General features: G+C 37.1%; 4 protein-coding genes and 1 pseudogene across 4 annotated transcripts; 4 read left to right on the forward strand and 1 right to left on the reverse strand.

Moving 5' to 3' along the window:
* The first annotated feature begins 1,327 nt into the window (after positions 1–1,327).
* On the forward strand, positions 1,328–3,280 carry LOC121756873 (DELLA protein GAI1-like). Its single transcript, XM_042152291.1, has one exon. It carries the CDS (start codon positions 1,493–1,495, stop codon positions 3,032–3,034), a length of 1,542 nt encoding a protein of 513 aa, XP_042008225.1. The 5' UTR covers positions 1,328–1,492; the 3' UTR covers positions 3,035–3,280.
* Positions 3,281–14,272: 10,992 nt separating this feature from the next.
* Positions 14,273–15,801, forward strand: LOC121759475 (uncharacterized protein At4g22758-like). The gene is made up of 2 exons (XM_042155065.1): positions 14,273–14,983; positions 15,342–15,801. The coding sequence occupies exons 1-2, from the start codon at positions 14,752–14,754 to the stop codon at positions 15,518–15,520; spliced, it is 411 nt and encodes a 136-aa protein (XP_042010999.1). The 5' UTR covers positions 14,273–14,751; the 3' UTR covers positions 15,521–15,801.
* A 7,551-nt stretch (positions 15,802–23,352) lies between these two features.
* LOC121758019 (protein C2-DOMAIN ABA-RELATED 10-like) lies at positions 23,353–24,379 on the forward strand. Its single transcript, XM_042153458.1, has 3 exons — positions 23,353–23,584; positions 23,747–23,842; positions 23,925–24,379. The coding sequence occupies exons 1-3, from the start codon at positions 23,477–23,479 to the stop codon at positions 24,195–24,197; spliced, it is 477 nt and encodes a 158-aa protein (XP_042009392.1). The 5' UTR covers positions 23,353–23,476; the 3' UTR covers positions 24,198–24,379.
* A 5,096-nt stretch (positions 24,380–29,475) lies between these two features.
* LOC121757509 lies at positions 29,476–44,852 on the forward strand (annotated as a pseudogene).
* A 21,481-nt stretch (positions 44,853–66,333) lies between these two features.
* LOC121757510 lies at positions 66,334–67,424 on the reverse strand. The gene is made up of 3 exons (XM_042153042.1): positions 67,142–67,424; positions 66,982–67,088; positions 66,334–66,834 (listed from the first exon to the last, which is right to left on the reverse strand). Exons 1-3 carry the CDS (start codon positions 67,422–67,424, stop codon positions 66,334–66,336), a joined length of 891 nt encoding a protein of 296 aa, XP_042008976.1.
* Positions 67,425–72,089: the final 4,665 nt, after the last annotated feature.

Raw genomic sequence — 72,089 nt, forward strand, 5'->3', positions numbered from 1 at the left:
TATAGGTGTAATATATCTATATTTTCTATTCACTTGTCTAACATTAAAACAACAACGACAAATTATCGTGGCTTGGATTTAATCGCATAAAAGTCACTTATATAGATAATCAAGCTAATAATATAGTTTATAATAATATCGGATTAGCGGGTCGTTACAAGTGAAAACACAACCGTCTGCTCTCAAACCCCACAGGCTTTGCACATCCTGTAAGGTTACGGTAACTTCACCAACTGGAAGGTGGAAACAGTGTGTCTCAGGCCTCCAGCGCTCGATCAAGGCAGTTATAAGCTCATTGTCCATCCTCATCGGCCTTCCACATTCAACCACGCCTCTGAACCCCCATACATCAAGCCAATACATCACATTTTCATGTATTGGCACTGCCCAAACCTTACTCTCCGTCCTACGAACTCTCAACACATTTGTTGTGCCATTTGCCAACAATGAGGCTGAAATGTGTTCGTTTTGATGAAATAGTAATGATGGATCCTCAGGTCCATAACATAACTGTTGTTCGAAACTTGCAGATGCCATCTACTTCAAAACATTCACCCAAGATTCAATTGTTTTCATAAAAACTCAACAATTCTAAATAATATGCATATGAAATACACAAATTACGGAAAATCGACTAAAAATTCCATCAATTTCATCATAACCCCTAATTTCATCATAATCCCTAAGTATAGGCAACAAAACAACAAAAATCGACCAAAAATCCATCAATTTCATCATAAACCCTAATTTTGCTAAATTACGGAAAACCTGCACAAATTAAGCAATAAATGATGTATTTAGCCAAATTTAAGAACAATTACCGGAATATGGTTGCAAAATGGTGGAAATTCACCGAAAATTGCTGGGAATCGTCGGAATTTGCTGGGAATCGTCGCTTGGGTCGCGGCTTTCTGTCTGTGCTACGAAGTGTTCTGCCTTCTCTGCCTGTTTTAAAACCCAACGGAAGACGCATAAAAGTTATACGTCACTAGCCAGCGACGCATAAGCATTATGCGTCGCTGGGGAAAGACGCATAATGCTTATGCGTCACTAATAAAAGACGCATGATGCTTATGCGCCACTAAATAACGACGCATGATGGTTATGGGTTTCTCAATTAACGACACATAACGATTGTACGTCACTCTATGAGTCGGAATAAACCTAAAGTTTTTCATTAAAATAGAATTCCATTTACGTACTTTAAAAAAAAGAATTTTTCCGCGAAAACAATGTTGTGAATTTTACTCTACTAGAAGTAATTATGATGGCAGGAGCTGTAACAAATTATTACTCCACTACCAATGTATGTAATGTATATAGTCAGTCTCGAAGCTCGCGCCCCTCACCCTTTTCTCTCTCTACAATCTCTCTCTCTCTGGCCCAGCAAGCAAAAACTCAGATACACACAACATATGTGAGCAGTAACCCTAGCCCAATCTTCCAATCCCCAATGTCCTGATTCTTCCTTCTACACCTCAATCTAATCAACATGAAGCGAGACCACATGAATCCAGAGAATTTCTCCAGCTCCTCCTCCACCACCCCCAACAGCATGGACGCCGGCGTCGACGAGCTCTTCGCCGTCCTCGGCTACAACGTCAAGTCCTCCGACATGGCCGAGGTAGCTCACCAGCTCGAACGCCTCGAGGAAGTCATGGCTACCGTCCACCACGACGCCGCCCTCTCCGACGACACCGTCCATTACAACCCCTCCGATCTCGCCTCCTGGCTTGGATCCATGATCTCCGAATTCGATTCATCCTCCAATCCCTTTCTCCACTCCGATTTCGGCTCCGATCTCATCTCCATCCCCGGTAAAGCCCTCTACCCCAAATCCAACCCACCGCAACCCAAAAAACTCAAATCTACTCCTCCCATGCCTGCGACGCCGCTCCTACTAATCGACTCGCAGGAAAACGGCGTCCGCCTCGTTCACACGCTGATGGCCTGCGCCGAAGCCGTACAGCAGGAGGACTTCAAATTGGCCGAAGCTTTAGTCAAAAACATCGGATTTCTCGCGGTTTCGCAGCCCGGCGCTATGAGAAAAGTCGCCACCTATTTCGCCGAAGCCCTAGCGCGCCGAATCTACAAATTGTACCCTCCCAATCACCAGGACTCCGCCTTCAACGATCTGCTGCAAATGCACTTCTACGAGACCTGCCCCTATCTCAAATTCGCCCACTTCACCGCCAATCAAGCCATCCTTGAGGCCTTCGCCGGCAAAACCAGAGTCCACGTCATCGATTTCAGCATGAAACAGGGGATGCAATGGCCCGCTCTGCTGCAGGCGCTCGCCCTGCGACCCGGCGGCCCGCCGAGCTTCCGATTAACCGGAATCGGCCCTCCCTCGCACGAGGAAACCGATCATCTGCAGGAAGTCGGATGGAGATTAGCTCAATTAGCGGAATCGATCAATGTCGAGTTCGAATACAGAGGCTTCGTAGCGAGCTCGTTGGCCGATCTGGACGCCGCGATGTTCGAGATCCGCGAGGGGGAAACGGTGGCTGTGAATTCGATCTTCGAGCTCCATCAGCTGCTGGCGCGGCCGGGGGCAATCGAGAAGGTGCTTCAAGTAGTCAGCAAATTGAAACCGGAGATCTTGACAGTGGTGGAGCAGGAGGCTAATCACAACGGGAGTGTGTTCCTCGACCGGTTCACCGAGTCCCTGCATTACTACTCCACGCTATTCGACTCGCTGGAGAGCTGCGGGGGAGGAGAAGAGGGGGTTAGTGTTCAGGATAAGGTGATGAGCGAGGTGTACCTAGGGAGGCAGGTATGCAATGTGGTGGCATGCGAAGGGGTGGAACGGGTGGAGAGGCACGAGACGTTGGCGCAGTGGAAAATCCGGTTCGGTTCATGTGGGCTCGAGGGGGTTAATTTGGGGTCGAACACGTACAAGCAGGCGAGCATGCTGCTGGCGCTGTTTGCAGGTGGGGATGGTTACAGAGTGGATGAAAATAATGGATGTTTGATGTTGGGATGGCACACCAGGCCATTGATTGCTACCTCTGCTTGGAAACTCACTACTTAATTACACCATCACTTTGCTACAATGCCCAGTGTTTGTGTGTGTGACATTCTCATTTACTACATTCCTAGTTGAAAAATGATCTTAGTTACTTTTTAAATTACTCTCTTTTTACATTAGGTGTAAAAGTGAATTTTCTTGTGTAATTGGATGGAAATATTGCACAATAAGACTCTCCTCTTTTGGGAATGGGGAAGTCAAGTGGGATGCAATGCGATTTGCTGTTTTATTTAAAAACTTCACTACTTACATTTGCTGTTTTATTTAAAAATAAAATAGTACTCCGTATATATAAGCATCAATGTATTCAAGTTTACTTCTTTTCATTTCCGCGTTATCCAAATTATTCTATCGAATCTTTATCAAATATACTTCAACAAGAATGATGACAAAAATAATTGGTTGCATTAGCTTTTTCAATAAGATTCTTAATTAACACGATAGTTGAACTAGTCAAATCGAGTATATTTTAAATGAAGTTGGATTATAATACGTTGTTAATATTATTGTTTTCTGATCCAGAATGATTAGGAGTATTTGGTAATTGATTTATTTCAATAACTTGTGTTTCAATTATTGCTTATTATTGACTTGTAAAGTTAGTCTACATATAGTATAAGATTTATTTGTACTCAATATAGAATGGAATTTCTCTTGTTAGCTTTCTATTTAGGTATGTAGTAAATCTTAATTAATGGATTAGATGCTTTTCTGTATTACACTTTGCACGAGTTAATTGGTATCAAAGCCTTTGCTACGATACTCCTCTATTCAAACCACAACTTTATTTGAATCAATCCATGCGTCGTTTTCACTATTACTGTTGTTGCTATAAAATAATTGGCGGCTCGTACTCTAAAATTCAATTGGCTATCTTTGAAACTTTTAGCAATATTAAAAATATGGCTCTCTCTGCAAGTTGCACCTTCAATTTTAATGTAAGTTAAAGCTCAAATGTTATCAAATAAAGAGTAGTTTAATGTACTAAATATTAATATTAGCAATTTGAGTAAACACCGTCTCGTGAGAGGTACGTTGAAGTTAAAAGGAAAAAAACAAGAGATTTAAATTTTGTAGAAAGCTCGACGCTAACATACTAAAAGGATGAAAAATTCGTACATCAACACATTTACCTGCATTTTAGTACAGTCAAACAACAATAAAATAAAAAATATATAATTTTTTAGTACAAACCAGCTTGATCTAAAGTACGTACATTTTTTTTGGTATTGTAGGTATATTCCATATGGTCTCTTTGTCAATTAGTACATTTATATGAATTGCAGCATTTCGACGACTATTTCTTAATTCCTCAACTCTTCAAGCTGGCAATCCTCTTTTAGGTTTACGGTTCACATGTTGAATGATTTTGATTTATCAGAATAGAAAAGTCATTTAATTATGATTATTATGCATGAAAAGTTGCAGTCGCCTAAAAAAGAAGTATGCATGATATATTGATTTATTATATATATATATAAGCTGGTTTCTAATAAGAAGGTTGCGGTGTCAAAAAAGAGTACCTACAATTTATTACTACTTCTAATTAAACTCGTTTCGGAAGTGTTTCTACTTTGATTAATTAATAATTGCAATTAAAAACAATGTTTAATACGTACTACCATAGTTACCCCCTATAATACTTTGTTAAATTTGTTCGTTAGTAGATCCTATAACCAAATTCATATTACTCTAGTTTTGAAATTTAATTACCTCTCCGTTTTTTATCCTAAGTTATTTCAATGTTTGTACGAGACTTATTTTCTTTGAGTTCGAAAATGAGAAAAAAAAAACTCTGCAGTTAAAACCAGTTAATTAGTAATAAATGTGTGATATAATATATTCCCTTCATCCCACAAGAATATGCATTCTTTCCTTTTTAGTCAGTCCCACAAGAATATGCACTTTCTAATTGTGAAAACTCTTTTATCTCTAATAAGGTGAGACTCATTCTCCACTAACATTAATTTCTTTACATTTTCTCTCTACCTCTCTCTTATTTTACCAATATTGCATTAAAACTCTTGTTGAACCCAAAGTGTATATTCTTTGTGGACGGAGGGAGGGAGTAATGTTGTAAAATTTATAGCATCTTTTACTTAAATTCGAACATTTAGTAAATATTAATATATTATAATATTTATATATTAATATAAAACTAATTGTTGAAATAACATTTGCAGAGATCTAATAAACAAACAGCTAGGAAGTAGGAAAATTCCACTTGAATTAAAGTAGTAAAAATGTGTTTATCACATTAGTCCATATATATTGGACCGTACTATTTATTTTATAATATAGATTTTTGTGTACAGACAAATCCACTAATATTAAACATTGCCGGCCAATAAAAAAATTCTTTGTAGGTCCACTTTGTCCGTATAAAATTCTTGGACGATCAAATCGAATTCCACTTTGAACTTAAGAGCATGCGCAGCTGTGGACGGACGGCGTCCGTCCGTCCGGGCCAATCCACTTTGAACTTAAGAGCATGTGCAGCTGTGGACGGACGGCGTCCGTCCGTCCGTGCCGTTGGCCCGGACAAGCTCCATCGCCGCTGCGCTCGCGCTGCTGGCACGGCGCTGCTCGCTGCGAAGAGCACGTCCGTGCTAGCGAGCAGGCGACGTGACGGCACACGATTGGGCAAAGACATAGCCGTTGCCTTTGAAATTTTTTTATTAAAAATCGGTTTTTAATTAAAAAAACCGATTAAAAAAAATTCACTTTCCAAAAAAAATATCCGTTTATTACCGTTTTTTACCACTTTTTAGCTTTTAATTATGTAATCTTTAATTTTTAGGAGTTTAATTATGTAATTTTTAATTTTTAGGATTTTAATTATGTCTTTTTTATTTTATTTGTAATTTTTAATATTTATTGTGGTTTTTAATGAATTTTAATATTATGGAAATGTTTTTGTTTAATTGAATTTTAAATTGAATTGTGCTCGTTCTTGCGGAAGAGCACAACTGTGGGTGTTGTGCTTTTGTCAGAGAGCAGGTAGGAATAGTGGCGCCGGGCCTACAACCATGCTCGCTGGCAAGAGCACGGTTGTGGATGCTCTAAGGTCTTTTCCACTACTTTGTAGCAATAGGATATTAATTTCATATTTGCCTTGAAATCAAGAATGGCTATATAGATAATTGGACCGCATTCATCTGCATCACTTTAATTGTTAGCTTCGATTCACTTTTATTTTAAATAATTTTGAAACTATATATTGGAGGAACTTTATTGAGTCACTATGCGAAAAATATGTCAAATTATATTAATGGTTGTGACACAATAGAACAAATTGCGTAATTGAGATAAACAGAAAACATAAAGAGACATAGATTTACGTGGTTTACTAACGTTGTGTTGGCTACGTCCACGGGCAGGAAATGGAGAATATATTGTATTTAGATTATTTCCGAATTATAGAGTTATGTGCCCTACTTTTATATAAATAGACACACAGACGATGGCTACAAGACCTTATTTGACTAGTGGAAACTATAAAAATTCAAGACATATTAACGTTAAAATACTCAAGTCATGTGTTTAATTTCCAAAACCAAGTCAAAGCAGAAAGATTGAAAAGTGAAAACCAGAAGTGGTTGGGAAAATCAGATAAAGAATATTTTTGGGGCTGACAAAGTCAAACATGAAAGAAAGATTTTGAGTAGAAAATAGTGGAAACGTGCATGTACATGCATCAAATTTATTTCCTAACTTATGAATGGCTGCGTTATGAATTATGTGTATCATGCTAATGTTAATGCAATTGAATTGAGTGGAAGTTTATTTGTCAACGACTCAACATCACTCGTGGGGTTGTAATAGTTGGGTATAAATGTCGGCTGCCGTTTCATTAATCTTTTAATTTCTTTGTCTAACAATATTGGTTGAAGTTTATGTTATGTCACATTTTGCATTAATTAGATACGCACACTACAGTCCCTCCATGATGAAATAGTCACCCAATAATTATTGATTAATTGATTTGTAATTAAATAGTTGGTTTTCTAAAAAGAAAAATGTTTTAGAGACATAATCGCATTGCCATAATAGGGATTAAGAAGTATTGTACATTATAATTTATTTGTCATTAAATTTGTATTATGTACATTTACCTTGCTACCCCAGCATGTATAAAACGGTTTATTTGTATATAATCATAGTGGAACATTAATTATCTACATTTACTTTCAAATTTAATACTACATAGAGTATTTAATTTCTAAAATACAAATTGTAATAAGGTTATATAGCTTTACTTTCCAATATATAAATTTTAATAAGTTCTAGTATATCTTTACTTTTCAAAAATAAAATTAAAAAGAGAAAATATTAATTATATATTTGAAATATTCAATATATGAGTTAACATATGTAGTTATTTTTTGAAGGTTCAAAATAAAGAAAATATTTAAGAATTTATAGAAACTAAAATTTGATACTCACACTACTACAAGATTACTAATGGAGCTTACAATTTTTATTTTAAGAATTTCATAATTTTACTTTTAATTCTTTACTTTCAAAATTTTCATTTCTTTAAACTCAATTTTAAGATTGTTATATCGAATTTCGATAAGAAAAAAATAATCATACGTTCTTCATAAAATATTAGAGTTCATAATTTAATCCATTACATCATAAAAATACTTTCATAATACTAATTGAGTTTGTTGTTTTGATTTTATAAATTTTATAATTTGTATTTTAATTTTTTACTTTTAAAATTTTAATTTCTTAAAATTTCAAATTTTTGGAATATTTTAGTTGAACTCTATATAAATAGAATCTCATTAAATTTATAATAGAGTGACATTAATATGACATCCAAATGAAGCTTTGTTTTGCTACATAACACAAGCTAAAGAAATAACACAAAGAAAAAAAAATTAAATATTAAAGTGTAAACTGATTAAATAAACATATCGTGCTATATTAAAATATCAAATTATTTTACAATTAAAGGAGTATAAAAATATGGTTACGTGGTGTATTATTAATATTATAACAATTAATTTATAATCTAAATCAATAATTTATTTAAAAAAATAATAGCTTTAAAAAAAATAATGTCTTTAATTAAAATCATGAATACAGTAAATATGAGAATAATAAGCATGCTTTAATCTAATCATCATAAGTCTAAAATATATCTTTTCAAAATAACATAAGGGTATATTAGTCCATATTTGAATTAAGTTTATGGCAAAGTGACATAAGGGTATTATGGCATAGAGACATTAGTTTTCTCTGTTTATTTTTAAAACTTCATACTCCTGAATATATTTGCTAATTTCCGTTTGTGAATACATATGTATGAATGCGTAATGTATATATGGTTGGAAAGTGAATGTCTTCATAGAAAATTTGTACTAAAATAGAGTGCCACTATATAATGTCGCTCTATCTTAATTGGGATGGGATCCCCTGCTATGGTGGGAGCACAGCAGGGGCTGCTGCCCTCACCCAAACAAATTTTTTATATTAAATTTTTTTTTTTATAATATAAATTTATTATTAAAAAATTTGGTTGTGTGAGGGCAGCAGCCCCTGCTGTGCTCCCACCACAGCAGGGGATCCCCATCCATCTTAATTATATTCATTGTGGCCAGAAAAATGGTGTAGCTTTTTTTATTGATGCCAACCGTGTGCACTAGGACTATCTCATTCTGTATTTTACATTATTTCTACTAAATTGAATGACTATAATTTCCTATTAATAAAACGGCACGAGTGTTAATATACAATTGGTAAAATAAGATAAAGATAGAAAAAAATTGATTGAAGTATTGTTAGTAGAGAATAAAATCCACCTCATTAGAAAGAAAAAAAGTTTCCTTAAATGAAATTGGTCTATTTTCAAGGGACATCCTAAAATGGCAAATATGGTCTTTTTTTAAGGGACAGATAAAATATTTTATTGAAATTATAATAATATTAATTTATTTTTATAAAATATTAGAATGTGTGTAACAACACCTCTTGGTGTGCACCACATGATAAAATCGTAGAAGGAAAGTTAAATTATAGTCGAATTAAATGCATAAAGTCTTCACACGGGCTAGATCCGAATAAATTTTATGGAGTATTAAAAGTAGGGTTGGAACAGTACAGTATACCTCGCCGAAATAGCCATACTGCATACCGTACCGTATCGTGCGGTATGACAAAAAACCATACCTTACCGTACCGCTTTTGTCAGTATACCGCAATTGCGGTTTACCGAAAAGTCGGTATACCGAAAAGTCGGTATACAAAAATTTAGATATCGTTACCGTACCGCTTTTGTCGGTATACCGTACCGTGATTTCGGTATACCGCAATATGCGGTATACCGTGGTATACCGTGATTTCCGGTATATACCGTATTTGCGGTATACCGTGTTATTTGCAGTATGATGTGGTATAACGCGGTATATACAAATGCATACCTTTAATGTACATATAACTACCGGTACGGTATGATACCGTACCGAAAAGTACGGTATACCGAAAATTCGGTATTTTCGGTATTTTTTCGGTACGGTAAGTGCGGTATTTCGATATTTCGGTATATTTTCTCAGCCCTAATTAAAAGGAATAAATCGATTTTCAAGCATCTTAAATACAAGGTATTTAACTAAAATGAGTTTTCAAGATAGGTTTCCTTCCAAAAAGTACTCCTTGCATGATTGCATCCCTTTGTAGCTTGACTGCTTGAGTCACAAATCTTCTTTCTCATCTCTCTATTTTATTCTATTTCAATAGTATTTTATTTTCTCTTCACTTAGAGCATCCACAACCGTGCTCTTGTCAGCGGCACGGTTGTAGGCCCGGGCGGTACTATTCATGTCTCCTCTCTGGCAAGAGCACAACACCCACAACTGTGCTCTTCCGCAAGGACAAGCACAATTAATATAAAATTCAATTAAACAATAACATTTCCATAATATTAAAATCCATTTAAAAACCATAATAAATATTACAAATTACAAATAAAATTTAAAAATACATAATTAAAATCCTAAAAATTAAAAATTACATAATTAAACTCCTTAAAATTAAAAATTACATAATTAAAATCCTAAAAATTAAAAAGGTGTACAAAACGGTTATAAACGGATATATTTTTTTGGGGAAGTGAAATTTTTTTATTATTTTTTATCGGTTTTTTTAATAAAAAACCGATTTTTTTTTAAAAAAAATAAAAAAAATGTTTAAATGCAACGGTCGAGCCGTTGACGAATGGGAGCGCGCCACGTGTGCGTCCGCTGGCACGGACGTGCTCGATACATCGAGCAGCGCCGTGCCAGCGGCGCGAGCACAGCGGCGGCGGATGGCCTCCGTGCCAGCGGCCCGGACGGCGGTGGCGACGGACGCCACCGCTGCGCATGCTCTTAAGTCCCTGAAGATAATTTTCTCTAATTTGTGTCCAAAAAAAATACCTGTACTACATAGAACGACAGTGTATGTATCCAAAATTCCAATGTTCAAAATTAAGTTTTTTGGGCTTCAAAATGGGTGATTTAGGCAGGCTGGTGAGTGAGTGGATGTGTACTGGGCTGGGCCTAACTCAAAGATCTGAGTTTCCCGGCTATTGAGTACTGATTTGATTGCTATTGAGTTTGAATAAAAAAGACGTTTTAGTACTATATGCTTTTGAATTTATAATTATTTTTCAAGACAATTCTTTTTAAGCAAAATTATTTTGGTAGTAACGATGTAAATAGATTCTAGATTACTACTGAAAATTTCTTCACGTTCTATCTATATTTAATTATATATAAAAAGCTCAGTATTAGTATTGTTTAAAATAATGAGTATAGATTAATTAACAAACATTTTATATACAAAATGCCCTTGAATTTTAAACCGGTTTAAATTTCTTATCAATTATTATTTTATTACTAGTTTACCCTTCTTTTTATATTTGTCGAGTAAAATACTCCCAATAACACTAAAAGATTAAGTATAAATACATGCAATCATTTTTATAACTTCAAATTTTAAGAAATATTTAATCATAAAATAATTGAATGCGAATGACTAATATTATTTCGTTGCATGATAACACTAAGAAATAAGTATATATATAAATATGTAACTTAGATTTCTAAAAATGATTTAATACTAAAATAATTGGATGTAAATGACTATGATTATTACATTGGATGGTAACACTAAGAAGTTAAGTATATACGTTTTCATAACTTAGACTTTTATTATTAAAATAATTAAACGTGAATGACTATGATTATTTCGTTGGATGATAACACTAAGTATATATACACGTAGACATTTTTATAACTTTAAATTTTAAAATTAATTAATAATCAAATAATTGAATCGAATGACTATGATTATTTCGTTGGACAATAACACTAAAAAATTAAGTATATATATAGACATGTAGTCCTTTTTATAACTTAGGTTTTTGAAGAATTATTTAAAAATAATTATAATTGGATGTGAATGATAATTATTATTTCGTTGTATGATAACACTAAGAAACGAAGTATATATACATGTAGTCATTTTTCTAACTCATACTAATTTTTATAGATTATTTTATAATAAACTAATTAGATGTGAATAACTATGATTATTCAATTGCATGATAACACTAAGAAATTAAGTATATACATATACTTGCTTTTATACCTTTAAAATTTTAAGAAGAATTAAACAATAAATAATTGAATGGCTATGAATATAATTATTTCGTTGGATGATAACACTAAGAAATTAACTATATATACTTGCAATCGCTTTTATAACTTATAACTTTATGAATTATAAATAATTGGATGAGAATGACTCATTTCGTTAGATAATAACACTAAGAAATTAGGTATATATACATGTATTAATTTTTATTACTTTGAATCTTGAAGATTATTTAATAACAAAATAATTGGGTACAAATGATTATTGTTTTATCAATGAAGATAATACTAAGAAATTAAGTATATATGCATATACTCATTTTTAAAATTTAAATTTTTTAAATTAAAAAAAAAAAATAATTTGGTGTCAATGACTTTTTAATGAGTGAATTTAAAAGTTAGAATTTTATCAATGTTTAAGCAACTCTAAGAATTAATACACTTTTATATGAGTGTTTGAATATTATATAAAATTCTCTATTTTAGAAGGTAAGTCAGTTCAAATCGTTTCATTAGTATTGTGCAAATTTGAAGAAAGCCAATCTATAATATCTTACTAAAATATTATAATTTATTATAATTTTTTAAAATTTATTCCTATTCATGATATATTGATATTCTTCCAAAACTTTTGAAATCATGAACCATATGAATCTAAAATGGAGAAGAAGTATCCTCTATTCTCAATTCTTGTTAATGGAGGAATAAATTATGCAACGGTTAATCTACAAATTAATGTAGTAAATCATTCCCTAATTACATGGATAAATGTTGATTATGAAAATTTAAATCTTTCCTAAATGATCAATAAAAGGGTAAATATGTACTACATTAGATTAATTAATAAATGTAAATTTATTTCAAATGTAAAATGTCTAAAATGTCCAAATTTGTATATACAATTTTTGTTAATTTATCACTATTCTAAAATAATTATGTCTGAATGTCAAACAAATCGTATCATATCTTCTTTAATTATATCGATAAAAAAGTACTCAATGTGCACATATCTTTTCAAATATAAAGTATTCTTATGAACTCAATCAGGTAACATATTAATGCGACTCCTTATTGATACTTAAACGTTATCATCGTTGCAGATAAAAAAAGATAAAAGTAAAATTATTATAAATCACGGATATTTTTCAAGAGTATTTCGCTTTCTGAATTTGAAATAGATGAATAATTGGTGACCCTCATTATTTTAATTTTAAAACTAAAGACTTGGATGAAAACGAGAAGGAACATGATAAGTAAATAATAGAAGTTTGTACCTTATCTTATTTCAACTAATCTTATTCCAAAATCATGAGAGATGAGGCTGTCAATTTTGAAGCCGCTTTATAGAACTGAATAGATGAAAAATAAATTGAGAAAATGAGTGGAATGTGTGACTTATTTTTAATATTAGTTTTATACCGTAATAAATTATGAGTGTAAAAGTTAGTGGAATATGTGGTCAACATATTAAAAATGAATAAAATAAATAGTTCTAATTGACAAAATAGTAGTAGTATTTAAATGATGAACAGAGGGGTATCTATGGCTATGTTGTAGTATGACCGAATCAAGTATTATCATCATCAAGCCTGATATGCTTATTGTAATTCAAATTTTAAAATTTTCTTAAACTTGGGAAATTTATGCGAGCTTTATTTTATAGAAATTTAATCTCTCAACATTTATGGTTTGAGTTGCTTCAGTACTCGTATTGGCGTCAGCAGTGATATGATGAGATAATACATTGCAACAATGAGAGAGATAGAGTGAAATTATAGAGATACAAATTATACAAATCATAAATAACATAATAGCTTCGATTATTCACGACATAGAAAACACAAGTTATTTTGCAAATAATCCAGTTTTTTGGTAGTCCCTAATCCCTATCATTGCATTTTCGCCAAACCATGTGCTATAGCCCAGCGATACACATGATAAATGTTAGAACAGCTTTATTTTTGGAGTATAAAATAATACTACTACCACCATTTTTTCAGCAATAAATGTACATTAAATATATACACTTTTTAGGCAGTACATTAATAATTTAATAAATTAGAAAAGATATGTGATTTTGGCCTCAAAAGTCCAATTCTCAACATTAACATCTATCCTTTTCAATTCCAAAAACCACGTGATGTCGTTCGAATTGAATATCGATTTAATGCCATTTTTTTCGCGTTTTACCAACTATGAAGAGAAACTTTGAATTAGTACTATTATAGTGAAGAAAATATTACTCCCTTCATCTATAAAAATAGACTTTGGAAATAACACATATTTTAATGCAAGTAAGAGAGATAAAAAAAATAGTAAAAGTAGTGTTAGTTGATTGTATAGTCTATATTATTAATTGTTTAAAATTTTATATATTTAAAATTGGTATAATTTGGAGAAAAACTCAAAATGTAAAATCAGACTATTTTTTTTATATGTTGAGTATAAAAAATCATCGCAAACGCTCTCTCCACGAAATCATTGTTTTCATATAAAATTTCTAAATAAAAAAAAAGAAATAATTAGACAGAGTCCTAACCTAAGCCTAATCGGAGATTCGTACACATCGCAGAAGATATAAATCTACGCATCCCTTCACTTTTCCAAAATCACAAACCCTCCTTTCAATTCGAATCGATTCATTCATCTCTCAAACTATCTTCCTCCGCCACTGCCTCTCAATTTCGCTTTTGATTTGTGGCTTTTCCTCTCTCAATCCCCCTTTCCAGTTGTGCTTCTCTATCGTCATACTCCCAAACGATTCAGAATTTCCCTTTGTGAATGGTGGAAATCTCGAACGCACAATTGATGGTCATCCCTTCTTCTTCTTCTTCTCCTCAAAGAAGAGGGGTTTCTCTTTCCACCGCTAACTCCTTCTGCTTCGGCTCCTGCATGGAAGGCTGGTACTACCGCTGCCAAGGCCTTGACCCGTGAACCCCCAATTTCAATATTTTTTCCCTTCCGTGTCTCTGCGAAGAACCCTAATTTTTTTCCATCTTTTATTTAATTCTTTAGTTTTCTTTCTCCTTTCGTTAATTCTCAAATACACTAAGAAAATCGAAGGAAAAAAACACGATGTTGCTTTACAAGCAGAAGAAGAATCAGGCGGCGAAGGTGAACCGGTTCCTGATCAGCGTTACGTTTCTGGGTAGCGCCGGTCCGATCCGGTTCGTGGTCAATGAGGAGGAGCTCGTTGCGGCTGTGATTGATACCGCGCTGAAATCGTATGCGCGTGAGGGCAGGCTCCCTATTCTTGGATCCGATCTCAATAATTTCATACTCTATTGCCCGATTACTGGAACTGAAGGTAATGTATTCATCTTTTGATTTATGTGTTTTGCAGTAGTAGTTATCTTAAATCATCTGATTTGGTATGATCCATCATGATTGATCAATACATTTACCACTTGTTTTTACTGCATAATCAAGTTTAGCCTTAGTTGATTTGCAGTTAGTTAAAATTGGCTGCTTTTGAGGCACACTCTGGTCTAATTGTATCTTAATTGGGGGTTTAATCTGGAATATTTTACATCACAAGTTTTTGATTTTGCTCAATTAAAAGTTTTTTTTGTCTAAATTGTAGGGAGCATGAGCTCAATTATGTTGAAAAGGTTTGATAACTTTGGTTAGTTGTAGTGTTTACTGATCTATGTGGTGTGCTGCAGCTCTGAGTCCATGGGAGACTATTGGATCAGTGGGCGTGCGGAATTTTGTGCTGTGCAAGAAGCCGGAAACGGAGAAGGCCATTGACAGCGAGAAGCTGCCTCAGATAGCTCGCAAGGGATCGGGCAGCTGGAAATCATGGTTCAACAAATCACTCAATCCCAAGATATGTTCTCATTAGACAAGTCATATTTACCTCTTTGGAGCTGCTGTTTGGGGTCTGTGCACTTTTGAATGATTTGGTTATCTGCATTTTTCTGGTTAATGTTTTTCTTTTTGTTTGTGTTTGGGGTTGGAATAATTGAACCTTTGTGGTTCTGCACCCCTAATAAAAACAGAGATGCTTGATTTTGATTGAGTCAATTCTTGGTTTGAAATTGTTTTTGTTTGCTACAACAATTGTACTCATCAACTTGTATTATGGGTGATTCTTCATTAATTATAGTAGATCATTTTTATATAGCTTGACTTTCTTCCTATTCAAATTGGTTGTGCCTTCCGCGGTTTATTGTTTTTTATTAAATCATTTGGTTGCTGGGCGTTGAAGATCCGGGCTAATTCATGTACTATCAAACAATGTTAAATTGTTGATGTTGACTGATTCTATATCCTTACAGTAGTTGCTTTTATGGTCTTTGTTGATGGCAATGGCATACTGGGTTAATCACGTTTGCTGTCTATTCGAGTGTAATTGAGCTGTCACTCTATATCGACCTCGTGATTTATCATCTGATAAGAGTTTTAGTATTCAGATTTATATTTATATTTATATTTATATTTTAACCATCTCAAACAATAATTCTCTTTAATACCACTAATTACTGTACTCCTGTATAATAAAAGCAAATATTTTATTCTGGCCGATCAGCACCTACAATGATGCTATACGAGCATGCGTATAATTTAGACCATCCGCATTCCTGTCTTTTATCTGTCTCTTAACCGTCTCATCACTTCACTATTCATGAGCCCGATTGTACTTTTCACCCCATCTCTTAACTAAGAGACAACACATGCATCCTTCCGTCTCCTAACCATCTCATCCCTTAACTATTCATTCAATTTCATTTTTTATTTTTATTTCCAACAAATTCAATTAATAAAAACACACTTCATTAAATAAAATAAAATTACAACTTAAAATTCTAAAAAAATAAAAAATCACATTAATAAAATCCTAAAAAAATAAAAAATACATAATTTAAAACTCAAAGAAGCAGAAGAAAGAGTTGTCTAATGACGATCATGTGCGTTTACTGGTTGCCAAATTTTGCCCAAATGTGCTCCATTAGATCCTCCTGGAGTTGGGCGTGGGCGGTAGAACAATGTTTTGAGATGAAGAATGTAGAGTATTTGAGAGTGTTTGAGTGAGAATATAGAGTTTTTTTTGTGAATTAATTTTTAGGAATGATTTGATATTTATAGAAGTGATTGGAGGCTTAAAAAAATACAAAAAGAAATTAAAAATTTGTAAAAAACGGTTATAAATGACTAGTATAATTTTAGGATTTTTTTTATTTTTCGATTTTTTTCTGAATTAAAAAAACTAAAAAAAAATACATTTTCAATGGAAATAAGCGACGCCCACTCGCGGGCCGGCGAGTGGGCGTCACGGACGAACCACAGCTCGCCACGTGGCCAACGTGCGTGGCGAGCTGTCTCGCGGGGCGCCTCTCCGCGGCGAGATAGGGGACGGGATGGGGACGAGACGGAGCCCGCATCGCTGTCTCGATGCGGTCTCGTCTCTCCGAGACGAGATAGAGACAACATCGAGACGCGATGCGGATGGCCTTATACTCTTTCTAATGTTGTATGAGAACGTGTATCAGTAATGTGATTTAAAATAAAATATAAGTAGGCTTATGGAACTTATTTACAAACGAAGAAGTTGAATCATATCCCATTCCCACTCAATAGTATTCCACTTAATTTTGATAAATTTAATTAATGAGCCTGGTAAGAGGTCACCATGACTTCTCAATGACAGATGAACTTTCACAGCTACTAAGAGTTTAAAATTTGTTAGTGTGTTAGGATAACTGGGCGGCGTACTATAGAGATAATTTTGAATTAGAGGGAAAAAGTGATGAGAAATGAATTCGAAAGATACATGTTAGAAATAAACTAATCTTAATAGTATGGTACTACTAATATTTATAAAATTTTAAATATCAGGAAGAGATCAAATAGGATGAGTAATTTATTTTCTTGAATAGCTTATATAAGTGTTGAATGTCTTATATTGCGAAATAATACTCCTTTTTTATAAACAGTGAACTCAACCAAGTGGCCCATAAAAAATAGGTAGTGGTGCTGAATCTGCCTGCATATGCAATTCTTGTGTGTATGATTGATTTGTTGCCGAACGAGAATGTTGACATTTACTATGTGTTTACTGTTAATTAATTGGAACTTTTTTAGAGTATCACGATAGTCATGATTTATCTAATCATTGCATGTGAATCATAAACAGGAAATTGATCCCCAAAACAAAATTATCGAATTACTTATTAATTTATGTGTGTACTGTCGTACGGCGAATCCATAATCTGCAAAAGTCACGTGTTGGAATTAACGTTGACTAGTTAATTATTGATTGATTTAAGTATTTATCTTGAGATGACGAAAATAATTTATAACATATCAATAGTGGAATACCGCGTTTTCACTTTCATTGTCTAAATGATTGATCTCACTAATAATTGGCATGTTAATTAAAACGCGGCAAAATGTTGACCACTAATCATATTAGAGGTTAAGATTATATCTTAGAATTTGGTGTAAAATTCATTCTATTTTTATTTACCAAATATTTTCTCATGGCCCTATATAGGTAGACAACAAAGTTCGATTTCTAACTCAAGTCTAAATAAAAAAAATTGAGCATAAAAAAATCCACATTTTGAACTCAAATAATTTAATTTAATTCAATTCAATTGAGCGCCTTACCTTTTAAAGCTTAAATTCAGAGAATTCAAATATTTATTGCAAGGCATATTTTTTTTTATTTTGCTAAACCTATAAAACGAATGAAATTATGAAAAGGGGTGCTATCGCATACAATGATTGGACAATGTTTGTTGTCAATTTATAATTGTAGATGTAGTTTGCATGTGGTTCAAATTTATTTGCGCAGTAGGAGTAACATGCTATTCCCTGCAGCCGCACATGGAGACTACAAATTATGATATGTCGTCTTCCCTATTTCAATTCATCAATAAATATCTATCACAAATAAAATGTGTGTCGGTCTACAATAACCCATTATCAATATTTGCCCTCTTTCTCCTCCCTATATATATTTATACTAGCTAGTACTCCTCAGTCTCACAATAATCAAAACATTTTTTAGGCATAAAATTTAAGAAATTGATATTTAAATAGTTAAAGTAAAGAGAGAAAAATGGAGAAGTGAAGAGAGAATAAAGTAGGGAGAAAATAAAGTAAAATAGAGAATTTTATGCTAAAAAGGAAATGATTCACTTATAGTGGACATCCCTAAAAGGAATATGACTCGCTTATCTTGGGACGGAGGGAGTATAAAATTAAAAGTATTTTTAATCCTTAAAATGTAAAGATTTACTACAATATGTTCATAGTTCATTAAATTGTAAAAAAGAATTTCTGGCCCAGGCCTGGAATGCCCTAAAATGTAAATTGCAATTACAGACTAATTTGTGTTTTTAAATATACCACCAACGCTTTAAAAATGGCCTAATTGTTGGTGTCTCAACTAAAATTAGATGACACAAATCGAAGTGTCTTAAAAAAGCAAAAGATCAAGTTAATTTTTTTATAATTTAGAAGTGTTTTCCTTTGCATTCTAAATTGTTGTTAATTTTTAAAATTTTCTAATGTTAGTCATTGTGTCTTGATTTTTGTATCATTAAAATATACTAGTAAGTTTTGGGCAGCGTTTCATAATTCATTTTTTATGTTTTATTGTACTCTTTTGCTGCGTTGATTTATTTGAAGACAGACTATAAATTTAGTTAGTACTGTATATGATATGATATGATATACTTTGTCTATTGTTTTTTCTGGCAATATTGGTCCTCGTGAGATACAAATAGGGCCCTTAATTAGACGAACATTTTGCTTTTGTCATGGTTAATCTATTTTCCAGCTTCAATCATAGTCCAATACGATTGTAATGGGCCTTGACATATAATCAAATGTGCTCTTTTTTTCTTTTCTTTGTAGGAGAAAATAAATCAATAAACGCATTTTTCTTTATCGTAAATGAGAAAACAAAGGCTTAAAAAATCCAAAGCCCGTACAATACAAGGACACGCCTATTGAAATTTGAAATCGTAGAAATATTACTCCTACATTAAAAAAGTTTTCGATCAGAATGTGGTATAGATCAAGATTGTCTTTGATCAAAACTACGAAATCGAATTGTTCAATTTTCTTGTTTGGTATCAATTTCGTGATTTAAAACTTTATTAATTTAGTAAGGGAATAAATTAACACAAACATTTTTTCTAATTAGGTGTTAGTTAGACTTAGATTCATGAGTTGCATAGCAGGTGAGATGTCGAAATATCCAATAGAATAATCAGTATAAATTATAATCTGATAAGCAACGAAAGAAGAATTTTCAAGATGAATAATTAGTCTAGACTCATCCGAGGAAGGGAAATCTTCCTCGAGAGTGTTAAAGAAAATTACAGCCGTGTACAAATAGCCCTTTCCATATTCTTGAGCGAATAAATGATAATGTATATAAGGTTAATTTTCTAGGTGAGTACAATGTGTCGACTATGTTTGATGTTTTTGATTTACATCCGTCGAAGGTTATAGTGAAGATGAGGTAAGCGAAACAAACACGATGTCGAGTTTTTTTTTCAAAAAAGAGAGAGTATGATACAACTCCATAGCTGGTGTCGAGTTTTTTTTTCTTCATATTTTCACTTAATTCCTTTTACGTTCCTTGTATCTCTAGACCACTTTTATTTCATTTTTTTTCAGTCGGTTTCAATATTATTAGTTATAAATTAATTTGAATTCAAGAAATTAAGATTTCTACATTTTCTACATTCTAGACCACTTGACATGTGCACCCTAATGATTAGTGTGGTCAAGTTTGTACTAAATGTTACTGTGTGCTCGCATGGAAAATTAAGTGCGTGTATAGTGTGTCACTCTGTGCAACTTTTGTCCTAGCGTAGTTTTGTGGTCTTGACATTGATGATAGTTTGATTTGAAAAGCTAACTTTTGTGAATAACAGATACTACAGGGTTTGGACTTTGGATTCCATCCAAAAGAATAAAACACTTTTTAATGTGCGGATGTAAATTGGATATGTATTCTGCCAAACCTGGTGCTAAGTACTCTCCCGTCCCACTCAAGATGACCACGTTCTTGAGTTACACGAGATTTTAGGAAGTGTTGTTAGGTGAAATAAAGTAGAGAGGAAAAATGTAGTTGAATACATGGGTGGGGAATTATACCGAAATACCGGACTTACCGTACCAAAAAAATACCGAAAATATCGTTTTTCGGTATACCGTAGTTTTTGGTACGGTATCATACCGTACCCAAAGATTCGGTACGGTAACGGTATTAGATTTCATATACCGCGGTATACTGTGGTATACCGAATCTTCGGTATACCGACTTACCGAATCGCCGATATATATCGACACTTCGGTATACCGATTGATATATATATATATATAGAGAGAGAGAGAGAGAAATATGATCAAAGTATAACTAATATTAAGTGTATAACTAGAGAACAAATCTCAGCCACACATTATCTTCCAATGACAAAAATAAGTAAACATTTTTAGTTAATAAAAACTGCTTGAGGGTATTTTAGGAAATCAACTTTGTTCTGATGAAAATCCTCCGTGAAGACGCTGGATTGATGAATCGATTATCTTTCGCATAATATCTTCTTCTATCTGAATTGTCTGAATTGATTAAACCCTAGCGCGACGGCTAGCTTTGTGTGTTGTGAACGCGGAATTCACGGTTGACGTCGGGGATGGCGATTGCGACGCCGTCGATTTCTTCGTATTGCTGTGGAGTTCAGCTTCCTCATCGATCCACATTTCGATTGTTTTGTAGTACTTGAAATTATTTGTGATTGATTTTTTCCGGTGTCGGAGTTGATTGGCTGCGGCAGAGATGATGGCGAAGGGTGGTTGGTGGTGGGAGAAGGTGAGGAGAGGAGTGAGGACGGTTTATTTCATGGTGGCGATGGTTTCATCGCTGGTGGTGGTGGCGTTGCCGGTGGTGGTAGCGATCGAAACTTGGGTATAGGACTGGTGGTCGCCGAGAATTCCAAATTTTGGGTGAATTGGATTTGTGATGATGTTGTGCTTAGTGAAAGAAAATTTCAGAGAAGTTATGCAATTGAGAGAAAGAATGATGTGGAGTATGAAGATGAATTTCTGAATTTAAAAAAATATCAGAAGGAAGTGGATTGGTGTTCTTGGAAGGAGACATGGATGTGAGAATAGGGAAAAAAGGTAAAAAAAATCGGAGGGAGTATGACATTTCAAACCTCCGTTTGAAATTTGTTTGAAATGTCATACTCCTTTTAAAACATGTACACGTATAATCCCTTAACATACACCAATTTAGTCAAACCTCCCAATATTAAAGTAGTGTATACCAAATTAAACAAGAAGCAAAAATAAAATACTCTCAAAATATTCTCATTCCATATCTCTCTCGGACTCCCCTCTCAAAACCCGCCGCCGGAAGTTCTTCTCGACGGAACTCGGCGCTTTAGCCGCCGTCTGAAATATGCTGTTGCCGCTGCTATCTCCACCATCGCGCTTCACAATATATGGTTCTCCGCCTACTACATCACGTTGGAGATGAAGACGAAGCGGTATGAGGTTGAAGGGGAGCAGGAAGAGACGGGACGTAGCTAGTGGGCCACAGAGATGACAGGGGAAGCAGCTGCGAGAGGCAGCTGGTGGAGGAGGGCGTCGCCTGAGAGGAGGTTGATTTGTGCTCCTCCACCTCCTTCGTAGAGAGAGAGAGTATGCATGAATGTGGTGTGTATGTCAAAATATGGAACAATGTATTTCCCAAAATACCCCATGTACTTTTTATTAATAGAAAATGAATACATAATTTAGTCATTAGATTAAGATAATGATTGGCTGAGATTTGTTCTGTAGTTATACATTTAATATTACTTATACATTGATCATCTCCCTATATATATATTGATGTTATATTTATACTAAATTTTAAAAATAGAATTCTCTATCTTATAAAAATAAAAAAGAATCAAACTTAAACAGTTAAGTTTAATTGTCTTGGACTTTTTGAAGTAGTTGAACACTAAATTGTTTTTATGAATATTTTGGGTATAATAGATATTTTTTTCCGGCATAATAGGTATAACGGTATGCCGTACCGCAGTTCGGTATACCGCAAAAGTAAGGTATACCGAAAACACGGTATGGTAACGGTATAAAAAACTACCTTACCGAATTTCCGGTATACCGAAGTCTGGTATACCGAAAAATTCGGTACGGTATTGGTATGGTGTTTTATCATACCGTAACTTTCGGTACGGTATACGGTATGACACTCACAGTACGGTATACCGTACCGAACCACCCCTAGTTGAATATTTTAATGAGGAGAGAGGAAAGATACGAGAGGAGGTTATTTCCAAAATTGAAAAGTGGTCATCTCGCTTGGGACAAATAAAAAAGGAAAGATGACCATCTTGAATGAGACGGATGGAGTATTTATTAAAAATATCCTAAATACAATATCAGAAAATTGCCTAACCCAACAAATGATATAATTATTTATTAGACTTGCCCAATTTGTTGTACTAATTATCAAGGCCTAGTGAGATTTGTTCAACACGCAGACCAATTAAATAGAATTACTTTAATAGAATTAAACAAATAAATCAAGACTTGTCTATGAAAGTCAATTTCATAGATTTAGCAATTAGTACAAAGCATATAATTGAACACAATAATATACATGATGTACATATATATTCTGGTAGGAGAGCATGTGCCAATGTGTGGCTAAGTTGCCTTGACTGTGCTGCTGTCACTGTTGAATACAAGTGAGTAGCAATTACATATACCCTTCCTCTGTTTTATTTAACTATCCAATTATTGGAAGTTGAATTAAAAAAAAATGGATGGTTTGGGGCTTCTGCGGATTCGAGTCGAGCGAGGTATGAACCTCGCTGTGCGCGACACCAGAACCAGCGATCCTTACGTTGTCATTGAATGCGCCTCTCAGGTTTTTTTTTCATTTTCCTTACATATCTACTATACTTGTGTTATGCTATGTTTTTTTCAAAAAATATTGGGTGCTGATTTGGAATATGTTACCAAACTCGGGTTGAAATCTCTGTACTATTCAGTGAATTGTAACATAGAAAAGGAATTTTTTTGATTGCAGAAGGTGAAGACTAGAGTTGAGAAAGACAATTGCAATCCAGTTTGGAATGAAGAGTTGACAATATTAATCAAAGACATAAATACTCCCATCACTATAGTAAGTCTCCACCTAATTGATTTTTTATGCGAACAATAACGATAACAATAACAACAACGACGAAAAATTATGTTTGATGCAGTCAGTGTTCGATCACGATAAATTCAGTCGAGACGACAGCATGGGGAGTGCAAAAATAGACATAAAGCGTTTCGTAGAATGCGTGGAAATGGGGCTGCAGGATCTCCCAGACGGCACACAGCTTGGCAGAATGGAGGCGAGCAACGAAAACTGTTTGTCGAAGGAGAGCTGCATCGTGTGGAATAAAGGGAAGGTAGTTCAGGAGATGGTTCTCAGACTTGGAGGGGTGGAATGTGGCGAGCTCCACATCCAGATCGAGTGGCTTCACCTATAACTAAATTGTTTTCTTTTAGTAGCATTTTTGTTGTTGATGTGATGTGTGAAATTATGGTGTTGTACAATAAGAAACTGCGGCTGCGGCTGCTGCTGCTGCTACTACTGTGTAAAAGCAGTTTGTGAAACGTTGTTATTCACCTATGCGTTTGTCATTACAAATTTACATTTATTAATAGGCTACTATACTAGTTGAGACTCCAAATATTTAGTTATTTAATATTTTCGGCTAAGTCATAATTTGTGGAGTACTATACTGCCTGCCTCGGTCCCCATTAATTGTGCCATAGTTGACTGGTTACGCCTCATTGTGGTTGGCCCTCCGGTTGAAGGAATGAGGGAGAAGGTGGAGAGCAGGCTAAGCTACTACAATGGATATATAGAGATTCCAACTATAGAAGAAAAATATAGGAAAGAGATCACTTCTCAAATTGAAGAAGTGAGCATGAAAAGAGAGGGATATAGTATTTCTTATTCAATAAATCCAAAGGACTGTCAATTCCCAAAATGCCCCCGGCAATATCAATTTTCATTACCCCGCGCGCACGCTTATTGGGGGACGAAATGCAGAGGGGTAAAAAAGGAAATCTCGCTTCATTTCTGGGTGTGTATTTCGATGCAGAAACAAGTACCAACCATTTTGGAAGAATTAATATATGCTCATTCATTGACTCAATAGTGCAGGCCTAGGGCTGCTGCACACATATGTAGTATGGAACCTGAACACCATTAATTCAATAGAATTGAAGCCATTTAGAGCATCCACAACCGTGCTCTTGCCAGCGGCACGGTTGTGGGCCCGGGCGGTACTATTCATGCCTGCTCTCTGGCAAGAGCACAACACCCACAACTGTGCTCTTCCGCAAGGACGAGCACAATTAATATAAAATTCAATTACACAAAAACATTTCCATAATATTAAAATTCATTTAAAACCCACAATAAATATTACAAATGACAAATAAAATTAAACATTGCATAATTAAAATCCTAAAAATTAAAAATTACATAATTAAAATCCTAAAAATTAAAAATTACATAATTAAAATCCTAAAAATTAAAAATGACACTACTCGTTGCCGAATTTCGCCCACATGTGGTTGATTAGGTCTTCTTGTAGTTGATTGTGGATTCGAGTATCGCGCATTGTGTGTCTTGTCTCGATCCTCTGGCCAACCGTCGTATGCTCGCCTCGGCGTAGGGGAGACCTCGCTGTTGAGCTTCCGGCTTCGTAGTATTCTTGTTCTTCGCGTTCCGCTTCCGCCATAATATGGGTGAAATCCATTTGAGATTTTGAGTGGGTGATGAATGTGTTGATAGTTTGTATGAGAATTATGAATGAGAGATGAATGAGAGATGATTTGATGTGATAAATGGATGATAAATGTGTGTATTTATAGATGATTTTGGGGAAAAAAAAAATAAAAAAAAATCAAAAAAATTCAGAAAAAACGGGAAAAAAACGGCCATATTTTTGGGATTTGGAAAATATTTTTTTTTTATTTTTTAGCATTATTTATAATTAAATACCGATTTTTAAAAAATAAAAATAAAAAAAAGTTTAAACACAACGGCTATGCCGTTGACGAATGGGAGCGCGCCACGTGTGCGTCCGCTGGCACGGACGTGCTCGATACATCGAGCAGCGCCGTGCCAGCGGCGCGGCTGCAGCGGCGGCGGTCCTGCGCCTTGCCAACGGCGCGGACGGCGGTGGCGTCTTTCGCCACCGCTGCGGATGCTCTTAGGGCTATATCTAGGAACCTGAACGACTCCTTATACTACTAGCTATCGAGCTAGCATGTAGCACGGGGGCATATGAGCTGATCACACACAATCAACTCCCCACTAGCTCACACGCTTCCTTCTGCCTCTTCTTATTTCTCAGACTCACTTCACTTTGCACTTCTTATTCTAGCTAGCAATTCATGCTCACCTCTGTAGTATCCCGTTCAAATCGAAGGAGAGAATATTAGAGATGTTTTGGGGTGACGAAGAGTTAAGCACGTTAATAGGGAGACACTGATGGATGGCGATCACTTGGCGGATCCAGAAATTAATAATCGCGGAATGGGACGAGACAATAAATATAATATTTAAATAATTATTTCAAGAAACACTATATACTAACATTAATTGTAATATCATTATCGATAAGAGTGATGCTAAATGGCCATAATGTGGCCGACCATAAATAGTTAATTTAGTCCATTTACATGTATAAAAATATTAGAATTATCGATATAAATTTATATGTGTGTGAATGGACTTGTGAGTTGATACTTATCTTTGAATTCCATTACGTAAAACACATTAATATCACGAATTACTGTATACGTTGAACAACAATCAAGAAATGACAGTAGTAATAAGTTGAGCAAAAACTACGAAAGAGCAACACTAACATGTTGAGCAACATATAATGAAGATGATATAAAAGTAAAATCAAGTAGTATTAAACCAAAAATTTGAAAAAAAATCAATTTTTTTTGTTATTTAATTAATTTATGGCCGGCCATAATGTGGCCGCATAGCATTATTCTATCGATAATTGGTTTCTAACAGTATAATTTGAAACAACTGAAATTCTTAACCTTCATATGTTCAATTATTGTGGTTCGCACTAGAAAATTCAATTGCAACTATCGATTGACCTACAAAATAAAAGTAACATGATCATTGATCAAATACTCTTGAAAATTAATACTACTAATTTGAATAAAAAACACACTGAAACATAAAACTAATAGCAACAACAAAATTTTAAAACTGAAGTACTGTAAAACTAAAGCATGAAACAATTAACAACAATAAATATTGTAGATTGATGAAACTGGTAAGAGTTAAAAAATTTCGTTAAAGTATTGTAGTTCAACTATTCCGTTGAAGTTAAGAGCGTGATTTATCTATAAAAATAGAAGTTGGGTTGGGCTTAAGTAAAAAAAGGCCCAAAACTCTAAAATCTAAAGAAGGTGACGCAATCAGCTGTTTCTCTCTGCAAATTAAATCGACACCGGCGTCTGCAACTGGATTGCATTCCAGCCAATATGGTGGTCGCTCACGGCAGCTGGGAATGAGGCGATAATTGCCGGAAAACGCAAAAGTGAAAAAGGGACCAAATGCTAAGGATTTATGTGGAATTTTAAAATGTGAAGTAATTTTTTTTAAAAGTCCTTTACTATTTATATTACTTCCATCCCACTCGAAGTTATAATTTTTATCTTTATTTTTTTTAATATCTCGTTCTAATTAATATAGTATTTTCTAAAATTGGAACATCGTTATTCTCTTTTCCGGCATGAGATTTTATGTAGTACTCCATCTGTCCCCCATTAATTGGCACCAATTTCCTTTTGCGTCCGTCCCCAATTAATTGTCACCCTTACTTTTTACTACTTTTGGTAGTGGACCTCACATTCTACTAACTCATTCCACGGACATTTTATTATAAAATTATATAAAAGTGAGACTCACATTCTACTTGCTTTTTCCACCCACTTTCAACTACGTCTCTTAAAATCCGTATCAAGTCAACCATTGTCATTTAATGGGGGACGGAGGGAGTATTGTTTTGTATTTTAAGTGGAGAGATAATAATGTAGAGACACAAATGTTTTCTTTTTAGAAAGGTGTAACTTCGAATGAGACATCTCAGAAAGGAAAATGTGTCACTTTGAATGGGTAATGCGGAGGAATTTATTTGGTATTGCAATGTTTAGTAGTCAAAGATGCAGGAAAACGACCCTGCATCTTTTTTATCTCCCACATTTTTATATTTTTAGTTAGAATAGTTCACATTCTCGATCAAATTGATGAAAATTGACCCGCTGCTTGTTATTCTGTACAAAAAGGAGTCCTGCCTAATTCACAAATTCGTGAGAAGATACTGAACTTTTATATTTGAAAAAGAGTTTTTAATAGTAAATTCTGAAGTAGGTGTCGGTTGATAGAGAATTTTTTTATAACATAATTTACAATATAAATATTGCGTCCAACATGAAATTTGTAATTGATTGTAAAACACCAATTTTCTTGTTAAAACTCAATTCTATTTTAATAGATATCTTGAGATATTTTCTTACGAAGTTTTGTTATAGCATCTATAACTGCTTCCGGTTTAGGGGGACAACCCGGCAAGTAGACATAGATACGCATTAGTTTATCGACTCCCCGAACAGTACTTTACGAATCAGTACTGAACATCTCTCCTGTAATTGTAGGGTTTAGATTTAGGTACTAAACAACCCTAATTGTACAGGCTCCCATAGCAATAACATATTTCGGTTCGGGCATTTGCTCGTATAATCTCACCAAGGAGGGGGCCATTTTCATTGTTACTGTTCCAGCTGTTAAAATTAGATCCGCTTGTCTGGGACTCGATCTTGGTACTAGTCCATAACGATCAAAGTCAAACCGTGATCCTATTAGTGAAGCAAATTCAATAAAACAACAACTGGTACCATAGAGAAGCGGCCATAAACTGGAGAGTCTTGACCAATTTGAAAGATCATTTAATGAGGTTGATTGTTCGATTAAGTAAAGGAAACTCAATGGAATTCATAACTTTTCAATCTTTTTTCCCTTTTCTTTTTATTGTCTGAATAGTCAGGAGCTAAGACCATTCCAATGCCCCCTTTCGCCATGCATAAACTAAACCAACAATTAAGATAAGCACGAAAATGAAAGCTTCTATAAATACAGATACGCCCAATACATCGAAACTCATTGCCCATGGCAAAAACAACAAAAATAAAGTAGTAGTAGTACCTTTTTTTACAATTATCTTTCGGATTAAAATATTTTGTTAAAACATTGAACAATTAGAAAAAATCTAATATTTACTTATTTTAAATTATACTAATGCTTTATGATCCAAAGATTTAAACGTATACTACTACTATTTTGCAATATTTTTCTGTATACATGACTATCTTTAAATGTTGGACATATCTAGTATTCCTATGTTAATATAAAATGGACCAAAATGACAAAAACGGAGTTGAATGAGTGAGTAATAACTAAATGAAGGAGCATGTCTAACAATTCGGAAACAGTATCAATATCTTAGCATAATCAAGGTTGATATTTTGTTTGCAAAAAAAAGCATATATATAGCATTGCTGGTCAAGTCAAGTAAGAAAGAGCAGAAATATATCCGAAGACACACTTTCTGGAATGAAGGCAGCTCACGTTTTAGAATTCAAATAAAACAAGATAAAAATCTGCATGCAGTTTTGGAAGCTTGTTCCCAGATATTTCTATCATGAATCTGCAAATGTAGGGTTCTCCTTCACTCATCAATATCTTATCTCTCCCACATAATTTCTTCATTTTTTTCCATCTTAAAAAAAAACATTCAAGAGCGCCAAAAGAGTTTCCCATGGCTTCCACAGCTTCCAACCTCTCCTCCAAACCAAAACTCTTCTCATCATATCTAAGTTCAAAAACACAATTAAATCCCAACAGCACCTTCATCGCATTACCAACATTTCATTCTTCAAACAAAATCCGACTTCGAGGCGAGTACAACTCCGCCACCGCGAGGTACAGTGAAGTGGTGGCGGATGAAGAGATCGACAAGATTAGGCGGCTGCAGAACGGCTCGGATGTGCGTGGAGTGGCGGTGGAAGGCGAGAAGGGGAGGCCGGTGAACCTGACGCCGCCAGCCGTGGAGGCGATTGCTGAGAGCTTTGGGGAGTGGGTGAGGAATGAGTTGGGGAGAGGAGAAGGAGAAGGAGGAGAAGCAGTTAGGGTGTCTCTGGGGAAGGATCCGAGGATTTCAGGCGGGGTTCTGAGCGTGGCAGTGTTTGCGTGGCTGGGGCGGGCGGGGTGCGTGGGTTTCGACATGGGACTCGCCACCACGCCGGCTTGCTTCATGAGCACTGTGCTGCCTCCCTTTTTGTTCGATGCTTCTGTTATGGTAGGATAAACCATATATTTGATTATAGCATACTCTCTTAGTCCAAACATTTTCTTTTTCTCTTTACATAATCATTTATGGTCCCGACTACTTTTCCTTCTTCTATCTTACTTTACCAATTACGCATTAAAATATGTGTCATCTGCAATTAGCATATTTTTATGGGACGAAGAGAATAGTATTCATTATTACTTCCTCCGTCCCCATTAATTGAGACCAATATCCTTTTTTGTCTGTCACCAATTAATAGGGAACGGAGGGGGTACTACATAGATGAAGAGGGTATAAATTTATTGGGCTATGATAGTCTCTTGTAAGAGCATCTCCAATAACCGGCGTCACCACCGCGACGCCGATTTTTCACCGACGCCGGTTTGACGCCGAACCATTGGAACCGGCGTCGGCGAAATCGGCGTCAAAATCGGCGTCGCCATGCCGATTCCCGCGCTGACGCCGGTTCCGACGCCGATCCTCACGGGCGCCATTGTGCGTCCCGGATCGGCGCCAAACCGGCGTCGGATTAAAAAATTTTTTTGTTTGTTTTTCGAAAACACTATATATACGCGCGTTGAACCTCATTTTCATTCGCACCACTTGTTTTAACGAGTATTCTCTCTACCTTACTTTCTGTTCAAGATCAATTTAAGAAATGAGTAATGCCGGTGGTAGTGGTGGGGATGCGGATGAGTACGAGCGTATGATGAACGAAGAGCTAGATGCCTATACGAGCCGTGAGGTTGATCGATGGATGCAGAGTTATATGCAGCCGGCGGCACCTCGCCCACGACCAGTTGTCCACCGTCGACAAGTGGTGCATCGTGATCATGAAGCTGCACATCAGCGCCTGTTCACAGATTACTTCGCAGAGGAGCCGCGTTTTGACGCCAACCATTTCAGGCGTCGTTTTAGGATGAGGCGGGACTTATTTATGCGTATTGTTAACGCATTGGAGCAGCGATATCTGTATTTCCGCTTCAGGCACGATGCGGCTGGCAGACCCGGCCACACCCCTATTCAAAAGTGCACTGCGGCAATCAGGCAGTTGGCCTACGGCACCGCGGCATACATGTGGGACGAATACCTCCACATCGGTGAGACGACTGCCATCGAATGTATGAAGTATTTCTGCCAGGGCGTGATCGAAGTATTCGGTGATCAGTATCTCCGAAAGCCTACCCCCGAAGATTGCCGGAATCTGCTGCGGATGCACGGGGATCAGCACGGGTTCCCGGGAATGCTAGGCAGCATAGATTGTATGCATTGGGAATGGAAGAACTGTCGCGCTGCCTGGAAGGGGTTTTACACGACCGGCTACAAGGGAAAAAATCCCACGATGATCCTCGAGGTCGTGGCTGATTACCGGTTGTGGATTTGGCATGCGTATTTTGGGATAGCCGGTTCGAACAACGACCTAAACGTCCTCAACTCGTCGCCCCTTTTCAACGAGCAGTGCCAGGGCGTCGGTCCGGCCATCAGTTTTGTCGCCAACGGCAACCAGCATGATATGGGCTACTACTTGGCGGATGGGATATACCCTAGGTGGCCCGTCTTTGTGAAGACGATCCGGTGCGCATCAGATCCGAAGAAGGCCTACTTTGCGACGCGGCAGGAGTCGGCGCGAAAGGACGTGGAGCGCGCATTTGGTGTGCTTCAAGCTTGATGGGCTGCAGTTAAGGGACCAACGCGTTTGTGGCATGTCGACTGCATTGCTGATATAATGTACGCCTGTATTATCATGCACAACATGATCGTCGAAGATGAAGGTGTACAACTGACTGATTTGGCCACCGACGATAATGAAGCAGGTCCAAGCCACGGCGTCACCACCGCCAACGTACGAGGTGGGGTACCGCACGATGAAGAAGCCCTCCTCCAAGTACATGCCGACATGCGTCAGACGGAGGCTCATATTCGACTGCAAAAGGATTTAGTTGAAGAGTTGTGGGCGCGGAGGATTGCAAGGCGTTAGTTTTTATGCAAATTTATGTAATTTTTTAAATGTAATTTTTTTAATTATTGTACTTTTTTTTAAAATTAATGTACTTTTTAAATTTTAATATTATTATTCGAATTTTCCGTATTTGTCTCGTAAATTAAATTCCGTATGTTGATACGCGTGTAAATTAAATTATATAATTGTTATTAGTGATGTGGATAGGTAGTGTGAAGGCTATGTGAGGGCTATTTGATGTCCAGTTGATGTGGCAAGCTGATGTGGCAGGAGAATTGTTGATATAAACGGGAAGTCCAAGGCCCGGGCTGACCCGACCACGACTCCCCTTAAGCTGCCCGGAAGGCCCGTCACGAGATCAATGAGACAAAGGCTTCGGGAAGGCGTTTCAAACTTCATTAGGAGGGGAATGGAGGAGGCAGATGGAATGCCCGGTCGGGCGAATCCACACCTCCAAAACGCCCGACCGGGCGTTTGTGCGCTGAGCATCGTCCACAGTCCAGAAAGTTCGCCCGACCGGGCGATTTCACCATCCCAGAACGCCCGACCGGGCGTTTGTGCGCTGAGCATCGTCCACAGTCCAGAAAGTTTGCCCGACCGGGCGATTTCACCATCCCAGAACGCCCGACCGGGCGTTTGAAGAAGCAGCGCCGAATCCAGAAAGTTCGCCCGACCGGGCGATTTCACTTTCCCAAAACGCCCGGCCGGGCGATTCAACTTTTACATCCGATTTTCCTTGTGTTTTTAGCCCTTTTCTTGGGTTTCCAACCCTAACTATAAATATCCTTTTTGTAAGACTTTAAGGGCAGACTTTGATGAATGTTATTATGAAGACTCCTTTGAGAGCATCTCCCATGTGAGATTTCTATCCAAATTCCTACATTGTAGGTTGCTTGTTTTATGTTCATTTGGCTAAATCAAGTATAGGTATGCATTTATGGTTGTGTAGTCATGAATGTGGAGCCAATGGAGTGTTTGCTTTGGGTGAAAGTAGCCTAGGGTTGCCCACATCTCTTTGTGGGAGGTCATAGGTCCTCAAAGAGGATTCCTCCTTCTTTACACTTTCTTCTCACCTTCTTTCTCTCCATCCAAAACCATTTTGAGTTTAGTTTTTGTGGCTAGCTCAACTTATCTTTACTTTATCTTTGAAAACACAAAAAAAATTGAAATCAAACACCGCTTTGGGTATTTCTTGGGCACATGGAAGGTTTCCCTCACAAGGAACCTTTATCATTTGGTATCTAGAGCCTAGGTGCCTACCAAGTGTTTGATTTTAAACCTCTATGAAATTTCATTTTCCTTGTTTTTCCTTATTTCTTTTGTTTTAGCCTTTGCTTGTTTATTGGTCAATTGTTGTAGGATTGAGCTGATTTTTGGTGTGCATGAACCTTGATATATGAACTATTGTCCTGAAAAATCTCAGCCAAAAATTCTATCATTTGATAGGTCAAATTAATGTGTGAAGTTGCTGCCCTGTTTTGTGCCCTAGTTTGACAGATTTGGGGAAAACGTAAAATCGAGGGTCTTCTCGAAAACCTGCTATATTGGGGATATTTTTCCCTCTTTCTAAACCCTTTAATCTTGTTATCTACCAAGTTTCATCAATTTTGGGGTTGGGTAGCCATATCAAAAAAATTTCCTAAAGATCAGCCAAGAGTTACATAAATTTTCAGCTCAACTAAGTTTGTTTGTTAGCTTCCTTAGGCATTGAACCTTACTTTCACATGCTTGATTGGCCTTACTTGCTTGGTTATATTGCCTATGTGTATACCTTGATTGATTTGTCTTAGCGCTTGCATTTTGGAAGTTGGATATTGAGAGTGAGTGAACCTAGCCCTCACTATATTCTAAGCCTTTTTCCGAGTGACATTGGTGAGTGAATTGGGGGTGGGATTACCAATTGGGAAGTGAGTTCTTACTAAAATCTCCCCTTCTTGTGTGTGTGAGTGTGGATTTTACTAACCCTTAGGACTAGATCCTAGTTTTTTTTTTTTTTTTATTTCTTATTGTAGGTACCATTGTGAATGCCACCTCGTACTAGATCCACCACGATGGGGGATCCGCAACCGGGTGCGAGCACGAGTCTTAGTGTGGCGGGGGATGAGTTGAGAAACTTGATGGAAAAAATTATGACGGATTTGAGGGATCTAAAAGAAGGCCAAACCACAATGCATGTCACTCAAGATGCTATGTTCGGGGATTTGAAGGAACTCAAGGTGAACCAAGCATCCATCCATGAAAACCAAACTTTTCTCCACGACGAGCTCAACGCTTTGAAGGCCGTGCGACTATCAAGGTCAAACACCCCTAGGAGCAATCACACACATCATGATGCCTCCGAGGGGAGTAATGGAGAGGAAGAGCCATATGGTTGGTACGATCATGGGGGGCGCGGGGGACAAGGAGGAGGACGGAATGGGAATAGGAATGGTAGGTTCGGGAACATGATGGGCGGAAGAGGAAATGGAAACATGGGGCACCATGGGTGGAATGGTAGGCATGGAAGATATAGAAACTATGAGGAGGAGATGGAGCCGCGGTATGATGATCCCACCAAGTCTATCAAGCACACATTTCCCGAGTTCCACGGCAAGTTTGATCCCGAGGCCTACTTGGAATGGGAGTCACAAATGAGCAAAATTTTCTCACTCCATAACTTTTTGGAAGGTGATAAGGTGAAGGTGGCAATAGCCGAGTTTCGTGGCAATGCGGATACATGGTGGAATGATACGATGAGGAGGAGAAGGATGGTTAGGGGAGGGGAAGTGGGTTCGTGGGCGGAGTTGTGTGAGCTCATGAGGACTACCTTTGTACCAAAGTCCTATTTCCTCCGACTTCGAGGGGAGTTTCAAGATTTGAAGCAAGGGACGAAGAGCGTAATGGAGTACTACTATGAACTCCTATCATTGATGAGCAAGGTAGGGGTGGAGGAGCGAGAAGAGGCGACTCAAGATCGATTTATCCATGGCCTTAACATCAACTTGAAGCACAAGGTGCAAGTGGAGGCATTGAGGGGAATTTCCTTGGACGAGGTGATTGGGTTTGCCGACACTTTTGAGAGGCAAAGTAAGGAGTTGGTTTCTAGCCGGGCTAAATGGGCGTCTAGCCAAACCGGAGGGACGGGGACTAGCAAGTGGAGTGCTCCCGGCAAGAAGGTGGAAAACATGGCCAATCCAAACACCCAAGGGAGGCCGATCGCGAAGGCTCTACCGGGTACTCAACCTATTAAAGCTATAGCCCCTATGGAAGACAAGAAGGTTCAATGTTTCAAGTGCAAGGGGTATGGCCATTATGCACGCGAGTGCCCAAACCAACGGGTAATGGTTATCGGGCAAGATGGTAGCGTGTATAGTGAGGAAGATGAAGAAGATGGGGAGGGTGTGGGCACTAAAGAAGTGAGCCCGGACACCGACATAGCTTTTTCTAGTGGCGAAGAAGAAGATACACCCTTAAGGGCTATGGTTGTACTCCGAATGCTCAATGTACAACCCAACCTTGAGGAGCATAAGGAGCAAAGGTGCAACATCTTTCATATGAAGTGTAAGGTGAAGTCCAAGACGTGCTTGGTCATCATAGATGGAGGGAGTTGTACAAATGTGGTGTGTGACCGGTTGGTGGCCAAGTTGGGATTGAAGGTACTTAAACACCCAAACCCCTACAAATTGCAATGGTTAGGGGACTCCGGAGAGTTGAGGGTGAAGGCTCAATGCAAAGTTCCATTGAAGATTGGAGAAGTTGAGGAAGACATCCTATGTGATATCATTCCTATGACGGCATGTCATGTTTTGCTAGGGAGGCCATGGGAGTTTGATAGAAGGGCCTACAAAAATGGCTTCACGAATGAGTATTTCTACATGCTCAACGGGTTGAAGGTTCGTTTGAAGCCATTGCTACCTAGTGCCGTGTTTGAGGCTAGCCAACATCTACAAAAGGAAAGAGAGAGAGATAGGGAAAAAAGGCTAGTAGAAGAATGTGAGCTAAAAAAGCCAAGTGAGAGTGGGGGTGGTGAGAGAAAAATAAAAGCGCCCAAAGGAGAGCACACACAAACAAGAGGGGGAAAGGAATGTTTGATAGCTAGTAAAACCGACCTTGGGTGGGCACTAAACAATCACCCCTCCGTTCTCCTCGTGGTCCGTAAGGATTTGTGCTTAGCTACTAACCTTGACCCGTATCCTTTGATTGTCCAAAGTGTGTTGCAGGAATTTGAAGATGTATTCCCGGAAGAACTCCCGAGTGAACTCCCTCCCATGAGGGGGATCGAGCATCAAATTGACCTTTTGCCGGGATCATCACTCCCAAACCGGGCCGCATACAAGGCGAACCCCAAGGAGACACAAGAGCTACAAAGGCAAGTCGAGGAACTCCTTGCCAAAGGTCTAATTCGTGAATCTCTATCTCCTTGTGCCGTACCCGTCATTCTTGTACCTAAGAAGGACGGAAGTTGGAGGATGTGTGTAGATTGTAGGGCAATTAACAAAATCACCATCAAATATAGACACCCTATACCTAGGTTAGACGACATGTTAGAGGATCTTTGTGGCTCTATATGTTTTTCTAAAATTGATTTGGCTAGTGGATATCACCAAATTCGCATGAAAGAGGGAGATGAATGGAAAACCGCTTTCAAAACCAAATTTGGCTTATATGAATGGCTTGTGATGCCTTTTGGTTTGACTAATGCCCCTTCTACATTCATGCGTTTGATGAATCATGTACTTCGTCCTTTTATTGGGAAATTTGTGGTGGTATATTTTGATGATATCTTGATTTATAGTCGTAGTGTTGAAGAGCATGCTAGTCATCTTAGGAATGTGCTTGAAGTGTTGAGAATGCATACTTTATATGCCAAGTTGCCTAAATGCACTTTTTGTGTTGAGGAAGTTGTGTTTCTTGGTTTTGTTGTGGGAAAGGAAGGAGTGCGGGTAGATGAGGAAAAGGTGAAAGCCATTAGGGAATGGCCAACACCTAGGAATGTGAGTGAGGTTAGGTCCTTTCATGGCCTTGCTAGCTTCTATAGGAGGTTTGTTAGGGATTTTTCCACAAAAGCTTCACCCTTGAACCACCTTGTCAAAAAAAATGTTGAGTTTAAGTGGGGGGAGGAGCAAGAGAGAGCGTTTAGTACTTTGAAAAATGACCTCACGCATGCTCCCTTACTAGCACTCCCCAATTTTGATAAAACTTTTGAACTTGAGTGTGATGCAAGTGGTGTGGGGATCGGGGGAGTTCTCATGCAAGAGGGTAAGCCCATAGCTTACTTCTCGGAAAAACTAAATCAAGCCCAATTGAACTACCCCACATACGACAAGGAGTTGTATGCTATAGTCCGTTGCCTTGAGAATTGGCAACACTACTTGATGCACAAGGAGTTTGTGATACACACGGATCATGAGTCTATTAAGTTCTTAGGAGGTCAACATAAACTTGATAAAAGGCATGCTAAATGGAGTGTTTTCCTAGAGACTTTTCCCTATGTCATTAGGTACAAGAAGGGAAAGGACAATGTGGTTGCCGATGCTCTTTCTAGGAAGCCTTTTGAGACCTTGCATGATGGCACTTTACTTGTGAGTGATACCGTGTGTTTGAGAAAGCGTGTGCTTACTATGTGTGCCTCCAAATATGTTGGATTTGAGTTTATTAAAGACCTTTATGAGCATGATCATGACTTTTCTTCTATTTACGGAGCTTGTGAAAAAGGTGCTTTTGATAAATACTATAAGTTGGATGGCTATCTTTTTAGAGAGAATAGGTTGTGCATACCTTCATGCTCTTTGAGAAACTTGTTGATTAAGGAGGCTCACCTAGGGGGCCTAATGGGTCATTTTGGGTTGCTTAAAACTTTTGACATACTAAGTGAGCATTTCTTTTGGCCTTGCATGAAGAAGCATGTTGAAAAGTTTTGTAGTAGTTGCTTAGAGTGTAGGCAAGCCAAGTCTAAATCTAACAATTATGGTCTTTACACCCCTTTGCCTACTCCTACACATCCTTGGGTAGACTTGTCCATGGACTTTGTTCTAGGTCTCCCAATGTCTCCTCGGAAAAATGATAGCATCTTTGTGGTGGTGGATAGGTTTTCCAAAATGGCTCACTTCATTCCATGTCGGAAGACAAGTGATGCCAAATTCATTGCTAGTTTATTTTTCAAGGAGGTTGTAAGAATCCATGGGGTCCCGAGAACTATTGTAAGTGATAGAGACGTCAAATTTTTGAGTTTCTTTTGGAAAACGCTTTGGGGTAGGATGGGCACCAAACTTCTTTTCTCTACCACCGCACATCCCCAAACGGATGGTCAAACGGAAGTCGTAAACCGCTCATTGGGAACTCTTCTCCGTGCCTTGGTTTTTGAAAATAAAACTTCTTGGGAAGAATGTTTGCCTATAGCCGAATTTGCTTATAATAGGACCATACATTCCACCACCCAACAATCTCCTTTTGAGGTTGTCTATGGTTTCAATCCACTCACCCCGTTGGACTTGTCCACGGCCGATTTGCCTTTGTCTTATATGGTTGATGTAGGTGGGATGAAGAAGGCCAAGTTTGTACAAGACTTGCACACTCGAGTGCAAGAACGAATCCGCAAGATGGGGGAACAAGTAGCTCAAAGGGTGAACAAAGGGCGAAAGAAAATGTTGTTCAACCCCGGAGATTGGGTTTGGGTACACTTTCGGAAAATGCGTTTTCCCGACAAAGCAAAATCCAAGCTTGCCCCGCGAGGGGATGGCCCATTTATGGTCCTAGAGCGTGTGAACGACAATGCCTACATCATTGATCTTCCCGGTGAGTATAACGTGAGTTGTACTTTTAATGTGGCTGACTTGAGCCCGTTTGATTTTGTAGGGGACGACCCAGATTTGAGGACAAATCCTTCTCAAGAGGGAGAGGATGATATAAACGGGAAGTCCAAGGCCCGGGCTGACCCGACCACGACTCCCCTTAAGCTGCCCGGAAGGCCCGTCACGAGATCAATGAGACAAAGGCTTCGGGAAGGCGTTTCAAACTTCATTAGGAGGGGAATGGAGGAGGCAGATGGAATGCCCGGTCGGGCGAATCCACACCTCCAAAACGCCCGACCGGGCGTTTGTGCGCTGAGCATCGTCCACAGTCCAGAAAGTTCGCCCGACCGGGCGATTTCACCATCCCAGAACGCCCGACCGGGCGTTTGTGCGCTGAGCATCGTCCACAGTCCAGAAAGTTTGCCCGACCGGGCGATTTCACCATCCCAGAACGCCCGACCGGGCGTTTGAAGAAGCAGCGCCGAATCCAGAAAGTTCGCCCGACGGGGCGATTTCACTTTCCCAAAACGCCCGGCCGGGCGATTCAACTTTTACATCCGATTTTCCTTGTGTTTTTAGCCCTTTTCTTGGGTTTCCAACCCTAACTATAAATATCCTTTTTGTAAGACTTTAAGGGCAGACTTTGATGAATGTTATTATGAAGACTCCTTTGAGAGCATCTCCCATGTGAGATTTCTATCCAAATTCCTACATTGTAGGTTGCTTGTTTTATGTTCATTTGGCTAAATCAAGTATATGTATGCATTTATGGTTGTGTAGTCATGAATGTGGAGCCAATGGAGTGTTTGCTTTGGGTGAAAGTAGCCTAGGGTTGCCCACATCTCTTTGTGGGAGGTCATAGGTCCTCAAAGAGGATTCCTCCTTCTTTACACTTTCTTCTCACCTTCTTTCTCTCCATCCAAAACCATTTTGAGTTTAGTTTTTGTGGCTAGCTCAACTTATCTTTACTTTATCTTTGAAAACACAAAAAAAATTGAAATCAAACACCGCTTTGGGTATTTCTTGGGCACATGGAAGGTTTCCCTCACAAGGAACCTTTATCAATTGTAGTGCTGATGATGTGGCAGTGTGAATGCTATTTGAGGGCTATTTGACGTCCTAACCTATTGGAGATGCTCTAAGTTTGTTTGTACTATGTTTCTATTTTTCTTTTTCCTTTTTTTTGGTGGGGATGGGGTGAGGTGAGGGGCACGTTCTTTTGTACATTCGGCAACATAGATTACTTTCATGGAGTATTTTTTTCTTAAAGTTCCACAATATTATTAGAGAGGGAATTTCAACCATTTCATTTGATTGAAATCAAAATTAAATGTTTGAATAAATGTTTAGTCTGGATCAAATGTGTCTTCATAAAAGAATTGATTAATAAAGTAGTGATTTTGAGTAATTGGATGCAAAAATGTGTGTTGGAACAGATGACAGCGTCGCACTTGCCGTACACTAGAAATGGGTTAAAGTTCTTTACAAAAAGAGGAGGGCTGACGTCATCGGAGGTGGAGGAGATATGCGAGAAAGCTGGCGGGAAATATGCGAATCGGCAGGCTAAAGTGTCGACGGCGCTTAAGGTTCGGCCGAAGACGGTGGATTTGATGAGCGCCTACTCTAATCATCTAGAGATATCATCAAGCAAAGAGTCAATCATCCTTCCCATTATGATTCCCCTCTTCAAGGATTTCAGGTTCTCTCAATGCCTTTCTCCTTCACTAAAACCATAGTACTCCCTCCGTCCCGGCCTAAGAAAAACGTTTCTATTTTGGCACAAGAATTTAGGTAGTGGTGTTTAGTGAATTAAATTATTAGTAGTAAAGTAAGAGAGAGAGTAAAGTAAGAAAGAAAAAGAGATAAAAAAGTAATAGAGATGCTAAAGTAAGAAAAAGTAAGAGAAAATAAAGTAAGATATAAGATAAAGTAGGAGGGATGAGAGGATAAAATAGGAGAGATGAGTGAGTTGATTGTTGCCAAAAAAAGAAATGTCTCACTTAGGTTGGGACGTATTAAAAAGGAATACGTCTCACTTAGGCTGAGACGGAGGGAGTAATATTTTTTTGCTAACTATTCACTAAATTAATACTCCCCCGTTTTGTTAATTGGGTCGTTTTTCTATTTTAAGAAGTTCCAAGATAATTGACTCATTTCTATTTTTGACAAACGATAACTCTCTCTTGCTTTATTTTATCTTCATCTTTCTTACTTTATTCACCATCGGAGGGAGTGCTAACTTGAACCTCTTTAAAAAATACTCCATATTTTCTTATTTAGACGGTCCTCAATAAATATCTCATTTCACTTTTTCTAATTTTAGTAAATGAACTCCACATTCCACTAACTCATTCTACTTACAATTATCAAAAAAATATTAATATCAAAGTGGGGTACATATTCGACTAACTTTTTCCACCCACTTTTCTCCACAAAGTCAAACAATTTCTTAAAATCAACACCGGTCAAACATGAGACATTTAATGGGGACCGGAGGGAGTAGTACGTTAATATTTCTAAATTAATAAAATTTCGCTATTGCATTAGGGCATCCACAGTGGGGAGGACGATAGGCCGCCCGATGCCTCGGGCGCGCCATCGTCTGCCACTGTGGGTGCGCAGACGATGGACGATGCGTCGTCATCGCCCTAAGCTTAGTCAGCGGACGAAGCGCGGATGATAGGGCATCGTCCGCGCCATCGGCCGTCCACTGTGGGCGACGCGGACGGTGGCGCGGATAATGCAACATGTTTTTTTTATTTTTTTTTATTTTTTAAATTCGAAAATTGTGTTTATATAAATACCCCTACCCCACATATCATTTGTAACCTTTCGATTCAGTTTTCCACTCTCAACTTACGCTGTAAAATGGATTGCCCGACCCCTACCCCACATTTCATTTGTCAATACTCAAGTCCCAATAGCCCGATGTTTGGAGACGGTGCACGTTGGCCGGGTACACAACCTAACGAATATCGGTAGTTCGACCCCAACACGCAGTACGATCTCGATTTTAGTACGGATTCGTATGGTCTCTCTGACATGGAGCCGTCTCCAACTCGCCCTGCCGCCCCTTCCCGTGCGCCGCCGCCTCGGCCGCCGTCCCCTCCGCTGACGCGCCGTCGGCCGCCACCTCCTCCGCCGCTGCCACTCCCGCCAGAAAGAAGCGGACCAAGTACAGGAAGTACAAGTTGCCACCTCCGGCAACGAATGAAGAGTATGCCCCCGGACGTACGAACTACCAACCGGATGAAACCCTGGTCTTGGCGAGGTGTTGGGTGGATATATCGGAGGATCCGATATTCGCAAACAACCAAAAGCAACTCGCGTACTGGGAGCGCATCGCCTATTGCTACAATGAGGCGAAGCCGCCGACCCCGTATAAGCGCCATAGGGAGCAGGTCCGTAAGCACTGGGATCAGGTGAAGAAGCAAGTCAACCTGTTCGCGACGGAGTACGAGAAGTGCTCGAGGGAGCAGGGAAGCGGCAAGCGCGATGTGCGCGATAGAGCTGTTGTCTTACCAGTCCCTGTACGACGACTTCAAGCATTTCAGTATCTGGGCGCTCTTGAGGGACAAACAGAAGTTCCAAGGCGGGATTTTGCACACCGGTGCGACGAAGAGGACGAAGACCACCGACGCTGATGGTTACAGGAGCAGCGAAAGCGGAACTCGTCCTTGGACCTCAACTGGACGTACACGGAGGAAGAGAGTTCCGGCGCACCGATGTCCTCCCGACGTCCCATAGGCGTCAAGGCTGCGAAGAACAAGGGGAAGACGACATCCTCCTCGCAAGCCGCCTCCCCATCGCCGATCCTGACCCCTACCCCGACCCCGGCGGCACTTGCCTACTCGGAGTTGGCAACGACCTCGATGGCGCGGACGTTGTTGGACACACACAACGCCCTCATGAAGTGTACGGATCCGATCAGAGCTGAATACCTCCAGGGGTTGATCGATGAGATGCGACGGAAGTTGGGAATTTTGTAGAGTAGAACTTTTTTTTTATTTTTAACCAGTGTAACTTTTTTTTATCAATGTAGTATTTGTCGTTTTTCATTTAATCATTGTGTTTTTTAATTAGTTTGCATTTGTATATTTGAAAACATTTAAATTAATTAAGAAAACAATAGCAAAACCTATAGGGCGCGCCTTAGGGCGCCTCACTACAGGTGGAAGGGTAGGAGGATAAAATGCTGACGTGGCGATGCATATGGCGGGCTTTAGGGCGCCCCACTGCTGATGCCCTTAGTCCAAAATACTTTGTTGCATGGGATTAAAGCATGCATCTCCATTGGCAATGGCAGATAATTGTAAACGCCGGCAACGGCTCCGGCGGGTTCTTCACATGGGACGTGCTCGACAAGCTGGGCGCCGACACGTTTGGATCCCTCCACCTCAACCCGGACGGCATGTTCCCCAACCACATCCCCAACCCGGAGGACAAGACCGCCATGGCCCTCACACTCGCCGCCGTCCTCCAAACCAACGCCGATCTTGGGATCGTCTTCGACACGGACGTCGACCGCAGCGGCGTCGTAGACAAGGACGACAACCCCATCAACGGCGACAAGCTCATCGCCCTCATGTCCGCCATCGTCCTCAAGGAGCACCCCGGCACCACAGTCGTCACCGATGCCCGCACCAGCTTGGCCCTCACGCGCTTCATAACGGACAGAGGCGGTCGCCACTGCTTGTATCGAGTCGACTACCACAACGTCATCGACAAAGGAGCTCAGCTTAATCGAGACGACGTCGAAACGCATTTGATGATGGAGACGTCCGGGCACGGAGCCTTGAAGGAGAACTACTTTCTTGATGATGGTACTTACTTTCACTAAAAAAACCTATCTTTTTAAGGACACAAAAATTTAGACGCAATCAAGATTTTAAAAAATAAGGACAAATTAACTTCTTTTTTTTTGCTTTTTAGGACACTTTCATTTGTATCCTCTAATTTTAGTTGGGACACCAACAATAGGGACATTTTTTGAAGTGATGGTGGTATATTTAGAAACACAAATTAGCATCCTTAATTACTTTAAAAAATATCTTTAATGGTTTTTTTTATAGTGTTTTTCCCTTTTTGTTCCACATTGACAAACTGGTGATCTGACACTTTGTAAATGAGTGGATAGCCCTTTCCCCTTATAAAGCCTTTTTAAGGTGTCCCTTTCCCCCGATAAAGCATTTTTAAGGGGTGAGTAACTCATTTCTAATAGCGGGGTTTATTTGCAATTGCAGGAGCATATATGGTGGTGAAGATAATAATTTAGATGGTGAGGATGAAGCTGCAAGGGTCGGAGGAAGGAATTGGGAGTTTGATCAAAGATCTTGAGGAGACTTTGGAGTCGGTGGAGCTGAGGATGGATGTGTTGTCGGAGCCTAGGTTTGCAAAGGCCAAAGCTGTGGAGATCATCGAGGAGTTCAGGAACTACATCGGGGTACGTAAGGGATGTCAGTTGGATCAGTCCATTAGTTTAATTTGAGTTTGTGTAATGAAAATATAATTATTGATCAGGAAGGAAAATTGGAAGGTTGGGAGCTGGATTCATGTGGAGATTGTTGGGTAAGTGATGGGTGTCTAGTGGACTCCAATGAAGCTGCATTTGCTATTGATACCCATATGTACAGGTATAATTAAATGTTACACTTTTGGTCTATAATATGACTATATGGGGATGTATTGGGTTTTCAATTATTCATGTTTGTGAATGTGATTAGGGCCAAAGTGTGTTCTAGTGATGAGGGGGAATATGGGTGGATACATTTGCATAATCCAAATATAGCTGTTAATCTACAATCCACAATTCGAGGAGGGTGTCAATCCATGACAACAACTCTTAGGGACAAGTATGCCTTCTTACTATTCAATTTTTATTTTATTTTTGTGAAAATAATACTAGTACTAATATTGAATCGTGGTTTAATTTTTCTCAGGTTTCTTGTCTCCAGTGGCTTGCATAAATTTCTTGATATTTCACTGATAGACAAGTTTGCCAACAAAGGGGAATTGTAACTTTAATTTCAAAATATTTGCATATACATGTAAAATTTGAATATGCACATACAAAGAGATCTCTTGTATATATTTGTGTGAATATTGATCCAAAATTTAAAGATACTCACGAAGAGGAATAGAGGACAGTAATTTGATCTGCTTCATCACATTGGGTTGCTTTGAGGTTGTAAATTCTCTCTCTTTTATTTGTAAGCCGAATTTCCACAATTATCACATTGGAGAAAGAGGTGATGCAGTTAGAATATATGGTTTTTCATGTTGAGATTAGGGTATCATTAACGCAGCCCCGGCTGGTTGCATCACTCGGATTGGTTGTGCAGATCGACTGTGCACTGAGGTGTGGTTCGGTTGCGTTTTGCGAGTGGTGTACCGCATCACGAGCCATTTCTTCCTTTTTATTTAAAATTCAATTTCTTATACTTCCTCTGTCCCAACTAAGTTGTGACAAAAAGCCAGGATAAAAAAAATCAATTAAAGAAGTTAATTCTAGGATATTGATTTCAGAGTGATTACTGGTATAAGTTTCTGAAATATCGAAAAATTGAGAAAGAAAAAATAATGAAAATAAATGTAAGAAAAAGTAATGAAAAAATAATGTAATATTGTGAAGAACAATAATACTTCATTAGAGAGAGAAATTAATCATAAATGGAACTAGACTAATTTTTGTGGAAAGATTAAAATCTAAAAATAGTATTCCCTTGATCACCTAATTTAAAATAGCTCAATTTTTTCATTTCGGTCTATCTTATAAAATTAGTCTACTTCCATTTTTTAAATTTATTTTTACCATACATTATAGTACTAATGATATATGGATCTTACTATCCATTAATATTATTGCAACTATTTTTTATTTTTTAATATCTCATTTTATTAATTTTATATTAAAACTTCGTGTCTATCTTAAAAAGGTTTTTCTTTAAGGGAGAAATGAAGTGCTATTGATTATGAATGGATGCCAACAAAATAAGATGATTTGTTTTCCTGAAGGCAATACCAATTGTTACTTGTTCTACAACCACTCAAAAGGAATATGTGAGCTTTCCATAATTTCATTTTCCATAAGAATCCACTTAATTGGAATATTTGAGCTTTACCTCATTTGAAACTTTATCTCATTTTTCAAATGTATGCATTTACAAAATATATTTTTCTGCTGGATTCTGGATTCGATACAATCCTATACTTCGTCATTTTTTCAGATACTCATTTGCTCTATACAAATTCTATAGTTACTTGTAAACTTAATGGAGTTCCGAAAATTGATCAAAATGACGGTGTTAAATAAAGATGTATGTATAATGATAGGAATGTACTCTCGTAGAAGGATTGCGTTGAAATATAAGTGTATCTACCCCTCTAGATAGAGTCAAAGGGGGCATGCATATTTAATTTGAGGCATTTCATAAGCGTTAATTAATTTCATAAATGGTCACTAAACTATTGCACTTGTATCAAATTGGTTATTAACTTTAATTTGTTTGAAAATGAGTACACTGAAACAAAAAAGGTTAAGCCAGTATCTCATAGCTAACAAAGAACTATTGTTGTAGAAGACACTAAAGAAAAAACAACCATTTATTGAGGAAAATGGAACATGCAATACATGAAGATCGACATTTAAAATGTCTTATTCACTAATTCACAAAAGTGCATATACAATACTATAAAGTTATATGGGATGCATTAATCATTATACAATGAAAGATGATGGGATGATTCTCAATTTGTTTGGTCATAGCAAGGCCAGCTTCCAAAATGAAGGTAGGTTTAGGCATTGCTTCACTCTTTTTGTCGTAGTCAATGGTCCAAGTGACTAGGTTGTCCTCTTCAGTAATGGCGTGCACATCCACACACATCTTGAATTCATTATACACTTGCATCAAATCCCTTTCAATCACCTTGTACTTTATTGATTTCTTATTGTTATCAACGGCCTCAATTATCTCTTTTGCAACACATTTTCCTCCCCCTGTTCAAATACCATAGATAATGATCATAGTGATGTTAGGATTATCGAATGCATATTAGTTTGATATTATTCGCTTTAGGTCAAGCCCCCACGGATTTGTTTTGGGTCACTCCCAAAATGAAACTAATTGGGGTTGGTCAGCACTTATATATTGCTTCCAACTTCCTTCTGTTCTCCGATATGGTATGGGTTTGTAACCCAACAAGTGATTTACTAGTATAAGATAGTATAAGATAGTATAAGATATGAATGAGATGTATGAATAGTGTATCAATACTGTAGTTGAAGAGAATGATGGAATTGACAGTGCCCCATTGGCCAGCTACCAAATCAACACTATGGATGATGTCGGGGCAGATGTTGGAGAAATGGTTGGGAGATAAAAATAGTTGGGAGATAAAAATAGTTGGAAAACATCTCCTTTGCACCTTATGCTTATCTGAGACACTAGCTTCCCCATCTTCTTCGCATCAAACCCTAATCTCACTTCTTGCAAACAATCTATCTATATAGAATCGGTGCACCCAAAAAGAAAAGAATATTGGAGAATGCTTTATCTCAGTATCAAAGAGAATCCATTTTTAGGGCTTGTCGGCATGTGACGTGAAGATATGGATAGATAACAATTAAAATTAAAATTAAAAATATAATAATACTTTTATTTGTGATTCAATTATTTTTTTAATTTATAATTTTTAATATTAAAAAATAATCGAATTACAATTAAAATTAAATTTAGCTACAAAGTTTTTTTCGATAATAATTTATAATATTAATATTTATAATTAATATATTAAAAATTTCATAGTAGTGTTTTTATTTTAATTTGTTACTTTGTAAAAGTTTAAGAGAAAGAGAAAGAAAGGGGATTTGATATAAATTGACATAAAAAGTGAAGTAAAAAGTATCATTTTAGGCACTCAAACTATAAGAAAATATCATACCCAATACTATAGAGAGATAGAAAAAATTATTATATCAAGCACCAAGATATCTTATTTTATGTAAATCCAAAAATGTCCTCCATACTTTGATGGCATTTTTGGTGTAAAATTATGATGAATAATAAAAAAGTACTCCACCATTAATGTGATTACACTTTAGTTCAAAGACTACCTATGATATTTTTAAAATTCAAGGACTATTTGCATGCAAAATAATGTACGGTAACCATTCGGATAGTTCATTGTTATTTGAAAGTAGTCGGATGTAAAACTTGGACTTCGAATGTCGTTCCAAATTTCTCTTCTTTTATTGGTATAGATCCTTTTCTTGGATAATTATTACAATCTGAAGTGGTCCTTATTTTTCACTGTTATTTATCATTATTAAGTCTTAACTATGCAGATGTTGGTCCCTCACACACACACAGTGATGATATTAATCCTCATACTATTTGGTCCTTAAATAAGTGGACCTTATAGCCTATTCCCTTCATAAATTTGGATAGCCTCAGCAATTATTTGATCACTCTGAGCAAGATCAGATCTGTTCACGTTTTATGACAGACTAAATATAACATAGATTAATCTAGCCTTCACTTTTATTAATTATTACTTTGTTGGATAATTTAATCCTTATCTAATCATGCATTTTATCAATCTAATTATTGTAACTCTAGTCTCAATTCAGCATTCATACTCTGTTTTTATGCATGTGCATGTAATAATTAATTATGAAAGTAGATAATGTACTTGAGTGCATTCAGAGATAGTTTTACAAACTTTTTAGAATATTAATTATTCTTATAATCTGTTAAACTTTGTAAAGGTAATAAACTGTTATGCTTTTTTGCAAAACTAAATGGTTATTGTTTGTATGCAAAATTAAAAGACTATTTATAGTTGTTTTTCAAAAAAAAAATCTTACTACATTTTTAGTAGTGGGGCTTTTCATTTTGAGACGCATAAGTTCTGATGAGAAACTTGTGTTTTAGCATGGTTTTTGTATTTATGAAAACAAAATTCCCCATAGTTTAAAATTTAAATTAGGTAGTATATCCCATTATAAGAAATATTCACTTGTTTTTTGAAAAAATATTTATACCCAACATCAATTAATAATGCACATGCAACACACATGCCTAATGGTTTTTACCAGTTTTACTAGTGTGAGTCGTATTTTAGGCAACGTTGAAACACGAAATGAAAAACAATAAAATTATGGATGTCGATAGACGATAGGGATGGAGATGATCTCAATGATAGAGTATTATTTAGTAGACATTAATAAATATGAGATGCATTTGATTGGTTACTGTAGCTATCGATCGTCATAAAGGAATCCATTCTACCAGCCTGTGTTGGTCCTTCTTCTCATTTTTGAAATCGATACTAGTTTCTACCTAAATTTTCATGTGGAATATAAATTTACCTAATAAAATATTTTGCAATGTTTAAAAAGATCTATAATCGAATTAACCATCACAAATTGACCAAAACAATCTTCCTAATGCAAATGGATCAAACGAAAGTTAAGTGGACCACCACTCATGTCTTAGATGTATAAAAATAAAAACTAGTACTCCGTTCTATAGTAGTAGAGTCATTTTATCATTTTTGTACGTTTTATAATAGTGGAGTCATTTTCCTTCTTAGAAAAAGTCAACACATTTCTTCTCACTTACTTTACTCTCTCTTACTTTATTTCTCTCTTCATCTATCTACCTTTTTCTTTTCCTACTTTATTCTTCCTTCACTCAGCTCACTTAACACAATTTTTCTTAATCTCCGTGCCGAAAGAAATGCATCTATTACTATGAAACGGAAGGAGTATAAATTAAAAATTGCACATTATATAAATGACCAAACATTCATTTTGACGAGGGGGGAAACCATATCGTTGACAAGATTAATTAGTCAAATTAATCATGCTTCCCCATAAGAATTTTTTATGTTCTTTTGTTGTTGAAAGATTCAATTCTGACGAAGTTTCTACCCCTACTTTATGGATCTCTTCACCTTGAGAACACCTATACCTTTTCTAAAGCAAAAGAGTGTCATCGAAACAACATGCAATTCTTTTAGTTTGTAAAACCTCAAATTTCTCAACTTTTCTTATGGCTCCAACGCTGGAGTTTGTATAAAAACCATTTGTTACATGCAATTATTTAGGGGCAGATGCAAAATTAATCTTTTTTTGTCGGTTTTTAAAATCCGTGACGTCCACAAATTGGACTTTTTTTGTGGACGGAGGGAGTATACATTAACGCGTGAATTGAATATAGGTTTGTGTTCAAAATCTTAAGAATGCATTTTGGCCATGTGAGATGGACATTCATCCCCTCCTTGAGAAGATCATTTATTAGAAACATCTAATTCAATAAAAATACACTCGAATTTATCATCTCGTCGTTTTGCTCAACAACAACATAACATATCATGTTTCTTTTTTAAAAACAATCGTTGTTCTTTTACAATGGAGGGAAAAAACCTCTTTGTAATAATCTTAAATACTCCCTCTGTCGTTCTCTCCCAAGGGGCCAAGGTACGTAGTCGAGTCGTATTCTTTTTTTAGTTCTTCCAAGTTAGTTGAGTTATTTCCTTTTTCTAAAAAAAACTTTATCAATTTCTCATACTTTACTCTCTCTCTCTTCATCTTTCTTACTTTATTCACTATCTTACTTTACTTTCTCTATTTTAACATTTAACATACAAATTTCTTAAATCTCGTACCAAAAAGAAAATTTCTGATTATCTACCTTGGGACAAAGTATAAATTACTGAAAAATTATACATTAATAAAAAATCAAAATAACGTACACAAATTAATATCATTGAGATTGAGTGTACGTCTATGAATGCTTTGGCTCCGTGATTCCCTCATTGTAGTTAGAAAACATACTGATGAGCACAAATCCTACCGGCGCAATCAGTGAACAATGATGAAAATAAAATCATTCATTTTATTATCTGACCAACTATTATAAAAAAATATATACATTGACCTATCTCTTAAAAATCCATGCAAAAATGTAGGGTGCTTGTAACTTTTATTACCATATTTCAATTATTTTCTTTGCCTTTTAAAGCACTTGTCTGAATAAAAGATACATAGCCTAGCTAGATAGATTCTAGATTCAATATACGTACAGAGTTCAAGAAACTTTTACAGTGTAAATTAATCTCACTATTGTTGTGAAATATCAAATCTGTCCCCTAAAATTCAAGAATTTGATCAGAAAGTCATTATAGCCTCATTAGTGAATATTGCAGCTTCTTAACACTGCAATTTCTGCTCAATTTGGTCAATGCCCCATTTTTTCTTGTCAAGTAAAATTCCAGCTAGCAAACAATATGTTTATAAAAAAATTGGGTAGATGCATAACATAACTACAGCAATTAATACAACAACACTAATATCTTGACAGAAGGTACATACATCACTTTAAAAAAATCCTAAAGTAAGAGACTTGATGCTGCAAATATCATTTCATCTCCTGTTCTAATATGAGATGAAAAGCTATTAGCAATCAAGAATCCTTTTTTTTCTGACCAAGAACAGTCATATTGCTATTGCTACCATAAATTCTAATAATTCAAATAAAAAAGACAAGGAGGGCTAATATTGGAATAAACTTACACACTTTTCCCTAGCAGAAATCCAAAGGTGGACATTAGAGATATAGAATCCATAGTAACAAAGGCTCATGCAATTTTGTCAGCTAGTTATGAAGTGGGTTTGGGCCAGTGTGCACCAATCTCTTCTCCTCTTCACTAAAATTCGGTCTGGGCGGACCGGTGGCGCGCTGCGGCGTGGCGAAAAACCGGGTTTTTCGGGGCGGAGACGAGGCTGCGGAGGCGTGGATCCTCTCGGCGTATGATAAAGAAGAAACTTGGGAAAGAATCAAGAGGAAACCGAGAGAGAGAAGAGCAATTGTTGAAGTGGGATGGAGTTTTGTGTCTCCTCTAGTAGGAAGTGTCATTTTTTGAGATGGAATATGGTGGAGAATGTGGGTTATATTAGAGCTGAAGAGAATGAAATAGGTGTGGGTGAGAAGAGATCGTTTATACTGACAGTCTAGCTAGTAGTGTAGAGGTAGTACAATATGTATGATGATAAACATATGGATATTTGAAATAACACATGAATTAATACACAATTGACAAAGTAAAGAGAAAAGGAGATGTGTAGTTAAAGTAGTGTTATTGGATAATGGAACCTATATCATTATTAGTGTTGAATGAATTGTAATAGTGAGTCATAGTGGTATAAGTTGTAAATAAATTTATTATATGGGCAATGATTTGTGGACAACTTTCCATAAATGGAAATATCCATATTTTTATGTGACGGACGGAAATGAAAAGTGTACGTATTTTTACGAGGCGAATGAAGTATATACTCCCTCCGTCCCCAATGAATATGCACATTGGTTTTAGCACGAGTTTTAAAGTAAAATTGGTAAAATAAGAGAGAGGTAGAGAGAAAAAGTAATTAAAGTATTTTTAGTTGTGAATGAGTCTCACCTCATTAGAGATAAAAGAGTTTTCAAAATTGAAAATTGCATATTCTTGTGCGACGAACTAAAAAGGAAAGAGTGATATTATTGTGGGACGGAGGAGGAAGTATCTAATAAGATCACTTGGAAAATTCTAGTCTACCCACATGATATATTGACCCTTGATTCATGGAACCTTCTTATACGAATCCTTTTCCCTCCTCACAATCTACCATAATTTGGACCTGTTTTAGTACTTGCAAAAATGTAAATAAATTATGGGTTTTCTATTAGTTTAACTAGTTGGTGATTTTAGGGAATGGGGTTGCGTATTAATCGCCGGATTCAATAAAATATTAAGAAGGTTGAAAAGGAGAGCATTGTGAAATGTGATTTTCCAGTACCATTTTTGTTTGCCCCTCTCCAAGAAATCTCTCTCTCTCTTTCTCCTTTGTAACGTAGCTAGGGTTCAGAGCTAGTTAGGGTAATTCAGTTTTGATGAGGTGTGTGTTTAAAAAAATTATTTATAGGCTAATTGTACTACTTATAAATTGGACTTATCTCTTAACAAAGAATGGTGTGTTTATGCACTTAAATAAAAGTGAGCTTTTTGTCGTTTGATTGAATAGTGCAGTGGTTTGACTTTGGATGATTCGTGTCAGATTCGGTCATTGTAATTCTATAACATGACATTTGATTCGTTAGAAATACACTACTGGTCAAATTTTGGAGAAAGAAATACTCCCTCTTTCCTATTAAAAATGAAACATTTTTCGTTTTAAATTGTCCTACTAAAAATAAAACGTTTCCTAAAATAAAAATAACTTCATTTCTACTTTTTTATCTCTCTTATTTAACTATGTCTTTATTAATTCACAAAATAACACTAAATAAAATCTCGTGCGGATTCTCAAATAATGCATTTTTAATGGGACGGGGGAAGTACTTTTTAATACTTTGTATTTTTGTACTATTCCAGTACACTTCAACAAAATTCACTTTAGAATGCTTTGTGCATTAGAGCATCCACAGTTGAGCGGACGATAGTCCGCCAGATGCATCGGGCGGACCATCGTCCGCCACTGTAGCCATGCGAACGATGCCCGATGCATTGTCCGCGCCCTATACATCATCCGCAAATGATAGCGTCGGAAAACGCATTGTCCGCGGACGATGGCGTCGGAACACGCATCGTCCGCGGTATCGTCCGTCCCACTGCGAGTCACGCGGACGATGAAACGCGGTTTCCTTTTTTTATTTTTTATTTTTTTTCCGAATTTCTTATCTATTTAAACCTCATTTCTCATTCCATTTTCCACACCAAATTTTCTCTCCCATCTCACTTTCACCACACTCCAATATGTCTCTCCCAATCTTTCTCACTAAAAAAATGAGATCCGGCGACGACTGGAGTACCTCCGAGGGCATTACTCGGGCCTTATTCGATTGCGTTCCTGAGGCTGCGGCGGAATGCTTGGCCGAAATGGAGCGCGAGCGTGAAGCGGCGGAGCAGGTCCAGGCGCAGCAGATCCCGAGGCCGATTCGACATCGGACGTTTGTCCGCCGCGAGCACGACGTAGCTCACCAACGTCTATTCGCAGACTATTTTGCCAAGCAACCACGGTGGGGCCCGATGGTTTTTCACCGCCGTTTGAGAATGCGGCGAGATCTTTTTCTCAGCCTTGTCCCAACGTTGGAGGCACGTGATGAATACTTCTAGTATCGGTAAGATGGCATCGGCAGACCCGGACGTACGCCTTTGCAGAAGTGCACGGTTGCGCTCCGGCAGTTGGCCTACAGCACCACGGCGGACATGTTCGACGAGTACCTTCATGTCGGGGAGACAACTGGCCGCGAGTGCCTGAAGAATTTTTATAGGAGAGTTGTGGAGGCTTATAGCGACACATATTTGCGAATGTCAATTGTTGTGGATTGCCAGGTCATGATGAAGATGCACGAGACAGCGCACGACTTTCCTGGAATGCTAGGGAGCATCGATTGTATGCACTGGGAGTGGAAGAATTGCCCGATGGCGTAAAGAGGCCAATTTACTAGTGGATACAAGGGCAGCCACCCGACGATGATCCTCGAAGCCGTCGCTGACCATCGGCTCTGGATCTGGCATGCTTACTTCGGTGTAGCGTGGTCGAACAACGATATCAACGTCCTCAAGTCATCCAACCTCTTCACCGAGCAATGCAATGGCAACGGGCCATCGAGTTCACTGCCAACGAACGCCAATATCATATGGGGTACTGCTTGGCCGATGGCATATACCCAAGAGAGTTTTATTTGTGCAAAAGTAAGAGGTTGCGCGGAAGGATGTGGAGTGGGCATTTGGTGTGCTCCAAGCGCGGTGGGCAATAGTGAAAGGTCCGACGCGTTTCTGGTACAAGGAAGTCATCGCTGATGTCATGTATGCGTGCATCATCTTGCATAACATGATAGTTTAACACGAAGGTGGAAGAGTCACCGATTGGGGCGATGATGAAGCTGGATCTATCTCCAGCACGAAGACCCTGCCCCACGTTCGAGGATTACCGATGGGCTACAATGAGGTTCTATCTAGACAGGCTTCAATGGGCAACCAACAAGACCATGCTCAGCTCATGAACGACATGATTGAAGAAGTTTGGGACCGTCACCGCCATTGAGAATTTGTAGTTTTTTTTTTATTTCGTACTGTAATGTTTGAACTTTCAATGAAATGAAGTTTTTTTTTCAATTTTGTAGTGTTTTAAATATTCAAATAAATAAAATGCTTAGGGCGGACTATAAGGCTGCCTATAGCGCCTCCCACTGCAGGTGAATGGGTAGAAATAAAATGCTGATGTGGCGGAGCATAGGGCGCCCTATAGGACGGACTATAGGGCGCCCCATTGTGGATGCTCTTAGACTCAATCTTCTAATCTAAAAATTAGCACTATAATGTCCATCCATTATTTTTATATATTCAATTCTATTTTCAATTAAATTGATTTTTGAATAAAAAACATATACTACCTAAAAATACTTGAAACATAAATAAAAAATAATTAAAAATAATTGAAGCATAATATTACTCCATACCCAAATTTTACAAAAAAAATAATACTCCATCTGTCACACTAAAAATTAAACATTTTCCTTTTCGGATTATCCCATTATAAATGAAGCGTTTCTTAAAATAGAAACAAAATCATTCTAGTTTTTCCTTTCTTTTACTTTACTCTCTATTCATTAACTCACAAAATAACATTGTATAAAATTCTGTGCCGTAAATCAAATATTTCATATTTATTGGGACAAGGGGAGTAATTGAAATAAATGGAAATTTATATAATTATACTTTAAATAAATTAATAAAAATTTGGTAATATATAGGATGAAAAATAAGAATAAAAATAAATTTAATTTAATTTAATTTTTTTGAAATATTAGAAAATACCATTTGACTGTATTAATTAGGCAACGAAACTCGGCTCCTTTGGATTTGTGGGCATGCACAGGATGGAAAAGTATGATGTTGCTGAAGTTCTAATGAACGTAAACGAGAATCATATAATAAAATCGAGAAAATCAATGTATTCAATATTTTAATAACAATTATTATTATTATTATTATTATTATTATTATTATTATTATTATTATTATTATTATTATTATTATTATTATTATTATTATTATTATTATTAAAGAATCTATGTTTATCATGAAACTCGGGATAAAATAGTAAACTAAATGGGTGTTCGGTTTGCAAGACTGTATCTCGAAATAAATAGTGTTTGGTTCATGAGATTCAATCTCACAATTCAATCCTAGATGGATAATCATGAGATAATTAGTCATAATCTCACAATTCAATCCTAGATTATATTTTCGTATTATTTTATCTAGAAAACCAACATCACCTGGGTTAGCTATGACTAATTATCCCATGATTATCCATCTAGGATTGAGTTATCTCATGAACCAAACACACTACATGATATTTAATCCCGGGATACAATCTTACAAACCGAACATCTCCTAATTATTTTTCCATCATAGACGATAGACAAATGGATTTTAAAAAATAAAAATGAACATATAGTAGGAACTAGGAAATAGTATAACAAAAGGAACTTGATGATATTTCACTATTTTTTCTAATTATTTTTCATCATAGACAATAGACAAATGGATTTTAAAAAATTAAAATGAACATGATGACACATAAAGGATACAGGGTTCGAACACTGGTCTTCTGCTTAGGAGGCCAAATTGCAAACCACCTGCGCTAGACTTAAAACGTTGTTAATTAAATATGTATATAATATACTAGTAATTAGCGAAATTGGTGGGGGGACCATGGGCCCCCCGGTCCCTACGTGGCTTTGCCACTGATTATCAACGCGCCTACCCAAAATCTCTTTCAGCTCCAAATTTTATTTTCAAGCAAGTAGACGGAAAACTTTCCAACCTTCCGATGCCAAGTTTTCAAGCTTTCTTTAAGAAGGAGAATTTCAAATTGGAGTACTCATCTCTTATCATTCTTTTGAGGTAATGATTTCAAACCACAAGTTAAATCTTTTTAAGCATTTTTTTATCAAGCATGTCATGTTAGCATGAATTCATATAGAACTTAGAATCACAACCAAGCATGCTCCCAAATAATCAACTTTCAACTCTTTCTTTTCAAATTCATGTACAAAATCCATTTATTTATTTTTTTATGCTAAGCCTAATTTACACACAACATATGCAAAGTCTTAGAATCAATAAAATAATTAGAAAGTAGGAAAAACTCCTAAAATGTTTTTTCTTTGGAAGATAAGCACCTTTGGAAATTTATAACAGAAACTCTAACCGTTCAAATGTAATTTCCTTCGGTAAAAGTGAAGTTAGATGAGTCTTTTACCTTCCTTTAAAATTTCAGAATGATCGGACAATGTTTGAACCTCCGATCATGTACAAAACCGACGTTGCTACTGTTGAAACGGCAGGCACTTAAAAGCTTAATAACAGAAGATCGAACCGTTAAAGTTTGATCTCCTTCAGTAGGAATGATGCTTTATGAGTCATCCACCTGTGGTTAAAATTTCGTGGTGATCGGATATTATTTGGACCTCCTATCGTGAAGGAAACCAAGACTATCTCTTGTTTGGCGAAAATTAAAAAGAAAGAGAAAGATATATATATATACTCCCTCCGTCCCATGCTACTCGCACTTTTCATTTTAGGCCGTAAATTTGGGATTGATTTTTTTGTGTAATTAAAAAAGAATTTTAGATGTAATGAGACATCACTTAATAAAAGAGCTCTTAACTTAAACTAACATATTAATTAAATGCAATAATTCTAACTTAAATTATAAATAGTGTAAGGACTTTGTGACGAGCCGAAAAGCAAACGTGCGAGTAGCACGGGACGGAGGGAGTATATAGATAGGGATATATTGAGACAAAATGAGAAATAAGAAGATGGAAGCATGAGTGTTAGGAGTCGTTTGGTTGTACTGATAGGCCTTGATAGGGCCGCCTATCGGAGGTATATCAGGTGTTTGGTTGCCATGATACTACTATCTCTATGCCCGAAAATTTACTAAAAGCCCGCCTAAGCCCGGTGGACTATCCACAAATGTGTGAATACACTATACCACCCAAAAGCAGTGATAGTGTACTGTTCCTATATGATAGTCAATATTGCCCTCTCTCCCACTTTTACTCTCTCTCTCTCTCTCTCTCCTACAACTCTTCTCTCACCCCCAATTTTACTCACTTTTCTCTATCTTCGGCAAATCTTCAAAGCTCATTCTATTGAATGATTTTGGTGGTGTTTTTATTTTATTTTTGGAGTTGGGCCACTCAGAGCTTACAATTGAGATCGCCGTCGAGAAGTACGTTCGAAGGCTTAACGTCGGCGTGGACGATGTGAGGGGCGCATGTATCGTGGAGGTGGGCGATGGCGGAGGCGAGCTGGAACGCGACGGCGGAGTGGCGGAATTGATCTTCCGCGTAGCCGAGGAGCTTCACGATGTTTGGGTGGCGGGTGTAGAGCAGGATTTGGAGCTTCATCAATGGAGTTGTTGTTATAAAGGGAGATGCAGGGGCTTAAATTGACTAGTTCACTTCATATTCCTCTTATTTTTAATTTTTTTTCATGGGAGTCCATAGTATAGTATACATTTTTTCTTTAATTTGAATTTTTATTTTTATATGTTTTAGTTGATTTTTTTACTATTAATCATTATGCAACTAATTAGAGGCATATAATTATTTTTAGAATTTTATAATCATTTTTAATAATTAAAAACTCGTAACTATTAGAGTTGATAAATTTAAAAGTCAGAATGTTATTTCTTCAAAATCAATCTTTTTTTCAAATTTTTAATGGAAAATTTAAGTTGGTCATCTTTTCTTGGGACATTTTAATTATGATTTGTATTAACCTCGCATTGTGTCTGGTACTTACAATATTGATTATCGTTAATAATTTTGTTGATACGATGATCATTAACACCCATTTACTTAACTTAATCATAAAATAGAGATACACATTTACATACAAATATATTTAGTAACAAGGACATTTCTGTCATTTTACATCTTATCTATAAAACACTATCTTGTCAATCAAACAACATCATAAAAATACTATCAGACACTATCTCATTTTCGGCCCGAAAATGCTATCTTGCTATTTTCTATCATGACAATCAAAATTAAAAAGAAAGAGAAAGATATATATATATAGAGAGAGGGATATGTTGAGACAAAATGAGAAATAAGAAGATGGAAGCATGAGTATTAGTGCACACTCTATACTTTTATTAGTTGATGGACTCATATAATTATTTGGCAGTGGGCTTAGATGAATTATTTTGTTGGACTTCAACTATATAAATCTTGGGCGAGCATGTCTTTAATTAATTGCTGAGGCTTAAGTTTCATTCGACTAATTTAAATGAGGGAGCTTGCATGATTTGATTCAAGTAAATCCTTGCGTTTACTAAATTAATTAATCTCTCGATTAATTAAAGTCAATAATTAAATCTCTCGATTTAATTAAAGCAAACTAGACTATGAAAGAAAGAAGAAAAATAGGATACATATCATATGTGCATATCATCCAATTGTTATTTCCTCGAAGCTAAATAGATTATTATCTTTTATTGGACAAGGTCCATCACACGGAATTAACTCCAAAGGGAGTTAATATTGTCATACGGAGTCAGAAGCGAACGAGGTGCACTTTCCTATCCTAAAATGGATAAAAATATGAAGTATTGTTTTATGATGATTAATTTTGAAAGTAATGTTGTCATGCCATAAATGTTTTGTTTTATGTATGATGCCTATCTGTTTGGTTATACCAAATGTGCTATGCCAAATAAAATAAGAAATCGAATTCGGGTCCCAGCAAGTGGATAGTCCCTACTCGGACTAGTGTACACGTGGACCGTGTGTCATCGAGAGGGTTGGCCGGTCCGGTGCTCGTGGAAAGTGGCCACTTCCCTGGCACAAGAAGAAGGTGTAGATACGGCGGACTAAAAAAAAGTGAACTTAGACTGCAGTCGAGTATTCAAGTAAAAGAATTTAGTAAGCTAGGGTATTTTTGAGAAAAAACCCGAGTATTACTTGTATGATTGCTTGGCAATATTTTTTTTTATTATATATTGTAGGTTTGGCAACGTGTGCACTGAGTACCCCTGTACTCAGCCCTGCATGTATTTCTAAATGTGCAGGTTGAGCTCTGATGGAGTGGAGTACGCTGTATCAAATATCTTATCCTACTACTGTGTGCCGAATAAAGTAATCTAACCTATTATTGTGTACTACTATCGGAGGTTCATGTCTTCATACATGTAACTGCGTTCCAGTCGCTTCCGTTGTTTTATTCCATAAACTGAAATCTCTATTTCCAAAATTACTCTGATGTGTGCTATGTCGTATTGTAAGAACCTTAACTCGATTTTGCATAATCGAGCGCTGATTAATTGAGTAGTGTTTCTGAGAATCCCTTTTATCGAAAGATTGTTCTTCTACTCTATCCCAAGTCATAACCAAATGAGCTTTGTTATACTTAGCAAAGTTGGGCCGTGACAATTTTTATATCAGTTTTCGTATATCAATAAATGCATTAAAAAATCTCAATATAATGCATGAAAAATATCAGTAAAACTGTGTTGATATTTTCGTGTACTTATGTTGAAATATTCTTGTCATTGTGTTGATATTTGTAATACACTATGTTGATATTAAAAAAACCACGAAAATTATCATCTGATAGCAGAATGACGATCTTATCCCTATGTTGATATTTTATCTACTATTTATTGAAATTCGTGAGCTTTAATTTTATCCACTCGTCTTAAAATTTAAGTGTGTAGATTTAGCTTAGTTTTGGATTATGATGCCATAAGCATTATAAGAGGACCCAAGTCCCTAATATTCATATATATGTAGGGTAGTTTGTTTGTTAAGAAGTGCTAATATTGTGTGCTATGCCGTATTGTAAGAACCTTAACTCGATTTTGCATAATCGAGCGTTGATTAATTGAGTATTGTTTCTGAGAATCCCTTTTATCGAAAGATTGTTCTTCTACTCTATCCCAAGTCATAACCAAATGAGCTTTGTTATACTTAGCAAAGTTGGGTCGTGACAATTTTTATATCAGTTTTCGTATATCAATAAATGCATTAAAAAATCTCAATATAATGCATGAAAAATATCAATAAATCTGTGTTGATATTTTCGTGTACTTATGTTGAAATATTCTTGTCATTGTGTTGATATTTGTAATACACTATGTTGATATTAAAAAAACCACGAAAATTATCATCTGATAGCAGAATGACGATCTTATCCCTATGTTGATATTTTATCTACTATTTATTGAAATTCGTGAGCTTTAATTTTATCCACCCGTCTTAAAATTTAAGTGTGTAGATTTAGCTTAGTTTTGGATTATGATGCCATAAGCATTATAAGAGGACCAAGGTCCCTAATATTCATATATATGTAGGGTAGTTTGTTTGTTAAGAAGTGCTAATATTGTTGATAATTGTGATTTTTGAAATATGTTTCAAGATTATAATATGATTTATAATAGATTATTTATCTTGTGTTTAAAAATATAAAGAAAAATGGTTAGGATTTGAAACATATATTGATTAATTAATTTCAATTAATTACTTGACGTATTAATTTAATTACCTAGTTGACGTGATAAGTGAAGTAAGTATTTTAATAAAAATAACAAAAAAATAATAATTACAGTACTAGTAATAATAATATGATGAGTCGATCCGTAATTTCTTACATTTTTGTTTAATAGGCTATTAGTCCAGAAAATAATTATAATAATAATAATAATATTAATTTTGTGATTCATAATTTTATAATTATATTAAAATTATTATATGGAGCATTAGTTAATTACTACTCCATATAATAATTAATGAAATATTAAAATAATAAAATTATCACTATTATATATACAATTAGTATTAATATTATGATTATGGTAATGAAAGAATCACAGTACTTTTTACTATTAGACATAATTCTGACAAAGAAATAAGGTAAACTAATATGTTATCCAAGAAAACTCTCGATAAAAATTGTACTCCTTATGTCTCACAAAGTTTGTCCCATTTTACTATTTTGGTCGTCTAACAAAGTTTGTCCTATTTGGAATCATACAGAAAATAGATATTAAATATACCTCTCAATCTCTTCAATGTGAGATCCTTATTCCACTGCACATCTCCATTTAATACAAAGTCAAACAATTTATTTAAACCCGTGCTGGCAAACTAGGACAAACTTTATGGAACGGAAGGAGTAATAAAGTAACATTTCCTCCGTCAACCAAAAATAGTCTCATTTATGACACACACTTTACTGCAAAATAGGTAAAGAATGATAAAAAAAAATAGAAAATGTTAATAAAGTAGGAGAGAAGATAAAAAAAATGAATGCTATAATTGAGCGTAACTTTCCATTTTAGTATGATACCAATTTTCGTGGACAGATGAAAACTAAAAGATCGAGACTTTTTTTTGGTGAACAGAGAGCTGAGTATAATTTATTATCACAATTCGATAATACATTAGAATATGACTTAAGCTGGATTTGAATTTTATGCATTACATGAGAATGTCAACTGTCCAGTGTGCATTTATAAGCTAAGTGTTTGAATTTTCTTAGTATCCGCCACTATTTGATGCTTTTTTTTGTGACATTGAATACTCTTATAATTTATTATCACAGCTCGATAATACATTAGAATCTGAATTAAATTCGATTTAAATTTTGTGCATTACATGAGAATGTCAAGTGTGCATTTATAAGCTAAGTGGTTGAATTTTCTCTAAGATGCTTACATGATCGAACTATCTATACTAATATAGAGATAAAATTTTGAAATATTTTCAAAAATGTCATTGAGCTATGTTTTGGAGGGAAACATCATAAATTCTTAAATGAGTTTGGTTATTATATTTGAAGCTCGTATAAAAATATTTTAAAGCCCAAACATAGATTCATCAAAAGTAGAGTTAGACATAGATATAGATTTATTAAAGATAGAGTAAGATATAATCATTCATTAGTCGAAAAAAGTTGCGATTGTGAAGAAACCCGAAACTTTTGGGCAAGATAATTGTCTAATACATACTCCATAATGGAGAGATGATGGAATCACCAATAAATTTTAAATCTCAAGAAATACCTATAAAAATGAGCAGGAACTTAATTTAGAATATAAACAAAATCAATTCAAACATAAACAATAAAATAAGAATACTTAAACTGAAGAAAACCAATAACTGGCTACAGCGAGCCCGACGAAGCAGGCGAACAACGAGGCAGTGTGAAGGAGATCTGGCGAGGCAGACGAGTTGCAATTCGACAAGGTATGGCAGTAGAGCAGCGAGGAAGACTGACGATAAGGCAGTGAGGCAGGCTAGTTGGGCCAGAGGTGTGGCAAGTGAGACAATCTAACTTTGAAGTGGTAGCATACATTTGAGAGATAAACCTTCTTAAATTTATACCTATTTGAAAACCTACTTAATCTATAATATTTATTTTTTTTCTTTAAAAATGATCAATAATGATTCCCTATTTATTTTCGTGATGGCTTGAAATCCTATTGGATTGATATAAACTGAGCTATGCTTCATCATCTTCTTATTTTATTACGGAATGTGTTCAAATAAACAATAACCTTGATTTTTGTAATTAAAAATTAAGATAACTAATTATAGAAATATCTAGTAATAAATAAAATATATAAGAAAAAAGTAGAGAATTCTAGAAGAGAAAAAAATAGGATGAAAATATTAGAACAGATACTTAGGTAGTTTATATATGCCTATTGTAAGTATTTTGTAGATGTAAAGTTTTGGAAGCTTAGTTTCTTTTTTAGTTTTCAAATTCATAATGATAAAGTGATATATTACTATTAAATTAATATTCATAAAATTAATTTAATAGTAATATATCACTGGAGTAGATAGTAAAATGTGACAGTATTCCTATGTAAATAGACTTGGACCCAAATTATGTGGGACGAGTTTTAATGAGTAATAAGAAGCCCAAAATCTTTATTTAATTATTCCAATCAGATAGTAAAATGTGACCGTATTCCTATGTGAATAGACTTGGACCCAAATTATGTGGGATGAGTTTTAATGAGTAATAAGAAGCCCAAAATCATTAAATAATTATTCCAATCAATGTCAACTTTAGAGAATTTAATGCTAGAATCATTTTTTATTAAGTCGATCCAAGTGTCATGACTCGATCAACACCATACATACATGCATTGGTGTGCTATGAAATTAGACTTCATAGCTAAGAGTTTTGATTTCCTAAATCAAAAAGGGAAATATGTTTCTCGATTTCATGCTTCATTTCAATATCACTTTAGAACTATAATATTTTAGGTGAAAAATCAGTGTTCAACGTCACGAAAAAAAATCACATATAGTTAAAGTGTAACCCCTTATGACACCATCATTCCTAATTGCATCCTAATTAGTTCTCCTCTAGTTGTGGTTCTTGGAATATGGGCATGTTCACTTTCCTTCATATGGATTGTTGAATTTTGAATCATGATGGGATTTGACACTGTTTGGCCTAAAATTAGAAAAGTTGATTTCGTTGTTCAATGAACAAGAAATAAGCGTGGGTGGGTTCTGATTTGTGGTTTAAAATACTCCCTCCATCCCAATTTTCTATTTCGGTCCGTCCCACATAATTTGTCCCACTTCAAATTATCCATTTATGGCAAAAAACTATACCCTTCCTAATTACAATCGCCTACCCCAAATCACACAATTAATTAATTCAATCTAGCAAATTACTCCTCCCAACCGTCTCCCCCATTCAATTCTCCTCCCATTCCAATTCGTCTCCCCTTCCCTCCCTCTGAAAACCCTAGATCTACACTCATTCCTCCACAATTTCCACCGCCTCCACACAACTCGACTCCCCTTCCACTCCCAGTACTCCCTCTGAAAACCCTAGATCTACACTGATTCCTCCACAATTTCCACCGCCTCCACACAAATCGACTCCCCTTCCACTAGTTCTACCGCCTCGAGAGCTCCAACTGCGATGGATGCTTATCCTGACCCTCCTACTGGTTTTTTATCGGTCGATCTGAATGATCTCATCGTCCCAGACACGCCGGAGCATCTATGGGATTCTGACTCCCCCTTCGACGCCGGAGCCCTAATTGGCACCGTTTTTCCCGAAACCCCACTTGATTTCGTCATACCCGTAGATGTGTGGCCTTCTCACTCCGCCATCGAGTACGATGACTGTGGTTGCCCTTACTACGGGCCACCACTACCAGCCACCCCCTACAACGGGCCACCACCACCAGCCACCCCATACAACGGGCAACCAGCCTCCCCCACCGTTCCAGCTCAAGCCGCCCCCATCGTGTATTTTGACTTCGAGAGGCAGATTCTTGCTATTTTGCTGCCTGGGATTTTAGATTTAATCTAAGTATGTTGTCCCTCAATTTGGTTGTTTTTTGATTGGGTAGTAGGCTGCGGTTTTTACTTGGCTTGGAGGCTGTGGTTTTTAGTTGGGTTGGAGGCTGTGGTTGTTGATGTGTTTGTTTGGGTTGGAGGCTGTTATTTGGTGTGTGGGGTGGAGTCTGTGGTTGTTGGTGTGTGTGTTTAGGTTGGAGGCTGTTATTTTTTGTGTGTGTTGGAGTCTGTGGTTGTTGGTGTATTTGTTTGGGTTGGAGGCTGTTATTTGGTGTGTGGGGTGGAGTTTGTGGTTGTTGGTGTGTTTGTGTGGATTGGGGGCTGTGGTTGTTTATGTGGGGTGGAGTCTATGGTTGTTGGTGTGTTTGTGTGGATTTGGGGCTGTGGTTGTTTATGTGGGGTGGAGTCTTTGGTTGTTGGTGTGTTTGTGTGGATTGGAGGTTGTGGTTGTTTGTTTGGGGGGCGGGAGTCTGTGGTTGTTGGAGTGTTTGTGTGGGTTGGAGGCTGTGGTTGTTTGTTTTGGGGGGGTCTCTGGTTGTTGGAGTAATTGCTAATTGAATGTTGTTCCTTGTGACGTGTTGTATGCTGATATTGAGATGATGCTAATTGTGTTGCTGATAACTGATCTTCTCCATGTACACTCCATAGCCCTGTGATGATTTGTTGTGTGTTGCTATTACTGATAGTTGTTGATTATTAAGCCACCCCTCTTGTTAGGTTAGGAGGCTTATTTGTGAGTTGATATAAACACCAATATCCGAGGGAAAATGTTTCATAAACACCATACACTGACATTACAAAAGCCACCCCTTTACATGGTTATGAGGTTGTTTTGTTAGTTAGGCAGCCTTAGAAGCCACCCCTTAAACATGTATGGTTTGGAGGCTGCCATATGATGACAATTTTATGAGGGATTAGGATTTTAGAAGCCACCCCTACACATGTAGGTTTGGAGGCTTTACAAAAGATGTCAAAAAACAGTTGATAGCATAAGCCACACCTAATCTTGAGGCTTCCACACCCAACTGCCAAAAAATGCTTCCTACTTACTGAAATTAGAAGCTTACAGCTCTACAGATACCTGAGATGTCATATCATGTGCCAACATCATTTTCTGTCTGTTGGAGGTATGCCACTGCAGCCTTGACAACATGTTCTTCAACCTCCAATGTGTGTGGAAGTATCCCCAGCCTTGACAACCTGTCTTTGTTTATGTGTGGAGTTTTGTAGCCATTTCCCCCTTCCACTTTCAAAATCTTTGTTAAGCAAGCTTGAAGAGTCAGAAAAACTTTGTTGAGTGTTTGTGCACTAAGTTCTTCAAAAGAGCTTTGCACATTACTCAACAAGTCATCCACTCCCCTAGCCAGTTTGTCATCTTGTATAGACTGGATTGCTCTAAAAAAACCTAAATCCAACACATTACAATCTGGGGAATTAGCTGGTTGGCAAATGATATGGAATTTGAACCCATCTGTGTTTGCAACTGACTGAAATTCTGCATCATTATGCATGATGTGGGGTCTTGCATTGTCTTGTTGTATGAATATCTCATTGCTTATGTTATCTGGCCATTTAGCCTTGATTGTTGGTATGATCTGCATAATTATTGCTTATGTGAGGTCTGGATTATGATTTGTTACAGTCGGATTAAAAAAAGGAATAAAAAACAGTGTACCTTTTGAATAAGGCAATCTCTCATGACTGCCTTGTTCACTGATGGAATGGCTTTGTCTCCAAGGTGCCTTTTGGTCTGTTCTTGGATTTTCTATGTGCTGGCTCTTTTGTTGTGAATGGAAAGATGCATATTTTTCCATCAAATATGACATCTCAATCTTCTCCAAAGTATGGTCTGCACACAGCACACATAAACATCACATTTGTGATAAACCGCTTTTGACTTACATGACCTATATGGTTCTTCCACATCTGGCAGCAGGTAGTATCTATCCGTAGTCTTAGTCATGAAAAACCATTTTTCATCAATGTGCACTACATTGTGCATTGTGTGGTATTTGAGCATACCATTGTGCACCACTGGCTGAACATGAATGAGACCCCATTTCATTCTTGTTAACTTGTTTGCGGCAGTAAGTAGGGGCTTCACAGCATTTGTATGTGGCCTCAGTTCCCCTGCTTTCACCTTCCTTCCCACTGCACTCTTACTTAAATCCAGCTTGACAGCCATCTTGCGGATGGTAGATCTTTCAAGGAATGAAAGAGATCTTACCCTGTTTGAATCAAGCTGAACTCGATCTTTGCGCTTGAAGCCTTTAACACGATCTTTTATGCTCACAGGTACTCCACTCTGGATTTGTTTGTTGGCCTCTGCCCAGATTCTATGCACTGTCTTCTTGTTCACTCCAAAGTCCTTTGCTGTCTTCGCAAAACCTCCTTATGCTACTTTACCTTCATGGCTCAATTGTAGCAGCCTTTGAGCTATCAGATTTTTGGTGTCCACTCCTACGATGCGCGAGTCTTTGTCGCCGGCGATATCTCAAGCACTGTCTCCAGCAGCAGACTCCATAGCCCTATGATAAAAATTTTCTGAGGGCAATACTTCTATAAATCTCCTTTAGTTGTGTATGTAGTCCTTTTTAGCTAGTGGTAGTTGGCATTTCCCTCCTAAGTTCCCTCCAAAAAATTGGTTTAAGTTTAGTGGGATTTGGGATTTCCCTCCCAGAAATCCCCAAATGTAAATTGATTAGACTCTCCTTGAGAATTTGTAATTTGTGGAGTTGTATGGAAGAGGCAATTTGTGGAGTTGTATGGAAGAGGCAATATTTTGACTAAGGCAGAATTTTGAGCCGCCGAATTGAGCAGCAAAATTTAATTTTGTGCACATTAAAACACTAATTACAATTAAAAAATTGAACTTTCTAATTTTAATTATCCTCAACTCATCACTAATGCAAGATTTCCATAAAAATAGAAGAAAAAGAAACAAGGTGGGACCCCTTTTTCACTACCCACCTTCATTTAAATCAAAGTCAAACAACATTTCTTAAAACCCGTGTCAGGTCAAACTGACCCAAATTATGTGGGATGGAGGGAGTAATGAATTTGACTTTTGATAATTGTGGTTTTACTAAATACTCCTCATGGTGACAGCTGCGATGTTGGGTGGGAAGGGAAAATTTTAGGGGTGAAATGAGAAATTTGTCTTCATATCTTGGTGTGTAAATCGTCCGAGCTCGTCCGCCCATTACAGGGCGACGGAGGATCTCGCCGACGAGCCCTCGCCAGTCGCTCGTCCGAAGTGTCGTCCGCCCATTGCAGGGCCACAGACGAGGACGATCTCGACGCATTTTCTGGAATTTTTTTATTTTTCAAACTCTTATATGTACTCCCTGATGTGAATCAAACTGTAGTCCTTTGTAGCATTATCTTAACATACTTTTTAAGGTGAAAATGGACTCATTTTGATATATTGTAGGACAAAAGACCAAACTCTAACATAGAGAGAGGAGAAAGAAAAAATGGTCCGAATCTGAACAGTAATCAACCCTTCAAGATTAATTTCAAATGCTTCTACAAGTCCACCATTGCATTCACCTTCGAAAGAGCTTCGTGTGGATACCTCGCACGCCTCAATCGGAGTCCGGATAAAGTAGATACGGCAGTTTTACGAAGATTGTGCAATGCAGTGCAAAATGCGCGACCGGGCGTTCAAAACGCCCGACCTGATCGAGATTCAGACAAAATGCCCACCGGGAAAATGGTATTGGGCCTGTTTTTTCATCCCTAACTATTTAAATATCTAGGGCATGACTTCCAATGCATCTTTGGCGGCTGGGGATGAATTTTGAAGAGCATTTAGAGCTTGGGAGCCTTTTTTGGAAGGAGAGAGAAGATCAAGCCCTCTTCCAAGTTAAATCAAGCCCCATATGGTAGAATTTACTCATCTTCTTGTATTGTTGCCCACTATGAGTGGCTAGATTTTAGAGATTACTTCTAGTTTGTTAGGGGAGCTTGTAAATATGAATCCATGACTTTGTTTTGATAGATTTCCATGTTTTGGTTTTATGTCTTTATTTCTATCCGTATTGGGTTTTGCTAGCAAACTTAATCCCGTAAAGGCCTTAACTTCAATGTCTCTTTAACTTGGAGTAGGGAGCTAACATAGATAAGGGGATAGCCTGGGGTGGATCTTGTGTGTTGAATGTTTTTAGAAGCCAAACCCGAGCTTACTATGCCACTGTGGGAGTGAGGGGTTGGTGGATTAGCTCATTCCCTGCTTTCCCGACTTGCTTCCTCTTCTTTCATTCAAGTATTCTCTTAAGAGATCATTGAACCTTTCTAGAAGACTTATAGAACCGGTAAGCAGGACGGGGTTAGTGTCGCTTTCCAGAGCTGTTATCGGATGTAAGACACCCTAGAGAGACGAGAAGGCAGTGCCCGGTACATGTGGGGAAAGGCGAAGACATTAGCGATTTTAGGCATTGGAACCTTCCTCGTAGAGCCTAGGAGACGTGATCAGCTTATCCTAGGTGTAAAATTCTACGATCAGTGATCAGCTGCGTGAGAGCGTAAAATCAACACGATCCCGATATATAATGGAAAGTAATTAGACTTTAGGATTCAAGTGAACAAGTGACCCAAACAAGCTAGGAGTAGTCTTTCCTCTCTATTGTGTTTCTCTTGCATTTTTTGCCTTCTCGTTTAGTATTTCACTCACCCTCTTGATCAAAAACCCAAAATCAAACTATTTTACTACTTTTTAGTTAGGTTTACTAGTTTTAGCAATTAATCTCCTCCATGTGGGTTCGACACCTTTTATACTGCATTGCACGTCTGTATACATGTAGAAATAGTACTTTTAGGGAATTCTTACGTGTTTTGTGTACTTTTACACACACACTTCACTCCTCTACTCTCTTCTCTCCTCTTCACTCTATCAAATATGGATCCAAGCGATTTACAAAACCCGAACAATGCCGATGACGATATGCCGATGTTCGGCGTTAGCAGTGGTGGTGGCGCCCGTTGGCCCGACCAAGAAGAGTATAGGGTCGAGACTCCTAGATCTGCAGGGTCCACCTTCGCTTTGGAGGCTGAGTTCGATTCGTTCTTCAACACCGACGCCTGCCGGGTTGAGGAGATGGAGCCGAGCTATGGGCAACCTTCTGCTCCGGTGCCGACACGGAGGAAGAAGTTGGCCCGGAAGGAGAATGAGCTAGCCGTCCCACTCCCATCCAACGATCTGAGCAATGAGTACGCCGCCGGGCATACTGACTACACTCTGGAGGAGTACTTGAAGGTGGCAGAGTGTTGGATCGATATATCGGAGGATTCGATCAACGCCAATCACCAGACGACGACCAGGATATGGGATCGGATCGAGGCCAGGTACAACACCGTAAAGTCGGCATGGGCATACAAGCGGAACAAGCAGTAGCTCCGTAAGTGTTGGGATCAGATCAAGCTCCACGTCAACAACTTCATGGATATTTACACGAAGTTGAGGGATGGAAGGGGTAGCGGCGAGAGCATTGAGGATGTCATCCAGAAGACAATGGTCGAGTACCGTTCGAAGCAAGGACGGTTCAAGTTCAACCAAATTTGGCTGATGTTGAAGGACAAGCCGAAGTTTGACGGAGGGATACCGGTCACGTCCACAGCGTCGAAGTGGACGAAGATAGCCGCCATTGGCGGTTACACGAGCAGTGGCGGCCGGTCGTCAATGGATCTCTAGCTCAGCTGGAAGGGAGTTTCGGCACGCCAACGTCTACTTTTAGGCGTCCTGTTTGCAACAAAAGACGACCAAAGCCCGGGATAGAAGGAAGGCGGTCGCATCTGGATCGGCTCCCCCGCCTGCGCCGTTAACTCAGCTCGTGGCCTCAGCACTCCAGGAGTTCGGTGGTTTCGCGAGGGTTACGATAATAGGTTGGTACTTGAGTTAACCACCAGCCTTCCAAGTATCACCGCCGGAAGATTGAGAAAATAATCAAGAATATAGGCAAGAAGTTAGATTTAGATGACTAGTGTAAGGTTTTTTTAAATTTAGTAATGTAGTTTTTTTTAATTAAGTACTATAATGGAGTTTTTTTTATTAAGTAATGTAGCTGTTTGATTAAATTTATGGTGTTTAACATAATATATATTGTTATTTTAGTAACTGAAAATAAAAAAATACAATATTAAAAATAAAATGAAAAATGAGTTTAAATTGATAGGGTGGACACTAAGGCGAAACCACTGCAGAAGGAAGGGCCGGACTAAGAAATGCTGATGTGACGACCACTAGGGCAGACTAACATTAAAAGGATCTTTATCTTTTAGATGGATCAACCAAGTTTAGGAAGCTATATTACCAGACATATGTGACAAGTCAACCATGTCCTAGTTGTTCAGCTACACAAAGACTACTCTCTCCATCCATCAGAAATAGGCCATATAGGGTTAACCTGAGTTTTAATGTATAATTAGTAAAATAAGGAAAATGAAGAAAAAGTAGTTGAAATTTTGTATTAGATGGTGGAGCCCATGAATGATAAAGTAAAAAAGGAGAAAAAAAGTTTCCATAGATGGATATGAACTATTTCTATGGGTCGGACAAAATTTTAAGTATGACTAATTTCTATAAAATGGAGGGAGTATTTACTTTATGGGGGGTAAGATATAGTCTCATTTATTAAAACATACTCATTAAATATTTAGTTTATCTCTTTCATTTATTTTTTTTTGTGTGTATAATAAGTGTGAAAATGATTCTCAATATCATGTCAAATCTGATAGTACATTCAACTCGATCATAGAGGCCTTGTCAAATTGTCACATCCGATGATGTTAAACTTTGTGGGAACTATTTAAAGTTCTATCTATTAAAAGCGTAATTATGAAAGGAAGTAGG

This window comes from Salvia splendens, chromosome 12, assembly GCF_004379255.2.
Source record: "Salvia splendens isolate huo1 chromosome 12, SspV2, whole genome shotgun sequence".
NCBI lineage: Eukaryota > Viridiplantae > Streptophyta > Magnoliopsida > Lamiales > Lamiaceae > Salvia > Salvia splendens.

Bases quoted from the DNA above. Each gene is read 5' to 3' on its own strand.
- LOC121757510 (XM_042153042.1), bottom strand. From the start codon at position 67,424: ATGGCTGTCAAGCTGGATTTAAGTAAGAGTGCAGTGGGAAGGAAGGTG. The intron at 67,089-67,141 runs GTAAGTCAAAAG...TGCTGTGTGCAG, and splicing joins GGAAGAACCATATAGGTCAT to ACCATACTTTGGAGAAGATT. The intron at 66,835-66,981 runs GCACCTTGGAGA...ATAATTATGCAG, and splicing joins ATCCAAGAACAGACCAAAAG to ATCATACCAACAATCAAGGC.
- LOC121758019 (XM_042153458.1), top strand. From the start codon at position 23,477: ATGGATGGTTTGGGGCTTCTGCGGATTCGAGTCGAGCGAGGTATGAAC. The intron at 23,585-23,746 runs GTTTTTTTTTCA...TTTTGATTGCAG, and splicing joins TCATTGAATGCGCCTCTCAG to AAGGTGAAGACTAGAGTTGA. The intron at 23,843-23,924 runs GTAAGTCTCCAC...TGTTTGATGCAG, and splicing joins TAAATACTCCCATCACTATA to TCAGTGTTCGATCACGATAA.
- LOC121759475 (XM_042155065.1), top strand. From the start codon at position 14,752: ATGTTGCTTTACAAGCAGAAGAAGAATCAGGCGGCGAAGGTGAACCGG. The intron at 14,984-15,341 runs GTAATGTATTCA...GGTGTGCTGCAG, and splicing joins CCCGATTACTGGAACTGAAG to CTCTGAGTCCATGGGAGACT.
- LOC121756873 (XM_042152291.1), top strand. From the start codon at position 1,493: ATGAAGCGAGACCACATGAATCCAGAGAATTTCTCCAGCTCCTCCTCC.